Here is a 71,901-nt window from a genome sequence, read left to right on the forward strand (position 1 = left end):
CATAGCTATAGGTACATGTACGCATGCATGCATACATAGCTGTATGTATACACATACAAAAATATAAGTATATAACCACAATAGTGGTGACAGAAGCCACCATTTTCATCAGCCAGCCTGAAGGGCAGTGGTAGCTTCTGTCTCCTGCACAAAATAAAAATCAGATTTAAGAAGGATGATGATGAATTTTAAATCAATTTTATGAGTCTTCTATTTCTACATTGCATCCTAATTATCATTTGTGCTTAAGATTATAGCCTGACCAAAACATTATGAAATCTACCATGACAACTTCCTTTTTTTTTTTTTTGTTAGTCTCAAGCCAAGAGGAAGAAAGTTGATTTCTTAAGCAACTATTACGGAAAAACACAGTGAAAACAATTCTTCATCCACCTATGCCAAAGAACCCTAGGCTTTTAACAATTCATTAGCATGTTCTCTGTATATAAAGCAAGCAGAATCTGCAAGGTCTAGTCAGCCAACTTGAAGAAATAACAGTATCTTAGGAATCTACTGATTAAGTAACAGTGAAAATTTCTGCTCCCATAAGATGGATTAAACCATTTACAAACCGAAGTCTGTAAGAAGTGTTATCCATCCTCCTCCCCATTCAAGTGGGTCCTACTTTCCTACAGAGTGATAAGCAGAGATTATTTATGACAACCAGGTGAAGAACATGTTCATGATATGTTGCCTGGTAGTCCAGACACACAGGCAGACTTCAGCCTTTGACATCTCAAAGGAAGCACAAAAACCATTTATGAAGCAGTATAATTCCAAAATTATTCTGAATCAATTTCTAGTATTGGCAAAACTCTCCTTCAATTTATCCTGTAAAAGTAACAATTAAGATTACTAAATTGGTCAAAGAGTACACAAGATTAAAGCTTTGGTATATAAAATTATTTTTAAAAAACAAAGCAGTTAAAACAAATGACAACTTGCAAGTTAACTTCCCTCTTAAAAGAGCAAACAAAAAACCCAACAAAGCCAAAGCCTTACGAAATACAGATATGAAGATTTAAAAACAACATAGTGATCTCTTCTATATCATCTGAGAAACAGTGATGGTTCGTTCCCACCTGTAAAATTCAGCCCCTTTTCAGACTCCCCAGAAGCAACCCCTCAAGCAGTCTCCTCCCTCTAGAACGACTGGGTATGAGAAGTGAGCTGCAACTTTTTTTTCTTTCAGATGCATGTGGTAAGTAGTGCTGATGGATTGTAACAATACACATACACCAGTCAAATACTGGAAGTTGTATTAAAATGTCAAGAAAAAAAACCAATTCCTTCACATTAAAAGATACAGACTTATTACACTCAGTTCTGTATAACCACCCAAAGTGTTTGCCAACATCCTGTAATCCTAACATCAGAACCTATGTGCTTCAAAAAAAGGAAGTACACAAAGTACTAGTCAAAGATCTCTTAGTGTCCCCTGCTATCAAAGTTTGTGGATCCTGCTGCAACAGGTTTGTAAACAGAAGTGAAGAGGTCAGGCAGAAGTTATGTTAAAACCACAGCTCCAAATTTGAACAGAGTTGCCTCTGCTGCATCAAGGTCAAATTTACCCCAGGTAATTTAAAAGGCAACAAATTGGCATCTGAGACTTTCTAAGAGAAGTTTAAAATTGTGGGTCTTTCAAAAAAGTGTCCAAAAAAACCTGTAATACCAATGACCAGGATACAGCTGCTTCTGGGAATTAAAATCGTGAGTAGGCTGTTCTTTGCTGTTGCTGCTGTGATGGCGGCTGTCCTTGCTGTTGCTGAAGACGAACCTGCTGGGAGTATGGATCCTCAAGAGACTTAACAAAAATAGTTGTTTTAGGCCCAGTTTTCCAGACAATACCATTTGAGTCTATTACAGAGGACTCTACTGTGATGTTGTGGGTGCCAAGTATCACAAAGTTTAACAGAAACTGAGTGCTGAAGTAGTCGTTGTGTGGTTCCACCCTCTGCTCCATTTCATTGGTCATGTTGTCAATAGGAATCTGAGAACACATGGAAGGTTAAAATGCCATTTTACATAAACCTGTTAAAATAAGTTTTCTGTTCTCCATTTGAAGGAGAGAGGAAAAAAACCAAAGACAAATCTTTGTCCTCAATTTTCCTAAACCAACGCATATGCATGTTTGAGTCAGCTTGGCACACTTTTTAATTGATGAGTGAGTTATTTTTATATCTATTCACAGAAGCAAGGTAGCTAACAAGTCTTTTTCTCCCTGAGGTTCTAGGTTTCCAGAGTAATACAAGTCAGACAAACATTACACACTTCCTTGTCCTGTTCTTTTAGAAGCAACTGACTTCTTACCTCGTCCCCTCTCAACCCCTCCCCACCCAACAAAGAAAACAAACAAAAACCAACCCCAAACCCCACCAAAACAGGCCTTTCACTATATGTCACACATTAGGAGACCCTGAACTTCAGGTATGCAGTCTTTGATAAAACTGTTGACTTGAATTTAATATGTATCTCCTCAGGCAATTAGGACAGCCTGTCCTCCCAACTTCCATTAAAAAAAACCCAATCAACCAACCAACATCACCCCAATAAACCAAACCAAAACGAAAGAGAGGAAAAAAAAAACAAAACGAAAAAACATCTTAAAATGGGGATAAAGAAGTTCTAGAGACTATGTGGTAGAGAATAATCTACTCTTGCCTTTTTTCCCCTGGGGAGTTTCGTATGATTATACCTAGGCTGAATTTTCCTGACCTCAAGCAGATTCCTAATGACTTGTTCTGAACATCACAAAGTCTCTTACTTGGAAGAAAAGCTGTTAATAAAAAGGTATCAGCATACAGCAGACTTTAAAAACCCAGATCCATTCCATGCACTATGCCTGGCTCTGGCCAGTGCTTGAATGTCAACTGTTAAGAGTGAGAGGATCACAGAAGAACCCACCCATTTCAATCTGAAAATTCTGCTAACCAGAGGCAAACAAAAGAGCAGGAAAATACAGCAAGAAAGCTTAAGACTCCTCCTGGCTCTATTCTAACCACACCTTATAGTCTTGTCCAGATTTGCTCTGCAGCACTGAAGAGACATTTAGGCAGACAGATTGGATTTTACGGAAAAGGCCTGGTTTAGATCCATGCTGAACCACTCCTTCCACCTTTAGTGCCAATTGCTGATTGTTCTGTACTGCAATAGGTTCTGCTGGGTTCCTTGGAGATGGAGATAGAGCAAGCTGAAACACAAAAAAACAGACCAAAATGTAATTTTGTGCCTCCAGAAAAGCAAATACAATTCAAGGATGAAACAGAACATCTTCTTACAGAAAAATTTCCAAGGAGGGGTTTGGTAGGGAAGCCAGCAAATAGAAACACAGAACTTATTATAATAATGAGTTTCAGATATAATTAATAACCATCATCAGCAATAGCAGAGGTAGTCTGTATATCAGTTTCATTAATTGCACGTCTTCAAAAGAAGCAGAAAAAAATCTTCTACAAAATATCCACAGGTAAGTGGATTAGGCTGAACAAAGCAAAATGCAGTAGGAGTAAGTATTAAAAATATTAAGGCTTTAACTTTTCCCAGAAAGAGGGAGCACTTGAATTAAAAAAAAAAAAAAATTACACCCCTCCTCCCAAAGGTTACATATCAGCTGACTGAGTAAGAATGGCTATAAATATTACAGTTTTCTTCCAAGATAGTAAAGATTGCTTTTTAAAGGAAAAGGAAAAACAACACAAATTTATAAAAGTTGCCTTCCCAGGACTATAACATTATTTAGCTTTGAATCACCTAAAATTCCCGTTAGATTTTATCTTTAAGGCTTTGCAATCAAAGAACCGAATCCTACTTGCCTAAGTCATGGCCTAGTGGTTCTTAATGATCATAAGTACATATTATTCCTAACAGATAAACCAAGATGCTATTTGCAGTTAAGTGTCTTCACTAAAAATGCTAAAGCTTTTGCCTTCAGTAAGGCTTTTCTCATGAAGTAAAGACTCTATAAAGAGACGTTTCAGGCCACATTTGAGCAGTACTTACCTTAATGCTTGTAGACTGCAGCTTTTGAAAAAAGTACCTTTGAAATGAAAGTGGTACCTTCAACAACGCAATGACAGCATTGCACAGACAAGCTGTATGCTGTAAGAAACAGAACCAAAACAAATGAGAAAGAAATATCTTTTATAAGATAGGAAAGAGACATATATTTGATGTACTGAAATGGCAGCAATTTCCACTAGAAGTCCAGAAATATATTGATACAGTCACTGGATAACAGCCACTATGATGACAGTTACGACATTCAGCCTCTCTGTTTACGTTCTGCCCTTTATGAAGAAGGTATTCTGCTCTGGAAAGAATAAGGAGGCCAAGAAAAAAAAAAAATCCAAATTGTTTCAGCTCTAGTGTTAGAGTCAGCAGAGGAAGATCTGCCTGAAACACTTATACACAAAACCTTTACACACAAACTCTCAAATAAACAATAATTCCCCTCCAAGCAAGCAAGACTTGCACCTACCATAACTTTATGTGGTGCAATAATTAGACAAGGCTTAAAACTTACACTTCCTTTCCCCGCTGCACTGTACACACCGTTCTGGATCAGATGAGCCAAGGCAGGCCTACTGAAGTCACCAAGCTTCGCAGTTATGGAGCCAGTGACAACTAAGCTTACAGGGTTTTCCTTCGCTACGTTTTACACAACTCATTCTTCTATGCAATTTGGAATCAGTAAGGACTGTTGAATATAGAAACAAGGCAAATAGATGCCAGCCATGACAAACGAACTACCTTGTTCCCATCAGCATGCACTTCAGCTTTATGATGTTCACTAGCATTAGGAGACAAAACCATACTAGCCCTGTACAGGAGTACATTATCAGCTCACTGCATTCAGCACACTTTACATTGTGTTCTCTGATGACCTGTATTGATATGAGAAAAGCTATACTCACAAAACAGTATTAAATGCCAACAACTCAGTGACCAAAGCAAGGCTAGTGCTGGACCCTCCAGCACTGTGTGTGGTAGGGGAAGAATTCCTTCATGACAACAGCATGAACAAAGAGAATGCGCTTCAGTATTTGAATGTGAGTGTGGCAAGAGATCTGACAGAGACTTGACACTACTTTTAGGTGTCTTATCAGCATCTACTATATTTTTAGTATCAGAATTTTTAAAACATAATTTTTAGTCAGACCAGTAAGGTTACAGATGTCTTAGCAAAATCCTTTTTTTGGAATGTTTGTCTACATTTAAAATGTCTACATACATTTAAAACTGTTACTTGCCAAGTAAGACACAGGAGCATACTTCCTGTTCAGGGATTCCACTTCTTCCAGCACATGATTAAATACAGACATCATTCTTCTTTCATATTCACTCTCAACATGTGCTGTTCCATTTGAGCTATATTCCTGGAAACTAAAAAAAAAAAACCCACACCAAAACCAACCAAAAAAACAAACAAACAAAAAAAAGAAACCCTAAACCAACCAAACAAAAAACTCATGTCTAACATACTTTCCTCATCATAATCTGGGAGGTTCACTCCCAAACAGGTGCAACAAGACCATCTTCTGTTACAATTTGAAATCCATTAAGAAATAAGTATGTCTTTCAAACTGTTTACTCTGTTTCTTTACTATTTTTCCACATAAGACCTGCCCCTTACATTTAAACCCTTTAACTACAGCTTATCCACCACTTTCTGTCCCCACCCTTTCCCACTTGAAGCAGTTACAGACCTAACAGATTCAGCATGCTTAATTCCCCTAGCTTTTATTTAAGCCTGCAGTGTTTAAATCCCCTGGCTTTTATTTAAGCCTACAGTACTTACAATGTTTTTAAAAGTCTCACAACTCAAGGAAAAGCAAGAATGCCAGGCAGAGTTAAGACTAAATCTGGAAGTCTAATCTAATGCTCTGACTACAATTCCATCTCCTAGACACTTCATGTTTTGGAGTCCACAGCTTCATACTTTTTACAAGTATGACTAATAATACATCTTCTAAGCAATGCTTAATTCGTAATGAGTAGGACAGTCACTTAGGATGTTCACTTTTATTTCCAGTATTAAAATCATACATTTAAAAAGATGTTTCTCCACATTATCTTCCATTTAATCTTAGCCTGGGAGTTTCAAAGAGTGAGTCAATTCATAGACACTTCAACGTGATTTTTCTAGTGGGTACAAGTTAACTGTTAAAAATGAGCCAGGGTGACAGATTTGCATTAGAAGTTTGAACTAATTTAGTGCATATATTTTCAGGACTCTAAAGGAAACTAATGTGTGCTTACTAGTGTAAACAGTAGGTATGGGAGCTAACACAGGATGACACAAGTTAAAATAGGTGGCTAAACAAAAGATTAAAAGTTGTTTATTTTAACGCAAGTCTATATTTAAGACAAGTCCAGTATAGTGCTCTCAAAAGCAAAATCAGTACAAAATGCAAAACCTGAAACAGTCCCTAGCCTGCCAGGTATAGCACAGCAGCAGCAGGTCCTCAAGCCTGCCAGCAGCAGAATTAGAAGAGTCTACTGAGAAACCTTCTGAATGTTCTTTGAATTCCTATGTTTAAAGCCCCAAGGGTTTAGAAATAAATACCAAAGGAGTAGAAGCTTAGCTATCAAACCTACCTTGCAGATTCTGGATCCAAAATCAGAGCTTCTATTGCATGTGAAATCAACAGGCAGCTCTGCTGTTGTCTGATATTAATACTAAGGAGTTAAAACACTTAAAGTTGGCACCTAAAACAAGAAATGTAGTATATTTACTGGCACTTTACCTTATTTCTCTAGCTTTTATGAAGTAATCCTACAGTCATTATTCCTGTAGTAAACATAGACAAGAACTATGAAAATCCCAAGTTTACACTTGTTGCAATTTGTGTGTCATAATTTGTTCATAAAGTAATTCCAAACAATAGTATGGCAATGTTTACGTCCAAATAAGTTTTAAGCAATTGGTACCTAATTTATGTTACTAACTGCTTCAAAATTACTTTGTGCCAGTCTTCGTAGAAAATACGATGGTTAAGCTTCATGCTGTCCACATAAGAAGTAAAGTGGACAAACTCCAAGATTTTAAAAGGATACAGTTCTACATTCCTTAGAGTTGCCGAGTCTGCATCAAAAGATGACTGATACAGATCTCCATACCGTGTAGCCAGGCTTCGGAATTCCTCCATTGAGTGTTTCATCTACAGAGACAATGTTACTAGCCAAAAAACCAAATCAAAGCAAAAACAAAATACCACACATCCAAAAAATCACTACATGATAACATACAACACTGGATGAATAAGGCAACATATTCTGGCAAAATATGTATGTTCTTGCTTCTTCACACAGATAAAAAGCACCAAAGTGACAGACTATTATCCACCTATTAAACAGATTTTTCCTGTAACACAGCACCAACTCACCCTCCTTGGGTTAAAAATAAAGCAAAACAAAAGACACCCTACCAACAACCTCCCCCATCCCCTACTGGTAAATCAAAATGCTATGTCTACACACATTTTAGAAGCAGACTGTCTTGGTGTTCTATATGGAATCAAGTCAGTTGCCAATAATTGCCAAAAGGAGTTGCAGTACAATCCTAAAGTATATACTCTTCCTTAGGTAACTGCAGTATCTGAGGTGTTTCAAAACAAGCTGTGAAAGGTCATGCTGCAAGTTTAAGCGTACTGAGTGGCTTTCTACATGCATATCCTTCAAAGCTATGCAGATGAATGTGTGAGAAAGAATACATACACGCTCAGCTTCAAAATACTGCCTGCTATGGGCAGACATTTTTATAGCTACAGGTGAAAAATCAAGGCCCACTATTTAGCAAAACCCTTCACTACCACTTTTCATTTCTTTCCTCAGATATGTTTGCTGAGAAGCAAAACTGTGCAATTACATTTGTGACTCTGGTATGAAGAGTCAAACGAGAACACATGCCTGATTAGAGATGCGTCCACACCTTTGGAGATCATTTCCTGACGTCATAGCGATTGTCGTGGCAATAGCTGGTGGCGGACTTGTTTTTAGGCTGTTGCAGGTACAAATAAGTAGAGAAAAAGCTTGCAGAAGGTCAATCCTGAGTTTCACAAACCCACACTGGAAGCTCAGAGGATTAAGTGGCGTACTAGCAGCCTGAAACAGAGTAATAGGAATGTTGGCAATCTAGGTCAAAAGCAAACATGATAAAATAACTTTGCAATGTCACTGTACTGTCTCATCAGACAACTGAACCCTCCAGTTCCACTCTAAAAGCTGCTTTTTTAAAAACTACATTTAACAGATTTGCTCAACTTAAATCATACTGAATATGAAGGACACAGAAGTTAGGTAATTGCTAAGCTCTATTTCAAGTGTATCTCCCTTGTAACAAACGTGACTTAAGCTATTAGGGCACCTATTTCTTCTTTTTCCAAGGCCAAGCCATTAGGCTTCAGATGACATTAGTCCAGACAGTCCTTACTATAAGAGAGCACACACTGAATTGAAAGGCAAACAGAAGCACAAAGGACTGAAAAGTTATTCTCTGCATCAGCCAAAAGAGAAAGAATTGGCTAAAGTTACCCAGAGCAAGAGGAAGGGGTAATAATCTTTGATTTTTTTCGAACTGTGAAGTAGACAGGAACATTACAAAGGCACTGAACCTTGCATTTGATGAAGGCAGAGACACAGTTCAGTGACAATTAGGAAGAGTAAATAACAAAACTCCAGGAGGGTAGACATGCTGCTATTACTTAGAAAATATGGTTCTGTGAAACTTTGTTCCCTAACAGCTTATCTGACTTGTAGAACCATCTATGACAGCTTAGGACGCCCAGCAGGGATCATCTGAAGCGCTCAAGATTTGATAATAGTTAGGCCAAAAATCCACTATTTATTTTTCTTATACGGTGGGATTTTGAGAAGAGTACACTTTTTCTTCGGGGGGGGAAGCCATGTGCAAAACAAAGCACTGGGACCTTCTCTAACATACATCCATTCTTGGAGTAAAACTCCTGCACGTATTCCCCAGTGCCTCTCATTCCTCAACACAAAAAGTCACTTCTGTATTTATACAGGCCACCCCAAAACCTTACTAAGGACCATTTCTTTGCCAGGAGGAAAGCAGCAAACTAGTTTCTCACAAAATATCACAGCATCTGAGAACTGGCCCACTATTGACTAAAGTGAGGAAACATCAACCAACTGCAACCACTTTAAACTATTGAGCTAGATTTCAACCAAATAAATAAGACTATTTCATCACTTGAGCCATTCAACTCCCCTCTTATCTACCACTCTTCTTTCCCTTCTCTAAGGGCATAAAAAGAAAAATCCCTCTTGAATGGAAATTGTTCAGTTTATTCTACAAGGGTGGTTTCAGAAAACCCTCTGTGGAAGAGATCTCACTGCACTGTAATTGCTCTACAGAGAATACATGCTTTTATAGAGAGTGAAGTACCAGTACTTCTACCAGAAAATCCAGACATTTTTAGTAGCACGAATCGGACTTGATTCTTGTAAATGGAAATACAAGCTTGTCTCAATACTGCAATTTACCTTATCGGCTACCCAAATAGCTACAGGCAATAGATGAGTGACAATTCTTTTTTGAAAATGCCAGCGGAGTTCTTTGGCTCAGCCAAGTTCTTTGAACACCACCACTTGTTTTCAACTTATTTGGAGTTAATGCTACTTAATCAATGGTTATATTAGTGCTTTGTTCGAGTTCTGTATTTTCTCTAGATTACCAGCAGTGAAAAATAAGCACAATGCTTCCAATGAGATGCATGTTCTGTGCCAGAAAGAACATGTGCTATTCAAAACCTTTACTAACTATACAAGCAAGTACACAGCGAGACAGATGGGGACTGTGGCTAGCCCCTGTCCTCCCTGCCACACACCTCTCATCCATAAAGTAATGGGACTTATTTCCTCAAGTGGACTAACTCACTTGAAAGTACATTTCACATACAGCAATGCAAGACAGACAGTTGCATGTATTTCAAGAAGGAATTGAGAAATTTTCTGACAAGATCAGACACTGTCTGAATATTTCATCATTGCTAAACCGGGCTGACTGAACATCTGCAACAGATTTACTGGCACAGTGTCTTAAAAAGTAGACATCTACACAGGGTTCATGACATGCACTCATGGTCTGCAGTACCAACAGTGCTGAGTCATGCTCTACACTGAAACAGCAGCAACAGTAAAGCTGAAGTCAGAGGGAACAGACAGCAAAATTCTTCACCAGCAAGACATTGTGTGCAATTTATAGCACTTTTCTCCCCTTTGAGACGTTGAGTTCTGTAGATGCAAGCAGTGAGTGGCTCCTTTTACAGCTGATACACTCAAACATGGTTAGGAATTTGTCAACAAAGTCTGCAACAGCCAACAATAAAACCTGATTTCTTCTTCTCTAGCCCTCTGAAACCAGTACTTACTCCTCTGGAACACAACAACCCACAAGGAAGTGCTTTTCTGGGTGCAATACCTATGTGCAACATGCAGAAAGTGACATGACACTGACAGTTCAGTTACTGGAGGAAAAAAAGAGGCAGCTTCATTCAAAAGACATACAGAACACTGTATGTAAAGATTTCTTCATGGAAACTAAAATATGAAAGAAAGTATTGTGTGAAGCTGGATCGTCTTTTGTTAAGAAGCAACTTCACAGTAAGAACGAAAGGTCCATATTCATAAATGCTTTTTTTGTTTACATTCACAGACATGCACACAGCTTCTTGCTATTTCACTGCTTCAGAGAAGCAGAAAGGTATTTGCATAAAAGCAGGTACCATCTAAATTCTGCTGATTTGATGGGATTGAATTGTCCTCCCCCCTCTTACTAAATTGGTGTTGCCTTGTTGTTAGGATTCCATAGGATCACATCATTAAATACAAGGCAACATGAACTCAGAAGGAGGAAGACAATTAAATCCTTCTCTGTATCTTGAGAAAATAGCAGTCATTTTAGACAAATTCCCAGGCTTGACTATTACAATAGTGTTTATTCAGCCAATACAAGTATTGGGAAATTTTAAGTACTGTAACTTAAAAAAATCTGTCACATATCATATGGTTTGATCAAGGCAGGAAGTGGGGGGTGAGAAGATAAGAAAAGAAGAATCCAGCTAATCGCACTTAGCTGAGCTACAGGCTTTTCTCTCGGAAGACGCTGTGTGTTACAACTGGCTCTTCTCTGCAGCCCTCAAAAACAGCGTCTGGCAGATGTCAGACATCTTTAAAACCTTTTCAGGGGTTTAAGAACAGAAACATCATCTCTAAAGTAGAAGATCTGTGCTAACCGTCAGTGATGCTATTCCTTTGTGATAGGATTTTAAAGCTTCAGCAATGCAAGAAAGCGCTGAGCTATAGTTGTCCTCCTGCAAACCTGTCAGACACTGTTCTGCATGGGAGAACTCCTTCAAGCTGTTCAGCCAGAAGTAGAAGTGTTCTGAAGCCACCTGAGTCAGCAGGCTTTGGTACAGTTCTCGGGCCATGTCATGGTTGCCCTGCAATGACAAGAAAGTTTCTAAAGAGGGAACATGAAAGGCAGCTGTGGGTTTCTACAAAACAAACACAAATAAGAGAACAGTAATATCTCCAAAACTATTCTTATTTTTAAAATAAAAATAGCAAAATTTCTTCCAGTCATTTGATCATGACAATCCTAACAATAAATAAAAGCACAAATGTTTATTTTATGGAAATATCAGCCTGTGTAAGGTATAGAATTTTCTTACACAAGATAATTTGACAAGTTGAGAAACAAAGGCCAAAATATACTTTTATTTTTACTGAAGGCATATCTTCCATCCCCACAGAAACACTGGGTTTAAAACTGTCAAATGAGCCCAGACTAAAAATCAAAAAAAAGATCAAGAAACCTGACCGATTTACCAAAACAGTGCTATGCTCTGTCCTCTCTTCTGCAATACGTACTTTACCTGTTTAAAATTACCCCAGCATCTCATACAAGAGTTTCGACATAATTCTAACCCCAGCTGTGACTTTACTGAAGCAAAAAGCAAAATTGTTATCTTTTTTCTTCCTTTCTTCACATTTAGGAAAGAGAAGCACACATCAGGATGTCCTATGTCACCTTCTAAAGAACAGTTAGACAATGCAGATCAGGCACATGCTCAAGAAAGTATCAGGTCATTACTTTCTTCCTTCGAAGAGACAAGTGAAAAGCCATCCCAATGGGATGACTGCCCTAAAATGGCATATGTCTGAATCAGCATTCCAGGGAATTTGGAGGTAAAAATGTTTGTTTTGGTTTGGGTGTCCCCCGGCCCCCATTCACTTCCTCCTCTTGAGTCCTACCGTTTTCCTTACTTTCTTACTTTCTTTTTCCAGTTCAAATAGATCATTAGCAACCTTCCAAACACACAAAACAATTTTCCTCCAAGTATTTTCACTTACCATTCTGGAAGCCTGCCTGGCTATCCTGTAGGCTGTCCATCCATTGGAGGCATTCTCAAGCTGCTGTTTAATAACAGTTTTGATCTCTGAAGATAAAGCTTTCTGACTGGAAACAAATATCACTGTGGCAAGAGAAACCTAATGAAGAGTAGAGGGATGAGGAAGGTTTTATTTCGGGAACTAAACAAAACAAGGTTAAAAAAAAAAAAAAACAAACAAAACCCCAAATCTATTTCCTAAACTACCAGAAATTATCTGATTGCTTCTGGACTCAAAACTACACAGAAGATTACACATACATTTTAACTGAGGAACTTTTCTCAGTCTTATATCTTTTAAGTAGTCATGGCAACCCAAGTACTTCTTGTTCACGAAAGTAACTTTCTTTAAAAAAATCTGTGGTTTTTAACTGAGATATTTCAAATGCTCCAAATAAATTAATGCGAAGCTTGTAGTTTCTTTCTTACAATTCAAATTCATTTCCAAATAGATGTGATGAAAGCATTTTTATCTCTTACAGTATATTAAGAGCCATATGCTTCAGAGTACTGTATATAAATTGCGCTAACTGCCATTTTGTTTTTCTAAAGCATTATTTCACAGGTACCCCAATAATTTCAATAGCTAGGCTTGTCTAAGCAGTGCCATCTGCTGGAAAATCTAATGAAATACACTGCATAGTTCAGCTCCATCTGAGATGTGATTTTGACACCAAACACTGACTTATGTAGTCAAAAGTTAAAGCAAAACTAAAAATAAGGCTATAAACTGGCACATCAGCTTTGACCTAACAAATGGCTTAGCTGTCTTTTTAAATAAAATCCATCCACAATAGTTTATATAGACTTTATCCATCAAGGGCTATTCACCAGAAGGAGGTCTTACCAAGAGTTCCTGTTTTTTATCTGTGGTAGATCGTCCAATTAATTTATAGAGGTCCATCAGGTCTCCTAGCATCCCATCTGCTAAGACAGGCAGCTGCATGGCAATAGCTGCTAAACAGTGGCACATGAGAATCCTAGCAGCATCCTGGGCACTGTGCAATTGGGTCAGCAGGGACTCAACTACTGACTGGCTCAGGTGAGGACGGCACTTGACCAGCTTCACCATACAAGTTAACGTGATCTGCAATTCACACAATCAACAGTTACAATAAACATGACATCTACTTAAAAATAAAAGCCAGGCACACTTATGTGCAAGTATGACTGCAGAAATACAGAAGATCTGGTATTTTCAAAACCATGTACTCTACAAAAGATGAGATTTTTTTTTTTAAGAGCCCAAGCCTCTGTCCCTGAGCTCACAGCACAAAAGCGTATCACAAATTCAAGAAACAATAATCTCTTTTCTCGCACTACCTGCCCTTACAGGCAAATGACTAGATAAAACTACTGGTAGCAGCTTGTAAACTATTATTTTTATTTTCCCCACTTCATAAGAGTGTTGTAATTATGTACATCGCATCCTCATCTCCAAAAAGCAGGTTCTCACCAAGATTCTCTTTGTCCTCCAGAGACACCTCTACCCTACATACAAGTTCATGTTTTATTACAGCTGTTTCTCCAAGACGAATGCATTTTCTGTGCCCTGCCCCCAACAATCAACTTACTCTAGACCTGAGAGGAGTTGCATATTGTTGTGCTCAGTTTCTTACTGCTCTGAACTCTGATTATGGGCAAAACACAGAAAAATCTTCACCTCCTTCCAGTAAGTTATGCTTCCACCAGAAAGGATCTGGTGCACACTAGCCCTTCTGTTATACAAGCTATTACTGTAACTTACAGCTATGCTAGGGAATAGGGAAAGACAAGACAAAAAAAAAAAAACAAAAACACAACAATTCTGTCACCTTTAAGGTTGCCTGAGCTCCTGGACTGTCATCTTGACTACAAAGAACAAGAAGAGATTCTAAGCCAAAAACTGCATCTTGCTCCAAAGGCAGAAGATCTAAGAAAAGAAGAACAGAGTTAGTTCCCTGTTACATTTTCAGACCATAACTGGTGAAATGCTTGCACTGGTGTTGCAGTCATGACAGATAAGTATCTTTCTAATACTTCTCCCTTACCTTATTTTGATTAGAAACAATCCTGCCATTCCATGCCTTAGGTAACTATTCAGCTGTCACACCAACTGTGACATTTGTAGAGTGTGCATAAATCTCTGGACTAAGACTTCTAGATGCCTTGTAATTAATTGCAACAGACTTTGGGCTAAGAGTTTTCAAAAGTTGACAGACAATTCATTAGTCTTACAGCAAAGGCAAGACAAGCATTTAGCACAAGCTCTACTGTGCCCATTAATTTTCTTTAAAATAGATTATGATGGAATCTTCCCAATCATAAAATCATAGAGAATATTTTCTACTATAGTCCCCATTCTACCTAACCAGCACAAAGGATCAGACAGATTTACAGACAAGACCAGTTAATACATGTTAAGTGCATCAGCCTGACTGTAAACAGACATTTCATTGTCCTTGCTTTCATTTACCTTTTTCCTGACAAGAGGCTGATATATTAGTCAGAATTCTCACACCATGAGCTGCAATGCCACGGTTATTATGGTAACAGCACTCCTGCGCTAGTTTTACTAAATCAAACGATCTTGCAGTTGCAGCTGCTGTTCCTACATAAAGACAAGGCAAACAGGAGATAAAACAGCATAGTCCATAATTATACCACAGATCCTGTCAAGTACATTTCTGCAAAAAAATCTATATTGCGTTAGGATTTTTTTTTTTCCGTATGTTTAAAGGACAAGATGAAACATACTTTCTCTCTTTCTCTCCCCACGTTCAGAGGCTCTCCCTCCATTCCTGAACACTATTCAAGTTAGACATACATGACAAAGTATATTTGGGTCTGAAGGCTGATGTTTCAGGGACTCAGAATAGTGCCTTAAGAAATATTACATTTGATTTAAAAAGCTGGTGAGCACATTAATTATGAAGACATGCCAGAATGACTGAAGAGGGTGTACTATCTTTCTCCATTTCTACAGCCCTTGCAGTTGGGCTCATAATACTCATTAGGGCAGTCTGGCTTTCAAGAACAAAGAAAACAGTATCATCACCATTTCAAGTCCAAGATACCTTGAATCACTTCAAAATGTCTACTCTGTTTCTCCAAAATATAGTCACAAGGCAGAAGGATTCACCTGGTACTGAAGCAGGTCATTCCCACAAGGGTGGCATAGCTTCACTGTGCCAGGGTAACACACCAGCCTACTCTCACACCATTAAGTCTCCATGGCACTCAAAAACTATGCAAATCCATGGTTTCAAAACACCTTAAGCAGAATGCAGGTCATCCATTTGAGAGGCATTACATTTCTTCATTTTATGAAGAAAAGTGGAGGAGCCAAAGGTAAAAAACCCTTTCATGTAGTGTATTACCCACAAAATCCAGAACAAAAATTTTGGACTATGACTATTCATGGGTATACAGTATCCCATTTCAGGTTTACATATGATGAACACAGTTTGACTCTCAGCTAACGTTCTGAATTCCAAAAATAATTTAAGAATATCCTACAAAGTGTTTAGATGAAATTGATTATCAGTAGACATCTTTGGCATTTCCAATGGGTTGGCTAATAATCCAATCCAGTTTTCTTACCTGGAGCACTGCTGAAGTACTGTTTAATAGCGATTGTCCCCGATAATGTGGAAAGAACAGATAGCATGCCCAGTTTCAAGCTGTCATAAGGAGTGTGAAGAGCAGATTCACAGAGTGCCTAAAGATTAGCAGGAGAAAAGATACAAAGGGAAGGAAGTTCCACAAGCTATCTGTATTAAACATTTAGTTGCACTCTGAAAAGTCTTGAGAGTCAAAATTTTTCCACAGAAAATATTACACTGAAATCAAAAGTCAGAAGTCGTGTCCTGAAGCATGTTTGAGGACATGGCTTGCAGAAAAGTGATGGTGGGCTTCATATGCTAGGAAGCACCAATTATAAACCATTTATTAATTAAAAATCAGTGGCAAAAGTATTATCAGGTCTCTTTGATCAAATATTGCAAAAGATTTTAAGACAGTTCTCCAGTCTTAGAGGTATACAGATTGTTTTGCCTTATGATAATCTGCGGAGTTTGATGTAAGTATACATCTCCAAAGAGCAAACTTCCAAGTGTCATTTCCTTTACCAGTGCTGGTGTCCAACAGAACACAGTTGAAGTTTCTTGATAAACATCTTCGCGCATACTTTATTTTTTAACTCATTTATAGTAGAGCTCCTGTCATACTTTTGTACTTTTTGCCAGATTTCCTCAGGCCTTACCATATCTAAATTGGAAAAACTCTTAAAATCCACATTGTTCTCAGATTTATTATGCCAAAAGAGTCCACAACTTAGTCATCCACTGGCTTTAGAGGCTATTTTTGGTCAACATGAGAAAGCAATGAGAGACAAATGGAAAATATAAGTATACTCTGCCTCAGAGAGTGCCAAAGCTGCATTATAACATACAGTAACTAAGAACAACAACCCAGAATTAATTTCACAGAACAAATAAAAACCCCAAATAGATGTCTTATCAGGCATACGAATGTTCTTGTATGGTGTATGGGGAAGTTCCAAATAAACTTGTAATTTGTACCAATGTAGTACTTTGCTAATCTACTGAACAGCACGGCATCAACAGACAGAAGAAGATAAAGTGATTAGGGTTGAAAATGAGTCTTGATGCCTCCCAAGACACCGATGTTTTAGTCCACTGCTATTAGATCACCACTCACAGAGCATGTTTGAAACAGTAACTATGAAGGATGCCAGGAGCACAGAAGAATTCACAGGATGGACTGCAGATTGCTTGTTACCTTCACAGTCAGGAGGACTGCTCTAAGCATCAACAGCAACAGCTTCTAAAGCTCATGTCTGGAAGTCAGTGAAGTCTCCACTACTCAAAGATCAAGCCTCCTGCCTGACCTACACAGACAGTCCCAAAACGCTGAAGAAGTTCGCACTGCTGAAACTCTTGTTCGTGAAAAGGTACAAGAAGCACGTTTTGCCACGAGTAAAGAGGGGTCTCTTCCAGTCCGTGTTGTACAAGCATTATCAAGTAATTTCAATGTATGGAAAAGAGTTACCCAACTCAAAATGTTGACTATGTATTTTAGAAGTCAAAAAAACCTCTCATTACTACTGCATATCATTCAGCAAACAGTATCAAGCTTCAGTCAATTAATTCTGTTCTAACCCAGTCACTACTTTAGTTCTGACATCAGTGGAACTTTTACCTACGCATTTCAACCATCGGGACACCTACTTTAAGACACTATGTAATGATGAAAGCCATGTTACTGATGTGTCTTGCTTGTACCAAGATAACTACCAACAAGGCATAATGGTATAAAGTAGCATTTGCACTGCAAAGAATCCATAAACCATTAAAGGAATTCCTTAACATTCCTAACAGGAAATAAATTTCTGGTATTAATCCATTATGAAGAATAAAGCAGTTCACTAAAATAAAAACCTCTGCACACACCAAATCATTTTAGCTAAGAATTGGAGACAAAGCAAAACATGCTTTATTTCTCATTATTAACAAAAATCCGCATAGTTTTTCCTCCCAGCTGCCTTATGCCCCACAGCATATAGCAAACCTAGCTTCTAAGAGTAGTAAAAACAAAGAAAAAAGACCCAGAAAAAGCAGAGCTATAAGCCTGTGCCATAAAGTTCTTGAAGTATTTACTTTCCCATTAGAATTTTCATCTAATCAAGTTGCTTGCTATAAACATTTCTACCAGAAAAAATGGAAAGACAGGAGAAAAAAATGCTTATATGCAACTGTGGTTGGAAGAAAGCGGCAATACTATCTGCAATATAACAAGTATTTCCCCAAATAACACAGGTGCACTATAAACACCTTATAGGGTCTCATTCATACAACAGGAGTCACAAGGATACTACTAAAAATGAGCCATTAATCCTAAGAAATTAAGTCAAAGCTACATTTGTCCTTCTAAGTATACCTTGCTGGATGACATGCTTTGACAAATCCCAGAGAGAGTCTCTGTTACATGAGAGCACCAATATCTGTTCAGTACAGTAAGATTAATGTAAACATTCAGATAAGATAATAGACATGAGAGCTAAGTTTTTCAGGTGGAAAACTCATTTCCTTACTCTAAAATGGCCTAGAGTAGCCTAACTTAAGGATATGGAAATATAAGTTCTTCCTTTCTTTACCTCCCAGATTGTTCTTCTGGAAAGAATTCCACAACTAATTGTAAAGTTTCATAATAAACTTTAGCTAAAAAAAAAGTATAAACCTGAATATTTTCTCTGCTCCATGTATGTGGTGTCTTGTTGGCCAGCAACTTTAAATCTTGGATTGCAAGCCTCTTCACAGCCTTCCTGGGGTCATTTTTCAAGTACTGCAACAAAAGCTGGATCTGCAAGAAAGTAAATCCATTGTTTAAGAGAGAGATGCTACTAGAAGGAAGTCTTTTCAAGAGTACTCACCAAGAAATTTTGAGCATACTCAGCCAAAACTAACTTTATCTGTCTGACTGCTTGCCACATGGAAAAGCCCCTACCTACGCTGCGAAGCCACAGCAAGCTAAACAGTCTGACAGCCAATTTTTACCATCCAGCTCTCATGGTTCATGCACCCTTCTCTACTTCACCTTGCACACCTGAGAAGCCTTGAGACCTGCTTCAGTTCTCACAGAAATACCATAAAACAACCCTGATAAGCTCAGTAAACATGCCATACTGTCGTGATTATGCTACTGGTAAGTATTCTGGGAATTCGATGCTAATTTGGGTGTCTGCATGATCTGCAGTTAACAGATAGCCACACATACCTTGTACGTCTCAGTAGTTGCCAAAACAACCCCAAAAAACCCAACCAAACAAAACCAACCCCTACCCACCCCCTCCAAAGCATTTATCTCAAATTAAGTGGCACTCAACTGCACATCCTTTGTTGTGTTGATTACCTGCAAATTTAGAGACAGAATAGCCAGCACATGAAAAAGCATGAACATGCTGGCCATGGTTTTGCTTTCCATTCCCACCCTGGCTACATAATTTTCAAGCAGTGCTGGCTGTTACATTGCAGAAATACAGCCTAAAGCACCACACTTACCACCATTTAAAAAAAAAAAAAAACAAGAACCCATTTCGAGTGTTCTATTGTTGTTTCAGTAATGAATCTAAGCCAACTAACAAAAGCATCCTCTGAAATACAGAAATCAGCCATACCAAAAAGGGGTTTCAGACAGATCAATGCTATTAGTCTAACAGTTACAGACACCAGCCTTCCATAGCTGTGCAGGACTGAAAGAAAGCAAATAATTTTCATTACTACTTTGCTAGGATTAATTAGATGAATCTCAAATGTCACTGTGTTCAGACTTGCTATATAAATCATGTCCACAAAACATACTATCAGAGCATAAAAGCATTGTATTTCTCCATCACTGCTTTCCCACAACTTGGTTTATAGTCCTAAATAACAGCAACACAATCAAATTCCTCAGAGTTCTTCAAGAAATAAATCTTTAAATGCACTCTATGATATTGAAATATTCGTTTGCTTGCCTACAAGGAAGGGAAGAGGCACACCCAGAACCCAAGAGAATATACAGCAGTGAAAAGTGAAGTCTGGGTTCTACAGGTAAGATGAAATGTTTTCAGGAAAAATCAGGGTGTTTGTTATCCTAAATGCTGATGGATCCTAGCTGATTTCCATCCCAGTTGACTTACAGACAGACAGTTTATGATCTGTAAAGAAGGGGTCCTGTGTTTGATGGGGTAATCTGGAAATGTGACCAGAGGGCAAAAAAATATGGAAGCAGCAGCAGTTTTCAGGGTATTCTTTCTCTATAGCACATAGGAACAGCCATCCTAGCATATCCACCATGATTTATTTTTGGCATCAGCTAGAATCCGATGTTTTTTTAAATGTACTTTGTACTTTAAATTGAACGAATAAATTAGGAAGAATTACCTGTTTAGGAATGTCAACCAAAGAAGAAGCAGCAAGCAGAGTAAAGGTGTGCAGAGTAACAATTACCATCTTGGTAGAGGGATATGATGTTACCAGCTGCTGAAGCAGCTGCCGGGAGCTGGAAGCCAGGCTAGCATCATGATGCATGTGCTGTAGAATAGGGATCAACTTCAATTTCAAGTCCACAGGTGTGGCTAGACCTGCAACAAGGACAGACATAGGCAGAGTTAGTCCTTTGTACCAGCTTTTGGTAGTACGGGGGCACAAAATATGTCTGCATTGCTACCACTGCTGAACACAGATTGTGCAGACACTTGCATTCGTTTCAAATAACCCATCTACTCGCTAGCAGCAAAACCGCAGCAGTATCAAGCACTTCCATGGTTCTTGGAGAAGGTTGCTCCTTGCTTTGGTACAGGTACTACACATATTAACTCATCTGAGGCAACCTGCAATAGCTTACAGAAGTTCATTCATCAACCTACAGATGAGCTTTTAATCTTTACCAAACAGGTGTTTTGAAAACTTAGATTTTTAAGAGGACACAAGAGCTAGACATTAGATTATTGGTTAGCTAATTTAATTTAAAAACTGGAATAATTTGAGGATAAAGGCAACAGTATTCTGATACCTGATATTTACATACAGATAATAAAGAATTGTCAAAGAAATTATGAGCTTTTCCCTTTATCATTCAATATGTGTATGTACCTTGAATCATTTCACTGATTTTATTACATATTCCTGCAGCAAAATCCCTGTAGAGAAAATACAAAGCACCAGGTGAATTTTTTCATTTAATAAATAAATATTAGTAATTAATAATAAAGTAATTTAAAATAAAGATCAACTGAACTACCCAACAATGCATTTTACCAATAAAAACTTTTACAAGAGTGTTTGCCAATACCTAAGTCACGTTAGAACCCTGTACATAGACATGATCAAATGATAAAACGGAGTCTTTCAAACGTGTCAAAGTGACAAGCAGCAATACAATCAGCTGCCTAATACAACTTCTGTAAAATAATCCTTGATTAAAGCTGCTATCCACTTTTCATTCCCATATTTATGAGCTTTCCATTTGTATTTCAGAAAAAAAAAAGATAGATTTCTGTTAAACTTGTACTCAGATTTCTTTACAATGCTGTTATGGCACATAATTAAATGCTTTGCTATAAATGACATGGCTAGCACGACAGAAGAAAATATTAAGTTTTGTGAATGCCAGTTTCAATGGATTTTCCTTCCTCTGTAATATGAAAAATAAAAAAAATTACATCTTACTTTGATTGTGCAGAAAAGTTGGCAGCAGCAAATATCGCAGCTTCAACTTCCACATTATCATGGGAATCCAAACTCTGACGAATACTGTGATGTGCATTCTTCCTTTCTGGAATAATAGATGCCATGCTGCCCAACATCCTACAGAAACAGATCACAGCAAACTCAGGACAAAATGATCATGAAGAAGTGCAAGATGAAACCAAACAGAAATGTAAAAGGACTGCTAAAAAGACTAAATTTCTTATATAAATATGTGCTTTTTCATGTCTATTACAGAAACAAACAAATGCTAAAAGTAGGCATATAATTAAAAGGTTAAAATTTTGTCATGAGGCTTATGCTAATGGGTTAATAAAAATTAACTATATTTTGGTACCTTTTAGCTTGAAATGGGCACAGTGAGAAACTTATCAATAATCCTTATAAAATTACAAGTGCACTATGACACTAGGAACATCGAGCATTCTTAAGATGCTTTTACATTCAACAATTTTACAACAATTTTTACAACACATTTAATGCTAAAATGTACTGATGGCTCTTTTCAGACAGATATGAAGTACACATCATGGGATTTAAAATCAGAAATGTGGTAGTCTAGGGGGATTAAAAAAACACTTAACTGTTTCCACTCTCCTCCCAATTAAGACTGCAGAAGTAAATAAGTGACAAATGTCTGAACAGTCATAAATGTTAACTACATGCTAAGAACACGGAGTTTCTAGAAACTCTGTGTTACTATGATCAAGCAAGCAAATGTCTGACTTCCATCATTTGTTTCTAAGATCATTTGCTGATCTGAGGTAAGGTTATTATTGGGAACAGTGTAATAACTTTTGTTGAACTGCTAAAAAGGGAGGAAATCAAAGCATCTACACTTTTACTAAGAATATCTCAAAGATATTTTTCAAACATATTTAGCATAATCCAATTAAAAGAATGAATGCAGGATTTGCACTGACGGTAATTTTAGCAAGAGTTGTATGCAAATATTTACACACAAATATCCAGCAATAAAATTCCATTAGAGATACAGACACCAAAACAGCAGGCCAGTGACATTAAAGATAATTTACTTTTTTTTCTTCCATTTGATTCCTAGGAAGGCCAAAGCAATCAGTAATATAAGAGCAATACCTTAGAAGTTATTATCCGTGATGAACAAGCAGTAAGCTTCTAGCACAACAAAAAATGAAAAACAGGTGCAAGTGTAACAAGGTTCACATAAGTTTTACTTACAAGTTCACAAAAATTATTTTGCCAAATAGGAAAGCGCTTTCTTCTTGATCTTGGTCTAAATATGTCATATGCAATATATCATATGTTGCATATAGCTACAGCCATCTAAGTTATACATACAACAGTTTCATTTTTCTTCTCTTGAAAACACAAAATTTCATTGTTGCAAATTCCAATTTGTCTGACACCATCCACACAATTCTTACCATCACAAATGGTTAACAACTTTGTTCTTCTGCTCACAGATCCTTATTGTTCACCCCCCAAGACAGATGTCTTTGCTTTTATCTCTATGATCAATGTAGAAGATGCCTCCCATACTTCATTCATGGTAGTTGCAGATTTCATTATTCCAGACTAGCACACTAATTAGCTAGAGATTTCAAGTAAATTAGGTTCGTTTATGTAATACATACCGAAGTGTGATAGCTCGAGCAACTGGATCATTGCTATGAATTACCGAGAAAACTCTTTTCACAAACTCATCCACATTTAGGATCTTCTCTAAGTGCTTCTCACTCTGCTGAGTAACTTTCAGCACACACAGCCTCAGGAAGTTGTTTCTATTAGAAGACACATGCATTTCTTTATCAGGCTGTTTTACAATAAAAAAATCAAGCACTTTAAATTCAAAATTAAGATAACTTCTAAAAGTTACTCAAAACAAGGGAAAGTCTCTGCTTTAGAAATGGTGTATTTAAGTAGACTGATCTAGTTAAAAAGAGACTATTAACACACTACTGGTGTATTTTCTAGTAGAGGTAATGTCAAATTTTGATCCAATTCCAGGGAAATGAACCTGTTGACACCACCGAGGAGGAGCGTAATCATATGCCTGTTCTGTACACACTTCGGGATCTAATTCTGCTAGAAAACCATGTCCAGGTCTAAGACAAAAAAAGTCTAATTGCTATTTGCCAGGTGCAGGTGAATTTTTTTTCCCCTCCTGGAACCAACAGTGAAGATTCCACAACAACAACAGATGACTTTGTAAGCTATTACAGAGTAGCTCCAATTTCACCACATGCAACATTTAGACATCAGGCACTTGGAAAAGCTACACTTTGGGATTTGTTATTACCACTACTTAAACATGAAATTTGCACATATTATCATCAATCTATTGATCAATTACGCATTTGAGCATTCCTATATAGCAGAATTTACACCACTAAACTTAAATCGCTCAGTTAGTAAGTGAATCCTCAGATCAGGACAGATGGAAAGGAGCTGTGTCACTGATCACTCACAGCCACTTAAGTCTGCTACGGAGAGGGAAAGCAAGCTTCAGACAAGAACAACTTGTCCTCAGTTGGGCAGGTGCCAGTATGGCGTTATCAAGCAGGCAGAAAAACCCCACGACTGCCCAAGCTCTAACACAGCAACACTCAATAATACAGTGTTACTGCAGATCAGAGATTTGAATGGATAAAAAATGTCTGATACTACTTACCCGACTCTGAAAACGTCAGCTAGCTTTAGGAAAGCTGAATTAATGAGAATAGGGAAAGGATATTTCTGGAAAAGCCTAGGGAAACGAACGACGGCTTCACACTGCTCCCCGAGCTTGCCAGACCTGAGGCCTAAACAAGAGAACAGTAATTACCGAGGACCTTCAGAACCGGGTCCTCCCTCCGCCCCCCGCTCGCGTAAAGGGGCACAAAACGAAGCTCCCAACCGCTGGGAAGCGAAGGACAGGACGGCGGCGGGCAGAGAGCGGGCGCCAACGGCCCTAACGGCAGCCGCGCAGGACGGGCGGGCGGGCAGCCCCAGACCGGCGTCAACACCGAGCCCGCCCGGCCTCACCTTTGTCCAGTTCCATAAGGGCGGAGTTGGCGTCCAGCTCCTGCTCGCCGTAGCCCGCATCGGCCAGGAAGGACTTGGCGCTGGCAGCCATACCGGACCCGGTCCCGGTCCCGGTCCCGCTCCCCGTCCCCGCCCCCGCCCCCGCCCCGGTGGTGCACATGCGCAGTCCCCCTCCCGCCACCACAGCCCAGGGGCGGCCGCACTACCGCCTCGCCATTTGTGCGCAGGCGCGAGGCCGCCGCGCGTGCGCGCGCCAGCCGCCTCCCCGGCCGCGGCCACTCGCAGAGGCCGCGTCCCCGCAGACCACGGCGGGGTGGGTGTGGCCTGAAGCTCTGCCCCTTTTTGTTGCGCCACCCAATCAGAGGAAGAGGGCGCGGCGTAACGGGCTCCTGCTGACCAATGAGGGGCCGAGGCGCGTTCTGGCGGGTCGGTCGGTGGCGGGAGTTGGCGCCACGAGCCGGGTTCGCGCGGGCGCCGGTTGTTCTTAGCTATGCTGTGCCGCGCGCTGCTCCGCCGTGCCTCGGCCGCGCCGCCCTGTGAGTACCGCGGCCCTCCTCTCCCGTCCCGTCCCGCACGGTCCTCCCTGCTGCTGCTGCTGCCTTTTCCCCGGGCGGCAGGACGGCGGCGGCGTGAGCCCCGGCCGCCCGCAGGCGTGACAGTGGTCTCGGAGCCCCCGGGTTAGACCCCCGCGACGGCCGAGTGGGCGGTTCGGGCACCTCCACAGCCGCCGTGGGGGCCTCGGGGCTCCTCGCGTCTGAGCCGTTACGATCCGTTTGTCTCGTTGTAGGTCGGTCCTCGCCGCTTCCCCTGCAGCATCTCTTGGGTAGCTACCAATGCAGCCAAGAAGATGACCACCTGTCTTACGGGGAAACGGGAATGCCGGTCCCTCCTTTCGGCTGCACCTTTTCTGCAGGTAAAGTCACTTTCCGAAAGGCCCTTTGAGGGGCCAGGCTGCGGGCACCGCGTCGGCTTTTTTTTTTTTTTTTTTTCAATATGTCTCAAGATGTGTTTCAGAGTTTCTTGTTTTAAAGTGAGCTGGTAATAGTATACTTGCACCTAGGCGTGGTACAAATCTGATCATGGTGCTCCTAGGTATACTGGTGGAAAGTATTCCCTTACAGAAGCAACTACAAAGCATTTATTTTCATGTCTCTTTGTTTCAGCTTTGTCTGTTTCAAGGTGTGTCCTCTCGGTGACAGTGCAAGGCTACATAGATGAAGAATTGGGCTTTGTTCAAAATATGCAAAAGATATAACAGGATGGAGAATAGTATGTAGAAATCAGAGGTGGATGGATGTCACTAGACTGTTACATGTAGCGTTTCCCCATGATAAATAAGTGATGAGTGAAGTAAGCATGGAAGCTTCTGGATCTTTAGGGCAGAACTCTTTCATTTGCAGTTCTCTAGTTTTGGGGTGAGCTTATACGTTTCTCCACAGCAGCTTCCTGCTTTTCCAACACAGATCCATAGAAAGTACTGGACGTTGTAGATGATAGATGGTATAGATACAGAAAACAATAACTAGAGAACTGTTATAGCTGATGAAAGATCTCCAGATTGCTCCTGGAGCCATTTGATTGCCCATGTATAGTAGTTCCTGATTAGAGCATCTAAAAAAAAATGTTGCCAATATTTCTGCATTTTGAACATTTAAATTGCTATGTAAATACTGTTTATTTCACAGCTATCTATTTGCTGTGTACCCTGTTAAAGTGTCTGTGGCCCTTCACAAAGAGTGGAGGCATGATTATGAATCAGCTACATAATATGACAAATATGTCTCAATTTCTTTTCAGCCCCGAATTTGGAGCACATACTGGCAGTTGCAAATGAAGAAGGATTTGTTAGGCTGTATGATACTGAAGCTCAAACTACCAGCAAACTCATCTTTAAGGGTAAATGTTATATAGCATGTGATCTTCATTTGATGTGACAGGTTGCTGGAATCAAAGAAATCTTTCTGCAAGTCATTTAAACATAAGTGCAGGCAGTACTTAAATCTTTTCCTGCTGAGTCGTCTTTACAAAGCAGCAGTATGAATGCTCTAAGAACAGCAGTAGTAGGTGAATTGTTCTGTGTTGTTTTTCATGCCTAAGGCAAGCTGTTGATAAGTTTTCTGATTTCAGTGTCTGATGTTCTTTAGTCTTCTGCAAAATATCATGCTGCAATGCATTGAACTAATCTTGCCTTTTGTTTTCTTGTTAGAATGGCAGGCTCACTCAAATGCTGTATTTGACCTTGCCTGGGTACCAGGGGAACACAGGATTGTAAGCAGTCTTTTGCTATCTAACTTTATTTTTAATGCTTTGGCAACTCTGTGCAGAAAATGACTAAAGCTTTTCATTTTTTCCTCTGAAGGTCACTGCTTCAGGAGACCAGACAGCCAAGGTGTGGGATGTGAGAGCCGGGGAGCTTCTTGGCATATGCAAAGGTCATCAGTGTAGCCTCAAATCAGTTGCTTTTTCTAGATTTGAGAAAGGTAAATGGTGATGTTCCCTGTTGTCTAGTTTTTTCCTTCTTCTCCCCTGGCAAATCAGTACTTTTCGGGCTAAAAAAGGGCAGAGGCAGAGTGAGCAGCAACCTAGCCAGTGAAGCAAAACTAACTTGTTGGAACTTCATGGTGACATGATCTGCACATTTCTCATCTTGGGCAAGTTTAAGACATAATATTGAAATCATTCAGTCCTTACTTCTATATATCAGTGTGTAAATACTCTTTTCATAAGCTGCTTTCTCTAGAGTAGTAGTAAAGACAGACTAGGAAGAATAAGGAAACTAGTCAAAAAGCATGGCAGAACACTGGCCTGATTTTTGTATTTCCAGGACTGGCGCCCCGAGTGTTGGGGCAAAAGAGATGCCACATAGATGGCATTGTACTTCATTGAGTTAATTAAATTAACACTTTTGGAAGCTAATAGCACTCTTTTTTCTCCCTCAGCTGTGTTCTGTACTGGGGGTAGAGACGGAAACATCATGGTTTGGGATACCAGATGCAACAAGAAAGGTAACCGAACTTTCAGATACGTATCAAAAAAGCTTGGTATCTAATGTAAAAGTAGTACTTAGATGTAATGTTGGACTAATGCTTTTGATTACAATATAGGCAACACTTCAGTAAGAAGATGGTCAGATAACACTGGACTGCTTCAGTGTAGTAAAAGGGTAGAATAGCTATTTTTTCTGTGTCTAATGTGTTTTTCCACTTTGTAACACTGATTTGTGGCATGACATATGTACTGTCCTCATAATACTCTGTGTATTGGTAAGGAGATAAGGGGGTACAGAATACATCCTTGTGTGGGACAGCATGGAGATAGATGGGCTGGGAGAGTGCTTAGGTCAGAGCCATTCAGAGGGTTCGTAGAATCATTAAGGTTGGAAAAGACCTCTAAGATCACCAAGTCCAACCATCAACCCAATACCACCATGCCTCCTAATCCATGCCCTCAAGTGCCATGTCCACACGTTTTCTGAATACCTCCAGGGATGGTGACTCCACCACCTCTCTGGGCAGCCTGTTCCAATGCCTGACCACTCTTTCAGTAAAGAATTTTTTCCTAGTATCCATTCTAAACCTGCCCTGATGGAACTTGAGGCCATTTCCTCTCATCCTATCACTAATAACCTGGGAGAAGAGACCAACATCCACCTCACTACAACCTCCTTTCAGGTAGTTGGAGAGAGCGATAAGGTCTCCCCTCAGCCTCCTCTTCTCCAGACTAAACAACCCCAGTTCCCTCAGCTGCTCCTCGTAAGACTTGCTCTCTAGACCCTTCACCAGCTTCATTGCCCTTCTCTGGACACGCTCCAGCACCCTTATGTCCCTCTTGTAGTAAGGGCCTAAAACTGAACACAGTATTCGAGGTGTGGCCTCACCAGTGCCGAGTACAGGGTCACGATCATTTCCCTACTCCTGCTGGCCACACTATTCCTGATACAAGCGAGGATGCTGTTGGCCTTCTTGGCTGTACGGGCGCACTGCTGGCTCATGTTCATCTGGCTGTCAACCAGCACCCCCAGGTCCTTTTCTGCTGGGCAGCTTTCCACCCACTCTTCCCCAAGCCTGTAGCGTTGCATGAGACTAAAACAAAGCTGGCAGAGTAGGAAGGAAGGCAGAAAGTGCAGGAGCAAAGGAGCATGTCAGTGCTGGGAACAACTGAATGTATTGTGGGAACACCTACTAAATGCAGAGTGAGCTTATTCTGCTCCTGTCTTTCTGCTTCCTGGGGAAGCTTTTCCTTCCCCAGGCGTGTCATACCCTTATGCCTCTTCCCAGTTCACTGCTCTGTCCCAGAAGTTTCATGGCCTGTGTTGCCAGAACATGTCTCACACTTTCATCTGTTCCAGGTTCCCTGGCTTTCCAAACTGGCAAGTGGCTGAAAAGGGAGGCTCCACATGACTGAAGTGGGAGGTATAGGGGGGAAAAAAGTGGAAAAGTCACTTTACTCTAGAAAAGTAGTAAGTTTCATAAAGTGAGGAGTAGCAGACAAAAGGCTAATAGAAAATTATGAAGTAGGGTGTAAAAGCACTGGAAACCTACCTGTGAGTACAGTTCTGCTCGGGGTGGAATGGGTTGAACACTCCAGATAAGGATGCATGCTGAAGACCAGACCAAGGGGTTTTGATTTCCAAAGGCAGCCTGCCTAGGCCAGTTCTAGCTTCAGTGTCCATACTACATTGACCTCTACAGTTTTTTGCAATATGTGCTCCTGGTTTTTACTGTGTTCTTATTGGTTTTGTACATAACTAACAGTTTTTGTTTTCAGCTTACATGAATGATCTTAAAGGTTATCCTCAGCCACTTTTTAGGATTTTTTCCAAGGTGCTGCCTGTTTTATTAAAGTGGTGGCAAATTTGCATAGAAACTATTAATTGAGATGTCTTTGATTTCTTTCAGATGGATTTTATAGGCAGGTGAATCAAATCAGTGGAGCACACAATGTGGTTGACAAGCAGACTCCTTCTAAACTGAAGAAGAGGAGGCAGAACCTAAAAGGACTTGCTCCCTTGGTGGTAGGTATCTGGGGAACAGATGAAATGTAGGCCTGTCTTCTGAGGACAATGTTATTCATAAAAGTCTTCCTAAGTAATTATCATGAGAAATATTTAGCTTGAATGTGGTAACTGCTTCAATTAATCTTTGCCAAGATAGGTTTTTGTGCCATGGTTGCTTGCTATGGCTAATTTTAGGCATTGCCTAGTTGTCGAACAACCCATATGCCATCAAAGCCATCCTTATGCAAATGCCATGTGAAAATACATCTTTTTTTTTTTTCAGAGAGGAGAGGAGTGATCCAGCATTCCTTTTTTGAGGGGGGAGGTTGGGAGGGTTGTAATTCTTTTTTCTTTCTTTTTTTTTTCCCTCCCTAATTTGACCACACAAATGACTGGTTTACTGGAGTAAGACCGGGTTTTATTTAATCTATTAAACCTTGTGGTGAAGGCAGCTCTCTTATCTCTGACCTGAAAGGTATAACCTCAGACTGCTGCCTACGTACTTACTGCTCAGTGGCAATTTCACTGGTGGGAGTGTTTGAAGGATTGTTGTGTCCTAGAAGGCTTGTGGTATTTCCAGGTTCTCCTGCCTGGCTAGGAGGAGGTTTCCTTGGTATTCACTTGGCCTTGTACTAAGCAGCAAGGTGTTGATGACCATGAAAGAAAATAAAGTTGTGGTGGTTTTTTTTTTTACTTTAAGGATTTCCAGCAGAGTGTAACTGTGGTGCTGCTGCAGGACGAGCATACTCTTATCTCTGCAGGAGCCGTTGATGGGTAAGAGGGAGGATGCCTGCTTTTCTGTCTGTTCTGTTTGTTCTTAGTGGCGGAAAAAGATTGGGTGATTTTTTCCTAAGACCACACAGTGGCCCACAAAGCCATAGTTGCTACTAGGTAGAATCAGCAGAGCTACGCTGCCAGCTTGCTTTCGCAAAGCTGAATGCTGCTTTTCTTCCTTACTGGAGATGGCAGTGCTGGGACAGATTGTGCATGTGGTAAACGCTCATTTTAGTGTCTTAGCTATGGGGCAGAACAAAAGCAGTTCTTATAATCTCTATTCTCATGGACGTATTGGGCGTCAAGTAAACAGACCATTGTTAGACAGTGAGCTGTTTTGGGATGCGAGTGGGTGGTTGGTGCCTGGATATGTGTAGGCATGCTTGAGAAAATGTTGCCTTGAGTTACAAAGAATGCATTGTTTTAGGTGCCAGATCTGTTGCAGCATCTTGGAGCTCAAGCAAACAGTCTCATTGATTACCATGGTGACTACCCTCTCAAAACTTCATTCCTCAACAAGCTCTATGTGGTCAGAGCCTTTCTAAGGCAGATAAGATTGACTTTCCTGCCTATGGCTAATGAGAGAGCCTTGGTCCTGGAGAGCAAGAAAAATCTTGAAGAACTTAATTTTTAGAACTATAAAGGCATCCTTGTATTTCCTGTTACTAGTTGAAGAAAGGGGACTTGTGGGCTCATGTTGTATCTTGTGTTAGTTACAGAATACAAAGATGCTTCCTCATCCATAACCAGCAAAGCAACTGTTTTGCTTTCAGCTCTACTCTTGCTCAGTCGTACTCCTTAGCACTGGACACTCCTTGGTAATGAGCAACCTGTCTTCCTGTGCTCTTAGAAGGCTCTATCAGCATTACAAAAGAAATTTTGAAGTTGGAGACACTTGCGCTTTTGTATTTCAGTGTGATCAAAGTATGGGACTTGCGCAAGAACTATGCAGCTTACCGTCAGGACCCAGTGCCTTCCAAGTCTTTTTGCTACCCTGGGACCAGTACTCGCAAACTTGGTAAGTTATTGGAGGATGTATTTGTCAAAGTCCAAAATGAATTTAAGAAGTACTGACAGTGCCATCTCTTATCTTTTTAGGCAATTATTGATCAGACTGACAAGGTCAGCAGGGCATTTTGGTTGCAAATATCAAATTTTCAAGTTGAAGAGTGAAAGTGCCCCACTTTTGTATCATTGACCTGATGATAAAGACTTGCATAAGCTTCAGCAGTGCATTTTCAGAAATGTAGATAAGGGAATAACAGAGCTCTTGAGATAGAATTTCATTAGTCGTTTTGATGCACGAGTAGAAATCAGTTTGAACTCTTTCTTTGCATTGTATCTTGCAAAGACAACAGTCCGGACTGGGTTTTTACATTATAACCTTCCAGAGTCGAGCAATACTTAAGCTGTGTTGTCAAAAACAAGAGCACTCTTGTTCGTGTTGCTCTGTGCTTCTTTGTATCTTAACTCCTTACAATGCTCTGATGCAACACAGTAATTCCTGATGACTTGTCTAATCAACTGTCTTGACTTGGTAATGGTCAGTGTCAGTCCCAAGAACATGAGGGAAATCCTCGAGAAGCTGGCTGTGAAATAATTTGCCTGCAGGGAAAGATATTTCTTGAACCTAAATCACTAGCAAATGAGAGGATGGCTTATTCTACCAAAGCACGAGTGTTTCTATTTATTTTTAATCTCTGCTTTTACAAGTGGTTGTTCCTGTTATCCATTTGAAACTATGAAGTAAATTGCTCTGCAGGTAAGATTCCTCTCTAAATATCACCCTGAATCCTCATGAGAAAATGTAGATGTTATGCTAGAAACTTTCCTTCTCCAGCAAATGCTCTGTCAAACAAATAAACTTTCCAATTACGATCTCATATGTGATACAGGTCCTTTCCAAATTTCCTTCTCTAGGCATTTCTTTGAGAATGCCTGTTTTCCAAAATGGGTTTTGTGGAGTTATGTCTTATGAAGAATTTATCTCTGTCTATAGGATATTCTAGCCTCATTTTGGACTCCACTGGCACTAATCTGTTTGCTAACTGCACTGATGACAGTATCTACATGTTCAATATGACAAGTTTAAGGACCATTCCAGGTAAGCATTATATCTATGGAAATAGCTGCAAAAAAATAGGTGTTACAGAGCACAGAAAGAGGAGTATCTCCCTGTCACTTAGAGAGAGCAGCCTGAATGCTTAGAAAACCTATTCCATGTTCTTATGCTTAAAGTTGTCTAGGAGGGAAGGCATCTGTTACAAAGGCTGTTTATCTTTTGTGTTAAGCCATCCACATAAAAGTAATAGCACAAAAACTTTACATAAGTGCAGACACTGGTTCACCCAGACTGAGAGTAAGGGTAGTTTGCATGGTTATCTGGTGAGGAGTGGCTAGCGTCCAGCTGCTATCCACCTGAAGCAAGTTTGAATATTCTGCTTACTGGCAATCACTGACTTTTCAAGCTCTTTGATACGAATCCATTTAAAATGGTCATATTCAGATATTTTAAGCTGTCTTTTAAATTTAGCTTCTACCACAGTTTCTGGGAGAAAGCAACCCCAGCATATTGTGGAGATGCTTCAGCTTTTTAGATTCCTTCAGCTCTTCATCTGTGACCTTTATGTGGACAAGACAGCCCACAGACTTCAGTGCACTAAGCTGCTATGTCATAGGCCTATCGCCACTTCTCAGAAAGTGGCAAAACTTGTTAGATACATTCCAGCCAGGGACATGATTTAGTTACCATTTCCTTTTCTCAGTCTCTCAGTTAACTGAAATTAAATGAACAATGTGTCCTTCTGTCTGCTCTTCAGGAAGGCAGTCTGGTGGGTGGGAACGCTTCCAGAGTTGAGAAGTGGTGCAAATAGAAAATATTAATAGGTCAGTTGTTGAGGCTAACCCTGGGTGCCACCACTGAGCTATGGTAATACACTCACTGGTCTGTCCCCCATCCAGGAGTGGGCTCTCTCCAAAGCACAGGGCATCCTGCCCTCAGCCTCCACATGGAGCTCTTGCCTTCTGTGTGCAGCCGATAAAACCCGAGCAAGCAATCTTGATTCTTCCAGCTGGATGAAACATGTGCGGCTTCTCGGTGTGCTAATGTTCCCGCAGAGGGCAGCGCCTGCCTGCGGGTTGGTACCTCTCTCCTCACTCGCCGGCTTGCTGCTTGCATCCCAATTGCGGCTGCGCTTATCTGGTATGCAGGCAGCTTTAGGTTGCAGGGAGACGAGGAAATCCTCACTGTAACAGGACTTGCCAGTAGGTCTGGCCTAGGAAAGGACTCCCTGGTCCTGTAACTGCTGCACTGAGAAAGCTGTGGGTGCAAACCAAGGGATCTCCTGGAGTCTTGCAACTTTTCAAAGACCACCAAAGGCAGTCACCTGTCCTCTGGTCTGTGGGGTCGCTTCCTTCACCAGAAACGCTATTAAAACAGGGCTAGTCAAGGGGGTGCCAGCCTTGCCTGGCACTACATCAGGAAATTTGCCATTTCTGCCCCAATGAGAGGATGGGATGTAGTGCAGCCAAATACACTCAGCTCCTGTTCCAACTGCTGTCTCCTCCGGTCCTTGCAATAGGGGAAACAGCAGCCATTTGGGGTGATGGTTTCAAGGCTTTGGCAAACACTACTGAGGCTTTAAGTATAGGCAACTAGTGAGTGTGGCTGACACAATGCAAATTTTGTGATGAAATAAAGATGATGGCAGCAGGAGGAAGGAGCAGCAAGCATCTGCATTGCCACCTGGGTGGAAGAAGGCCCTTACTTTGCTTTCTGTGCGACTGCCTCTGTTAGTGAAGTGGGGCTAGTGGTAGCAGCTGAGAGAGGAAGAGGCAAGGTGCCTTAACCAGAGTAGTGGGGCAGCCCAGGTCGTGTCTTGGCCTGTCTGTGACACGGGTGAAGCTAAAGGTTTAATGAAACTGCCACTGCTTCCTAATGCTGTGGAGAAAGCTGTTCAGGTAAATCTGCTTTGTTTTGGAAGCCTGAAGGGCTCCAGTTGAGTAATAAGAACTTCCTGCCCCAGATCCCCAGAGCAAGGGAGCAGTGCAACCACTTTCTCCAGAGGATATGCGGCTAGGCAGGAAAAGCCTGTAAGATCAGCCCTGCTTGCGCAACTGACTTCATGGCTGTGCATTGAAAGGGTTTTTTTTTTTTTTCTTTTTTTCTTTTCCCCTCACAGTGGCAGTTTTCAGTGGGCACCAGAATTCAAGCTTTTACATCAAATCCAGCACCAGCCCAGACGACCAGTTCCTGGTCAGTGGTTCGAGTGACTGCAACGCATACATCTGGAAGGTGAGGCAACTGGGAGAGACCAAAGCATGCAACCCAGAGCTGCTCTGCTCTTTTATTTCATTTGCGTTTCTTGTTCATGTAGGACACTCCCTGCCTCCCACTTCTACTTAGAGCAGCGTGGGGTTAGCTCCTGGCATGTTGTGCCCAGAGTGTGTTGCTGTCAAAGGTAGATGTAACTGTTTAACGTAAAACAGAGTTAACCTCCAGCCATCAATACATCTGTCATCACTGCTGCTTACTGCAAGTTGCTGATCTTAATCTGATTTTAATGGGCATTAAAGTCCTCTTTCAATTCTGGTGATTAAGCCAGCTATGACAAGTAGACAGACAGTTCTCTGTTCATATTTAGCAATGGAGCACATTAACAGAAACCTAACAACTTGATTGTTTTAAAGGGCAGTCTTTTCCCCTACTTCTCCTTCTTACAGCTCTTGCTTCAGACATAGCTTTTTCTCATGCTCAATTTACTGTCTTTAAAGCCTTTGTATTACAGCAAGGGCTCAGCCAGAGCCCTCAGCAAAATTCCAAAGCACTGTCTGACAGCCGAGATGCTCCGTCACTTGGCATCTTGTGCTGACGTGTAGGAAATGCAAATGTCACCAAGTTAATTGCAGGAACCTCAGAATAAGGCATGCTCCAAGTTCTGCTCTCCATACCTGACAGCCATATGGAAACAGAGTGGACTTCTTATCTGAAGTAACTAGAAACCACAGGTGACTGCTTATTTCAAGTTTGGGGTAATTTTTAAGGAATGCTGACTTGTTTACCCCTTTCACAATGAGTTTAAAAGTAAAATACAAACCTTTGAGAGCAGAGGGCCAGCCTGCTGTGATTGTGGTTTGAGCATGTATTCTCTTTGATTTGGAGAATACGTGTAAGCAGCTGGATTGCTTACTCAGAAGTAGCAGGACTGCGGTAGCATGGCCAAGTGGTGTAATTTTAACCTTCCTCATGTTCTGTGCGAGTTCAGCAAAAACACCTGTGCAAACTTGGGTTGCGCATCCTGTGTTCAGGTGTTTTGGTGCTTTCTTGGAATGCAGGCTGGGACTGGGTCGAGAGCATTTAAGGATGTCATTACATCTCAAAGTTTAAGCATTTAAGCACATTTAAAATGTATTTGTGTAGAGATGGCTTCTGTTGCTATCACATGTGGGTGACAGATTGTATTGAATGTTTACTAAATAAATCATCAGATGATTACTTTTATTTTAATCCCATAGTCATGTCAGAGAGTGGGACTTCCAGTGAAACTGTCTCTTCTGAGATCTGTCATATCCAGAGGCTTCTTAATTTGTTTTAAGTATTGGCAGATTTTACTGACTCTGAAACATATGGATCTTTTCCTGGGATGAGGACATACTATGCTGTCAAAAAAACATGGTCAGATATTGCCTGAGCAATTAACAGGTAATGTTGGAAAGAACTTAATGAAGAGTGCTAGCTTTCCGTATCTAGAGGGGAATGAAAGGCAGAGCAAGACCTTGTCCATCCAGATTATGTTTTTGAGAAACTCTGCGGCAGTGCTAAGTGGTGTTTGGCTCAGCAGTTCTCAGGGAATACTGTGGCTAGAAGTTATCGCCGATGAGGACGCTGTTTCAGTCTGCTTCCATACATAAATCAATTCTATTCAATGAACGCTCACTTTATTGTGTTGCTGTTTTTTAAATTACTAGTTCATTAGTTAATGAACTGACTCTTGAACAGCCCTAAGATTATAAAAGCCAGAGAACAGAAACGTTTCTCCCTACAAAGATGGTACCTAGCTAAGCTACCTTCCTGGTAATAAAATAATAACTTTTATAGAAATATACTCCACAGCTCCATTGTCCTTTGAATGCTCTGGTACAGACCACTCTAAGGTGACCATATTAAGTGACCCTTTGGTTGTCCCAGCATTGGAATTTAAGTGCTTCTGTATCGTATGGTGCAAAAAACTATACACAACATTTCATGCTGAATCTTGGAAGATGGATACAACAGCTGTTTCAGTGAGTAGAGTAACTAATAAAGTCTCATTTCCTAGGCTTCTCTTTTTAACCTCTCCACAATAGCTCTAACTTCCCCACCAATATCCTGTCAAATCAGGCAAAAAGCAGCATGTGCTGTGGCTAATCCTGACTTAACATGTGCAGACTGGCCGACTTGTCTTCTGCCGAACACAGCGGACACAGCTACACCTATGCATCTTCCTTTAGCTCACAATGATATAAGTTGGTTTAATTTATGCTAGTATGGTCTAAAACCAGTGTGTTGCAGCAAGAATAATTATCTTCTGCTTTCCTTTCAGCAGTCAGGGGCTACTACACTGCCATTGTGTCTGTTACGTGTGTATAGCAAGACCACTATTAAATGTAAACAAAGGTGTTCTTTGCGCCAAGATCTGTTGTTTATTCCCTAAATAAGGATTTAGTTTCCATGGTATTGCATGTTTTGGCAGATAAGGGAATACTCTGACCAAGGCATTCAGTGGATATTTAGTCAAGTGATTGCCTTTGCTATGCCAGGAAAAAAAAGCAGCCTGTTGAGATTAACCTGTTTGTATCAGAACAACTTTAAGATCTGAAGCTGGATATTCACCTGTGGTTTTGCAGTTGTTGTAGGAGGTGATCCACAAGAGAAAAACTTGTGTGTACATCAGAAGCCTTCCCCAATGTCTTGCATCTTCCTTTGAAATCTGTATGTAATGTCTACTCCTTTGCCCACACACTAAAGGATCTGTTCATTCACTTAGTCATTTATGCAAATCCCCTTGATAAATCCCCCTTATAATGTCACATCAATAATGGTGACTCATAGCTCCAGAAAGGATTGCCTACTAAAAGCATGCAAAACTTGGATATAATCTCTGTGTATGTGTTTTCTTCCTTGGGCCAGTTAATGCTAGCTTCAGCTGTATCTGTCACTTACATGAGCTATAGTCGAAGATTAACAGTAATACCGTAGAACAGGAGAAAGATTTTTATGAAGGGTGTAAGAGAAATGGAGATCAGTTTAATGAGCATCAGTGATGTAGGGAGGTTTTTTATGAACTCTCTTAAGAGAGTCTGTCATCCAGCTGGTTGCTTGGAGGAGGTACAGGCACTTGGCAGTTGCACAAACAGCAGTTCTGAAGCCACTGAAGGTTCATCTACAGGATTTTGTTGGTGGCAATTTTAATTTTTTAATAAACCATTGGCCTGTGATTGGGACATTTGTAAAATGCCAGCAGAATATATATGTCTATCCTAATTCAAAGTTTGAGCTTCCCAAACTTTTAAGCATCTTACCTAGAATAGGTAGAAGTACTTAATATAGTAAAATGCTTGTGTCATGTTTTGGGCTGACAACTCTGGAGGCAGAAATCCTTTGTTTACCAGGAATTGAACAAGTCTTTTCAGGAAAGTCAATACATCTCAGCAGTGACCAGCTGCTTCACCTCTAGAAATGAAACATGAACTGACTCTTAGGGCCCCATCAGTTGTTGCCTCATGATGACAGGCTGAGAGCATTTGATTTATCCATCTAATATAGGAAAGATGGAAAGTATTCACATGCTTCACAGGTGGGCTGCGAGGTCTTTTCTTAGTGATGTATATTAGGCTGCGGGGCTTCTGACAGTATACTGTTTTTCTATGGAATTTTTAAGGTTTCTGAGCCCAGCCTTCCTCCACGGATACTCCTTGGTCACTCTCAAGAAGTTACCTCCATTGCTTGGTGTCCTTCAGACTTCACTAAGGTTTGTTTTATGGAAAATTGTCTTTCCTGTGAAACAATAGATGTGATGTGGTAATATCTGCTTTTCAAAATTGCAGCAGTATTTGTTTATTTGGGGTGAAATTTTTAGTCAATAATTTCTAAAAATGTTCATTTGGGGGGAAGCTTGCCACATGAGTATAACGTATCAGACCTTTTTCACTATTTTTAAATAATTTAGGCTATTTGATAAGACCTAGGAAATTGTAGATGAACCAAGACCTCTCCTGATGAGAGCTTGTGGCACTAACCATAAGAGACAAAACAGTGAAACCATTTAATCAAGGTTTTCATAAGCCAAAAGCTTGTTTTGTGGTTCCATACTTACAGCTTCCTTACCTGTCTGACCATTGATACATCTGCTATCCTTATACAGAGCAGCAGCGAGTGTTGAAGGCTCTTGAAAAAACATGGTCTCTTTTCGTTGTGACCTTTTTCAAAATCTGAGCTGTTTTTATGACGTGTGTGCACCCAAAAACCTACAGTGAAATTGGGTCAGTAATTATGCACCAGGTATCACTAAAAGGAAGAGCACTGCAGTCATAGGTTGGTTCAAATGATTGGCCTAGCTGAAAATGAGAAATAACCCTGAAAAATCCTAGACAGTGTCCTAATAATAGCCAGAGTTTCTTTTACCCCACAGTATTAAGCGAGTCAGCCACTTTCCCTAGCTTGCACTATAACACCAGGTCTTCAGGAAAGTGTTGCAGGCAAACAGGAGGAATTGTTCTAGTTGTGTAAGATGCACAAAAATATGAGAATTAGTATTTTAGATTCAATCTATGATTTAGAGGTAGCCCAGCACCCTGATCATGATGTGTTGGAAATGCAGACCGATAAAGCCTTTTAAATTGTTACTGACACAGTCAAGAAATAGTCAGCCATTGTACAGATGTCAAAGCATGAAGAAAAGTAGAAAATGTGGTGCTAAGACAGGTCAGGAAGCTGCTTGGAGTGATTTGAGAGGCAAAGTTGCTTTCTGTAGGGACAATATTGGTGCCACAGACATCAGAGTAGAGGCACTTTCCCATCTGGATTACCATGAACTTTGGGCACAACATTTCCTTTTTCTTGCTGCTGATTCCCACGTGAGTGGCCATCTAATCTGTCTGAAGAGAGCCATAAAATGTGGGTTAGGTGGGTTCTACCGCTTCTTTGGATGAGATTCCACAGATCCTTTTGAAGTGCACGGTGCTGTGGCAGGAATCTAGACCAATGTTTCTAGCAGAGTTGGTTTCTCTGCCAGATACGGCTGACATCTGACTCTGTTGAGACAGCACTTAAGGCTAGTGTAACAGCCTTCCAATGTCACCTTCTCAGTGTGTGGCAAGTGTTCGTCCCCAGCAGAAAGGGTCCTGAGCAGCAGACTTAGATGCAGGAGCAAAAATCAGTATGGCTGCTTTTGTTTACCAAGTAATTGAAATCTCAAAATATGCCCTGGCCCTTCCTGAGCAGACTGCCCTCTGTTACAGAGCTATGCAAGGCAAACAGTTACTGGTGACTGAGATTTCTCTAGCAGAAAGACATGAAGGAGGCAGCCTTTCCCTCTTTAAAGCGAATACTGCTGTCTGGTACAGTAATGAAACAGAGCTGGGTTATTTTGTTTGTTTTATGGGCAAATCTTGTGATTTGCCTCAACCAGGCTTCACCCTCATACTTACTGGCATGATGTGTCAGATGTAGCTGTTCTAGTTCACCTGGCCAGTGTTCCATAGGATGTGCCCTGGTTACTCCAAAAAACTAATTTATACTGTAGATTGCCACGTGCTCTGATGACAACACTGTGAGGATTTGGCGTTTACGACATCATCCTGAGGAAGAGAAATCAGCATTCAGCAAAATCAGCTTGGTGGGCTGGGTCACTCAGAAGAAACCAGAAGAACAACGTGGAGCAGGTAATGCCCCTGAGCTGAGATATCTTGCTCTGCAACATGGCTTCTGAATTTTGGCTCTTCTCTGTACCAACAAAAGCCTTGGGCTTGTCTTATTGTTCCTATATTTTTTTCATATTAGTCAATAATTCTTAGAGCCAGACAAACACTTCTACTTGTAAATACTTCTGCCACCAACAAGACAAGGTGGCTGAAATAGCTTACAAGTACACCAAAGCATTTATCACCAGACTGCAAAGCAAATATTCGTTAATGCAGCTTGTTGGGCAGCCAGATCTTCAGTGTCTATCAGCAGGGTTCAGTAATTGAACAGCCAAAGGAGATGTCATAAGTGCATGCACTGTAGCAACAAGTCACACTTTTTTTTTATATTGAAAAATAACTGAGAGCCATAAGATCGGATGCTTTTTCCAGTTTGCTAGTTTACCTGGTAAAGGGCTGATGGCACATATACAGCCTTGGAACTCTGAACTGTTTCCTCCTGCCCAGAAGTTGAATTCTGCACATATCTCTTTGATGCTGCTATCAACATTACACCGCTTTCTTCAGCTTCATACAATAGTAGTGACCATCTATACTGACAAATGCCACATAGTGAAAGTACTTTAAAAATGCATCTGAACAATCATGATGTGGTTATAAAGTCCAAGAATTAATCGGTAGTGTTCATCTATTCACATTTTAAGGCTAATTAATAAATGCAATGCTTTCTACAAAGCCTAGGTGATCAGACAAGCTATGCAGCATACTCTCACAGCTAGCAAGCAGATCTGGGCTTTGTGGAGAAGCTACTCACTGGACAGTACCCTAGACAAGAAGAAAGGAGCCCTGGATCATAACACTAATTTGACATGGTGTGAAAATTGCATTTTGCTAGAGTAGAGTAGGTGAAAGGAGAATAACCCCCCACCCCCCAAAAAAGTGAAATAAGATGAGCCTCTCTGTAGAGTAGCTCTGAAACTAAGAATACAATAGCTTCCCAGCAGCTGGTGATGTGACTTCCTGTGTTCCACCTATCTTTTCTAGTCACCCTCCAAATTAATTTCACCTTGGCTAACACAAATAAAGGCTGAAGTCTCCAAATCCCACTAATGGGATAACATTACCTCTAACCTTTTGCCAGTGAGTAACAGTCTTGCAGGAAGTTTGCAGGACAATAGCAGGGAGAGTGCCAGGTCTGCTCTGTAGCTGATAAATGGTTTGTGTGTGTACACACTCTGCTTCAGAGAGGGTTCAAAAATAATTTTGTGTACTAGTTTCAGCAAAAGAGAAGTAAGAATAGGTCTAGTCCAGAAGCCTGAAACGTAAAGTAGCTTGTATGCTAAAACTTTACAAGTCAGCTTTGGCAATTATACCAGAAAAATAACTTATTTCTCCTTGCTCTTGCTGCATTAAAGTAACACAGGATGGAAGAGGAAGTACAGACACTGCAAACACAACAGCAGGCTTCCTGCTGACCTTGGCTCTTAAACACAAAGCACGCGCTGTTAGACTATAGGAGTTATCTGCAGAGACTGATTCAGAGCTGGCAAGACAAGTGCTATTTCAGACCTGCTGGGATGAGATCTAGGTAGTTCCCCACCCATTTGCGTGGAACAAATTCTGAGACTGAGGTTGTGTATTGACTGTTGACCTACATCGTCAAGTGTAGCAAGCACAGTTTCCTTTTCTATGGAAATTATTTTTGTGGTTTCCCTAAGTTGCAGCACTTTCTCTACATTTTTGTGTAACCAAGTTTCTGGAGCAGGCTTGTGCATGGACAATTTGTGACTCTTAAATCTGGAGATTGATGATATCACTCTAGAAGTTTTCTAGCAGAGAAAGTAGGAAACACCTGAAATAACCTACTTTGGTGTTATGCAGGTTGACTGCAGGTATTTTCAGTATTGTACTACATGTAGTTGCAGCATAAATGGAAACAGCTTGGAACTGGCTGAGTAGAAGCTGAATAATGCATGCAGTCTTACAAAAAAGCCTGATCTTAATATTCTTTATCTCAAGTTTGGGGATATTTCTCAAGTTTGGGATTGCTTCTTGACATGACACCTATCCAACTATCAGGACAGCTTTTTTCCCTTATCCAGTGTCTCCACAGTATAACTTTCAGACTGGTTTGGGATTGAGGGTGCTCATACAGGGCTAGTCATGAAATATTTCTGATGTATGAACTTGTAGATGGTCATTAGAGAGAAAGAGCTGCTGAGCTTGCTACTTCTACGTCTAGGACCTTAGATTTTTAAGTGTGACTAATTTCCCAGCTGAGATACTATTGTCCTGTAAGTGCTCATTAAAGTAAAGGTTAGGAAAACCAGTCTTGACAGTTACTTTCTCTTAGTCCAGATTGAAGCAGGTTGTAACGAAGTAGCATGTTTTACCAGGAAAGGAGCCTTTGACATTGTTTTGTGTGTTAGAGTGATTTGTAGTGGGATCCATTTATATGGGATCCTATTTAATTTTGCTCTGATGCACCAGTACTTGTATTTTGGATACTAGACAATACAGTAAAAGGAAGGATCGAAAGAGGCTTAGTATGGTATATAATCAAAGAGTCATCTAGGTGCTCACTCAACATGTTATTTGTGAGGCAGCCCAGTGTCCTAAAGAAAATAGCAGGTTATTCACGCTAGACTTCTACATAAAGCACTTCATTAGAACAGTGCTAATAGTACAGTGCTAATGCTGAGAATTAGGAGTCCAGATTAAACCCCCGGTATGCAGAAAATGCTTAGAGCTCTTGTGCTCAGCAGTGGGAATACACAGAGTAACTAAGGTGCTAACCTATTTAATTGTATCACCACAAGTTAGATGAATAAGAAAGCAGGTATCTAACAAACCCGCCAATGTGTTCTCTGTTGGAGGGTGCCAGAAATAAAAACTAAATAAAAACAGAAAAACCAACCCAAAACCCCCAAATAAAACAAAAAAAAACCTCCAACCTCTAATATTGCTGCAGACCAAGATCTTTGCTATGTATCATTCCCACTGTTATTAGTGAGGTCCTTATGCCACTACCTGTGACTACTGCTTTAAGAAGCTGGGTATTCAGAACCTCCTTTTTAAAAGCATGGGGGTTTACATCTTGGGTAATGAACTCAAAAGCCACTATGAAATATCTGTTTGGGAATCATTTGTTTTAGAGGAATAACTACAGTGACAGATTCTATTTTGTTTGGAATTTAAGTCCTTGTTCAGGAGGTGAAGAATTTCTCACGTTTCCCTGGGTGTGGTAAATAACTGCTGTCTTCATACTAATATAGCATTGCAGAAAATCCTCCAGCAAAAAGACAAGAGAATGAAAATATGTCTTTTCCTGTTCCCACTCTTTTTTTCCCAATCTTTAAAATATGCAAGTATTAACACATGACTAGGAGCATTATTCATATGGTAGGGCATTATAGTGTACAGCTTCCTTGGTATTGTAATTAGCTGTGGGGCCTGCTTACAGTACCTTTGTCCCTCAACTCATTTGTGCAGCTGTTAAAGATGGCAGTGCAGGTGGGGACCAGCCTTGCAGCGTCTCAGAACAGAGCAGTCTGGACTGAGCTACTGCAAGGCTTCCAGCAAGGCTAGGTAAACTTGGAAGATTGAAGATCTATTTTGTCTTGTCTGTCAGTCCCTTGGCTGTAGCTCACATAAGAGTGCTTGTTACAGAGGGAGAGATGTCAGACATTACCCAAACATACTGTATTATATCAACATGGTACAGGATTTTACATAGGACTTGTACCAGTTTAACTGAAGTTAGATGGATTTATGCAACCTCTTAATTCAAAAGGGTATGCCTGAGAAGTGGGGTCAGTGCTGAATTCACTTCCTAGTTGGAAGGGGTGTTTGTAAAAGGGCTGTCTTTAATCTGCTGTTCTGTGTTCCTCATCAGACTACTTATTTCTCCCCTATCAGGACCGCCAGCCAGCCCACAGAGTACTCCTGCCAAGGCCTTCACAGTGGGCAGCCCATGCATTTCCTCGCCACGGCCGGCTGCCTGTGCTCCCATTTATTCTGGAGACCTTCCCCTGTCTACAAACACTCCAACAGGCACTCTCAAAACCCAGACAGCCGCAGCCTGCGCCCCAGCCAAGCAGAGTGGAGCCAGCCTATGTGCTTCTCCCAAACTGATCCCTTCCGCCAAAATGTCCATTAAACATTGGGTTACAAGGACTCCATGCTCTTCTCCTCCAGAAGTGGGGAAAAAGACTCCTTCTCCTAGAAAAGCCCTGGCAGAAGTCACTCAAGGTGTTCTGGAAGCTGCTTGCCCTCCTAAGGCCCCACACACACAGTTTGAAAAGCGTGCCAAGAGAAGGCTTGACTGCAGCAAGGAGGATGATGCAAGGCAGAAGTGTCTGCAGGCCTGTAGCTGTGTGACTGAACTGGACCATGTGGCTAAGAAATCCAAGCTGAATTTATGTCATTTGGCTGCAGACCAAAAAGCTTGTGATGAAGGCTCTCTCAGCCTGTCTGACTTGGATAATGACTGTGAAGGCTCCAGCCACAGCCCAAAAGAGCCTTACTCTTCTGGAAGCCATGCTAACCCACCGGGTGTTCAAACTCCCCCCCATCTTTTCAGACCTCCATGTGGGAAAGGCACTGAGGTAGTAGACAAAGAGAATAGTTCACCTGAAAGAAAAAATTGGTTGTCTGCTCTGGGAGAGAAACTCCGGACTGGCAGAGCTGACAGCCAGAGCATGTCAAACAGCCCCCCATCATCTTGCAGTCCTGGTGCTAAACGACAAGAGGCTGTGGCAGCTGGCACTTCGCAGAAAACTGTAAGTCAATGGTCAATGACAATGGTCATGAAGGAGGTTATCCCTAGCTGCCACTCTCCCCTTGCTTGTTCTCTCCTGCTCAGGCATTCAAAGAATTATCTGTTCCCTTTGATAATGGACAAAAGCGATGATTTCTGGCCTAATAAGCCAGATACATTAATGCTGTTATCTATTAATCCATCTCACTAACATGCAGGAAGAGAATTTTTAGGATGTTGGAGTCCCTCACTTTAAAGGGATGTAGGGCACACATGAGGTCAGAGGTCCTCCCAGTCCCCGGTTGGAAGTTTGGAGGATGTAGCCATCATCTGAAATAGAGCTCTACTCTGAGAAGCACAATAATGACAGCACCTTTCCTGGCAGATCTTCTGTTTATGTGTTCACTGTCACATCTGACTGTTTATATTATGGGAAAGCCACTTTAACATTGAAGAAAGAGTTAATTTTATTCTAGCCCACATAGCAAACAAATCTATTACCCATGTTAAAACTATGGGGCTAAATATTACCTTCAGTTCCTTCAGTTGAAAACTAGCAGCAGATAAAGGAATTGCAAAAGAGTCAGAGGACAGGACTTGGCCTACATAATCCTACTTTTGATGTACAAGAAGCCTGGCACAGAGCTCATCCTAGGATCTGAAAGTTAAGCTTATAAAGCAGCTAAAAAAGTTGGCATGAGGGTTTAACATGCAACCTGAGGAACAATAATTACATTTTTTTAAAACAAACCAACCTCAACTCATGTCTGAAACTGGACTCTGAGTCCTACAGTGTCTTTGGCTGAGTCTTATTTCAGTAAATGTTAGTTAAATTTTTCACTCATCAAATTTTAGTTGTACTCTCAATTGAATATCTGTTGCTAGAAGTTTTTGCCATCATTAAGGTTTATTTTGATAAAATATCTCATGTCTTACCTGGTTTCACCTCTTCCAGTACTTCTATCAGATGTGAAGTGGACAGGCCACCACTCCTCGAGATACACATAGCAGCTGAACTCTTCACATTGTGGTTGTACCAAGAAATCTTGGTTAGAGTAAACCTACAGCTACTTGTGATTTATGCTGGGCGTGTTTAAACACAAGACAGAAAGATTCACCCTGGAGAAAGATTACTATAGAACCATTACCTTCTCTGCCCAGTATGCTCTAGTTCAGATTTTGGAATGTTCCTGTGTTGGACTCGAAGCCTGAGGAGGTGCCTGGAATACCAGCAGCATTTCCTGATCTGCTACATCGTGGAAATCTGCAACCCTCTTATCTGCTGTAGGAAAGCTGGAACTGCAGCCAGAGTGGTGTTCCTATGGCAGTAAGACAACCCTAGGTTTTAGCCAGTGTTTGCTGTAGGTAGTAAGCCTCTTATCTGTGAGAGAAACAGATTATAGTAAAGAACCTTTCATTTACTGTCTTATTTGGGAAGCTATCAAACCAGAGCGACGGTGGAGGGTGACTTTAAGACTCATGCAGCATATGAACTGTTAACCTAGAAACGTTTCTTGTTGGTTTTCTTCTTTTTTTTTTTTTCCTAGGCTGCAACCACTTCAGTTTCCATGAGGAAGATCTGCACATATTTCCACAGAAAGCCACAAAATGACTGAAGTGGCATGCAGCAGTTGCATTGGATGGATGTAGACACTGTGGTATCAAGACCAGATTTAGTAATGCCAACAACGATGCCCCAGGATTACACAGTTTATTTTCAGACATTCATAAACTTGGGGTTTTATTCTGTTTTTAAAGCCATTAACACTTAAAGACAACTGAATCTGGAAAATGTGCACAATACTTATAGATACTTATGATCTCTTACTGACTTCAGATGATGGATTTTTTTAATAAAGAAAAACTGAGTAGTTTTTACATGGCCACAATTACAGGCCAAAGACAGCAACAGCTCTGTTGTGCATTGTTGACAGGCACATATAGCTTGTCAGTTTACGTTACTAATCTATCATTGAAACTTCCTCTACTTAAGAATAATGTGTAAATTATTACACCCTCCTGTAAAACAAGTGTTGGAATGTGTGCAGCGAAACTTACTGGAGGTGGGGCTAAACTACTTTGTGCTGAATGGCGTTTTTACAGTTATTCCTCTAGTACCACAATGACTAACCGCTTCCAGATGGGAAGTTATGCATGTGTTATGTGAATATAGAAGACTTTTAAACACCCTGTGTCCAGCTGATGGTGATTATAATAGAAGAGGAGACAAAGCATAATCAAGTATGTAATGTCTGTACTCCTCTTGCCATCCCCTCACTTCTCCCAGTTTGAAAACTTCTGTATTTACTGACTTATCTGGCTTTTGAACCATCAGAACTACAGCTGTTGAGGCTAACAGCTTGTCACTTCTCTGAAACAAAATACTGTCAAGGTGCGTAAGGAAATTAAGTTTGATCTGTCTCAAATAGGCATCCCATAACAGCCGGTCATGTCTTACAGATTTAGCCTGTAGCAAAGGCATTAATAACTGCTTATAACATGCTCATAACACTTTTACAATACAGTATCTGTAAAGTAATAGCTTGTAAATCGGGGGAGGGCCATTTAACATTTTAGAAAGCACTTGACAGAGTTTACATATTAATATTGAATGCTTTGCCATTGTAAGTCGTCACTGATGCTGAAACTACAAGGTCACTGAAACAAGATCCCTGTCCTGCTGGCTAATAATACTAACTCCTCAGTCATGCTTTCCCCAGGGGGGAGCTAGTAGAGGATGTGTATCTTAGGTTGGAGCATTTATTCTGTCCTCTGGTATAATAGTCCTATGAACTTAAAAAAAAAGAAAGAAAAAAAAACCCAAACAAACCCAAACACCAAACCAAACTTCTGAATCCCTATTTTTTTTTACTGCAAAAGAATTGAGGTATTTGAAGAAGGTGTGATCCAGCTAACTTATGTTTTCCATCTGAAATTTTCACACCTACTTTACAGTAGCATTGAATAGTAAGGTAGCTCAAAGGGATTAGAGGAAAAAATGCCGGTTTATATTTTGTGTTGTGGATTGTACTTTGCAAGGAAATAAATTACTTGGAAGAAACTGGCTTTTGTGAAAGGTCTTTTACAGCTACAGAGCAGAAGTAAATGTGTAGTGTGCTTTTTTAAATAAATGAAAAATAATCGTCATCAAGTTGCATCTTCCAGCAGGAGCACGCGAATACGTATAGGGGCCAGAACAACTTTCTCCTGTTTACTGGATTATAGGCCATCATCCCATGAGCTTTGAGGATATGCCATTAGGAAAGTGGGAAAGGTAATGTAGTGCTTCAGGCATGTTTTAATAGTTCTTGTTTAAAAAAAATTATTTTTAAAAAGTGATTATATGAATAGATCTAACATCTTGGGCAAAACAGGAATATAAAAAATTGGTTAGTTTAAATTTAACCTACTTCTGAATTTTGAGGTAGATGGAAGTAGTAGAAAAATAACCTAAAATAAGTAGGTTTGGGATTAAACTCTGTCTTATTTTTAGTTGTTAGAGCAACTGTGTAGCATACAACCTGCCTTGGCTACAGCCAGTTTTTCATGCAGGATTCTTCCATGCAGCTTGTAAATAACAGGTTGTGGAATAAGATGTGGTCCCTACTGAAGTACATGAGAGCCATCAGATATTTCAACAATAGGATTTCATGTTCCTCTGCTTCTTTCACAACATTTTCCTCCTTCAGAAATGATCTGCAGCCAAACCATTATCTCCTGTATCTTGTAAATGGTTACCTTCAGATGATTTACAGTAATGGGTTACCACTTGGATGAATAATATTGTGCAGGGATGTGAGATTTTTTTTCCTTTCAAATAGTACTTGTTTAGTGGAACACTTTGTTTTATGGACCACCAGGCATAATTTTGTTCAACTTAAGCTGACGTCAACCTGGTTCAGAGCCTAGGAGAATTAACTGAAACTTATATTCCTCTATGTCCAACTGCCTTGACCTTATGATAAAATCATGATTGCAAAAGCATAGACTAATTCCTGATACAATCTTATGTCAAGTGGTTTAAGATAACCAGTGCTATCTTCACCTCAGACTCTTGCTGAACTAAGTATTCAAAGAACTGAGCTCTTGTTTTGAGCCAGTAAGGTATACCTCTGAATTACCTTTCCTTCTAAAAGATTTATAAAAACCCTGTACTCCATGTTTGATAATCAAACTAAGCCTTTTGAGATATTATTCCCAAATCCTATGTATATATGCAAATCCCACCTTATGCATCTTGCAGATTTTTCCATGCAGATGATACTCCTCACTGATGTCTTGTCTCTGTCCTCAGTGTTTACCCTCTAATTGACAAATGGGATTTGGGAATGACCACAGCAGTTTATGATAGTACTATTTCAAATATTCGTTACTACTCCTTTGTTGGAAGTCACGCCTCTCACTGCTCAGCTATGAGCAGTCAACCAGTTTAGTTTAATAGCAGTTTGACAGTGATTCGAGCTGACCTGGCTTGGCAAAACTGAAGAGGCATTCCCAGGTTCTGTACAGATGCATGGTCAGCAAGCCTTGGCAAGCGTTTCTTCTGGTAACAGCACTGACTTAAAAATCCCTTGGGGAAGCTAACTACAAAGAAAAAAAATTTAATTGCCTTGGTTCCCTGACTCAGCTAAAGAAGCACTTCATTCCTTCACGTTAAGGTGCCACAGTAGTAGCTCTACTTCTATTAACACAAAGCCGTTTTCTGTCTTCCCTTCACCTCAAGGACTCAGCTTTATGATTTACTTCTCTCCTCTTATTTATAGATGAATGGCTGAATCGTTAGGTACAGTATCTTCAACATTCACTTCTGTACCATGCCTGGATTTTTTATTTGGCTCATGAATTACCTAACTCTGGTTGGCTTGTAAGTGTGCTCTCACATCGTATTTTTGTGAGTGGCAGAAGAGGGGATGGACACAGAAATCCAAGCAGCAAAAACTAAGCTGATTGAGTAGAGCCAATCACTCTTACACTGACTTGCCTATAAGTGTGACACTATATCTGTGTAGTCTTGTTTGGCTGGGGCTTCATCTTTCTAGTTTTGACATCATTATGATAAAATCTCAGTTTATCATTCTATTCCTGTTCTTGCAAAAGGTGTAAAACCAAGCTAATAATAGTCTTTAGGACTGTAAAGCCAGTTACACTGTATGCTGGAGCAACAGCAAAGTAGGCTGTGTTGACAGGAGTTTAGCAGATCTTGTCGGAGTGTATTACTGAATTATTCAGTGTCACCATTATTTTTGTTCTGCTAATTTTCATTTTAATTTTACTGATGGAGAAAGTTACAGTGTCTATACTCCGAGATCAAGATATCCATTAGATTCTTGAAAACAAAATGTAACTGACATAAATGCAGCGAGTCCTAATTTGCTTGAATAGACTGATTTGCTGCAGGTAGTTGACAGCAAGGTGGTTATGTGAAAATTGGAAGTGTTGCATTATAAGGAATCAGGTGTTTGTACACATGCAATTGTTTTAAGAAGCAAGACTGGAGAGATAAAGAGAAAGCTGACAATTGTAGGGGGAAAATAATGTAAGAATAAAACTAAGATAACAAAGTACATTGCATAAGAGATGCAACCAAAAGGAGAAACTAAACTTCACAGACTTGTTACATACTTAGAAGAAAGAGGAGGGCTTGGGAGGCCTATGATGCGCCTTTGTACCAGATTTCTATCTATACACTCTGGTTTTTTATCTCTGTGCAAGGGGACAGTTGTCCATGCTTGACAATTCACCCCAGTTAAAAGAGGGTGTGGGTTTGAAGGCTGTTCTTGATCCTTCTCGGGGAGAGGACTATTCTTCCACCTGGTCTGATTTAACCTAGTCCACTCTTAGAAAGGAGTGAGTTTTGACAGAGTGTTCACATCAACCAGAATAAGGTTTTCTTGTTTCAGAATAAGCCTGGTTTTGCACAGGCCTCCTCAGAAACGGCTATTCTGAAGTAACAGCTCTGCAGTAACTCCACCACGTAGGCGATCTTTCGAGAAAGTCATGCGAGACTGCTGGATGAGTGGGTTTACATAAAACCAAGGATACTCTCAGGCACGAAGGCAGCAGAAAAACTTTTCTACATGAAAACTAATTTCTTAATTTTCTTGTCTCGGCACCCCCAGCCATACCAGGTAGCAAACAGCGACACTGAGAACGGCTCCAGTGGTGGTACATAACACAACCTGTGGTTTGGTTGTTGACATGCTGCTGCCCGTCCAATGCTGAAGGAACTGCTGCTGCTGCTGCTGCTGCTGCTGCCTGGTGGCAGAGCCCTCACTTTCCTGTCAAGTGAGAAAGACTTCCTCTTGTTTCCGGATTTGTACAAAATTGTGCTACTCCGCTTTCCCACTGCATACAGGCCCACGGTAATGAGGGGTATTTCCTGCAGACACCACAACCGCAGCCCCAGTGGGGTCTCTCAGCCTGTGCCTGTGTCCCTGTGCCTCCACCAGTGTTAGCACAACCCCATGTTGCTGGTGCCAGTCTGAGTGCAGCCTTGCATTACCTGTGCCATCTCCCACCACCTTCTGTCCCCATTGCTGCCCCACAACCCTTCGGGGAGGGGCTATGGGTCCCCTGCTGTGCTCACACGTCCAAAGTGCTCTGAAAAGCATGTTCTGGCTGTGCTTTTATTTGCTTGCTGTGCACCCATCTGGGACACCACCTTGGGGCCACTCCTACCAAAGAACGTGTGCGCAGCTTCCTTTTTCATTTTCTCCCTGGGAGGCAGAGGAGAGTGATTTTTAAATATAATGCTGTGAGTTCAATGCTGCTAAGCAGAGCCTGTCTGATTGCAGATGCAGCTGGAGTTCCTGGCTTAGTCCTGGCACAAGCGAGCTAAGGTCAAAAGGTCTTTGTTGCTTTTATGTAAAGAGACAATTTCTATGGCAGCTGAGAGCATCATCAGTATTCATGCCTTGGCTGGTTTGGCAGCAAGGCGGCTAACTTGATATTAACTGTGGCAAAATGACTGGTTTTTATGGGCCTTTTCTTAACTTACATCACAGTTTGCCAATCAAGTGGCTCTTTATCCTAATTTCCTTGGGGTACCTGCTCTCCTACCTGCTCCAGGAACCGGGCTTTGTTTTTTCTTGAGTTTGTGGTGGTTTTATTAAGAGCCACAGGCAGGTTCCCTGCCTGGCTCATTTGCTGTTATGTTGTAATGCTGTATTGGTTTATTTTTCAGCTGAGCAAAGTTCCTCTTAAACTCAAGTCATCTGTGTTTACAAATACTTTATTGTGTAATATACTACAGCTTTTTCACAGTGTTTGAGTGGGGCCATAGATTTGCAGCCGAGACATTTCCACATTATATGCATTAGAAAAGTGTTACCCTAAATGAGTAATGGAAATTATTTCTGCTCCAGGAAGCAAAACGATGCTGAGTGAAAGACAGAAAGAAAGAAATTGATTTATATTCCCCTTTGCCTTGTCCCGCCGAAATACTCCCTCCTCTTCCCCCTCATCGTGTGTCACACCACAGCCTGAGGGTGTGCCAGAACATGTTCCCACAACCTTTCAACCCATTCAGCACAGCCTGCAACTTTCCTGACTATTTTTGTATATTCCACTTAATGATTAAGTGCCGAGGACTGTGATAATACATCCTTTCACCAACAGCGCCCAGCAGAATGCAGTCTCAGCTGCTCACAGACTGCTTTTCCAGTTACTCTTCCTACAAACTGGATTATCAATAGATTATCCTTGTGATCATAAGGGCGTAAACTTGAAGATGTGTTGTTCCTGGCCAGGACTCCAGCTCTTAGTAATCAAGTATTATTCTTGTTGACAATGTGATTTCTGCATCTAACTGAAGCCCTTTCGTGGCTGCCTTTGCCTATTATAAACAAAGTGTCTCCTCTGCTGCTGAAGATTAACCACCTCTGGGTTGAAACAGGGCAGCTATTTAATTATACGAAGCTAGAGCACACAGTGGTTTCCTGAACACCTCTGGTTACATAGCGGTATCTTAGCCTTGCTTCAACTATTTACCAAATATACTATAACACTGCTAATGATTTATCCTTTGTAGAAAAGCCCCTTTCTGCTCTGACATCTGCCAGTTTTTCCTTCGCTCAGCAACACTTGGGTGCTGTGAACCCCACTACCATAGCAAAATTAATTCAATTTCACATTGCCCAAGCATAACAGTTACTAACAAATCACTGTGGCTCACCTAACTTGTCAGCACTGGAACAGATTCTCCCATTTTGGGTTGAGGCGGTGCGATATAGCACAAATAAACCATCACGATTGCTTCTGCAATATCAACTGACAGTGACCAAGGCATAACACATCCATCACGACTGATGGGCAGCCCACTGACAGCTCACAACACAAACTGCATCTGTTTCACATTGTATCCTGGTGAATTAAAAAGAAGACCAAAGAAACTCCCATTGAACAGAGTAGGACATGACAGGATCAGAAATCAGCGTTTTTAGTTCCCACCTTCCCACTCATCTTCAGGAGTGCCTGAATCCTTGAGGAACCTTCATCCCCTGAGTTTCCAGGCAGGCTCTGCAGTGATGTTTGAAAGCAGAAGTTTTTCTTCCAGGGACCTTTGGCACCAGTGGAAATTTCAACATTAAGGCCCATATCACTAAACAGAGCAGGGGTAGTTGTAGGGAGCCAAAATCAGGATCTGGCCCTGCACGGACCTGCAGAGAGAAGTGATTTTTTCATGCTGAGGTGACCTGCTAGGAACAGAGTCATGCAGAAGGGGAAAGCACACCCCCAGTGGGCTAGCTCTGGGTTTAGGAGACATATCCGCTGAGTCTTACAGGGAAGCCAGGGGAAAGTCACTATCCAGGAGTAGAAAATGAGACTGGTTTGGGACCTACAAGCCATGGCTGATGTGAGTTGCACAAAGGGCCAGATTCCTGCAGATAAAAATCAGCCAGGTTCCACTGATACTGAAGCTCTGCTCGTTTACACTAACGGAAGGTGTTGCCCACTGTATTTCAGGTGTTAGATTCTGATTTGTGTTTACTCACTATCCCACTACAAGGCAAATCACACTCGTTGGCAGGCTCTTGGCTGAAGACGGCATTGCATTATGCTTCTGGTTTCATTTTCAAAAGTAAAAGCACAACTTTATCTTAGTCCTTCCAAATTATGGTATGAAAATACATGGCGAAACTATGCTGTAAAAATATTTGGAATGCTAAGAATAGATTGTCATTTGAATAGCTGTTGAAAAGGGAAGCACTCCCAACCAAACTTGGCATGACCAAAGCTGTTTATTTTCCTAACACTTATTTTCAAACAGGTTCGGGACATGGAGCCATCATTTCCTCATAGGGTCTTTGTAAGCCCACGTACCACTGATGGCACCTACTGTAACTGTAGCTGGGTTTCCACTGCTGCCACCTGCCTTCCTGGCTGGGCATCCAGTCTGGGCACTGTCATCATCAAACTGGAAACTGTTCACTGGAGGAAACTATGAAAGTTGAGTTAATGAAAACAGAAATATCAAGTCAGGAAAGTTGACTGAAGCCTCTAATACTCCTCCATATTATTTTAAAGGCAGAACTTACTGATTTATCAAATCATCAGACTAATCAATGCATGAAAACGTTTGCTGCTCTTGGTGCCTTGTGTTGATGCACTTGCATGTTGCTCATTTTCCACCACTGAAGTTATGCTGTGGTAAATCAAACATTAATAGGTAAGCGTCTGCATCATCCTATCATGGCAAAATAATACCTTAGAAGAATTTTTTTCTCAGCTCAGCTGTAAGTACCAATGTATTTTTTATACCACCATGATCACTATTCATCGAGAGACCTACAGCACTTCTCATTAAAGCATTTCAGAAGGCCAGAGCATGGGGGGAGTAGAAGGCTCATGTTATAGAGGGGAACTGATGCCAAGAGAAGTGATGAAGACAGTGTTGTGTGAACACAGTGGAAAAGCAGTAGATAAATTTTCTTATATTATTCTTGTCTGATTTAAGCCTCAAACCACTTGTACCACATCATTAGCAAGAAGGAGATCTGCTGCCAGTACCGTTTGTACGTCTTCTATGGTATTTTACATGACTGTATTTGTGTGCGTGTTTCTAAATAAAATCTCCTTTGCAGCAGACTGCAACAGTTGGCTTCACACCTTTCCAAGGCAAAAAGCTTAATCTTTGTTCTTTCTTGCCAGTATGCCTCACTTAAATTGAGCCTTGCTTTTTGATTACTGCCTGAGGTGGTTTCTCTGTGTGCTAGGAGAATCATTTCAAAAGGCTTACTTGTTCTAAAGTGCACCAGAGGAATGTGGGGAAGTGCACTGGCAAAGGAAAAGATAAACAGTGCAAATAAAAAGAGCAGTTTAATCTTGCTTAGCTGTATCTCAGCTGCAACTCTACTTTCTCTGGGCAGCTTTGACACAGTCACGATGCAAGCGGCCCGCTAGGAAGTGCAGTTTGCAGTAGCACCCAGCCCCACCTTGAAACAGAAATACTGAAACACCCACAGAAAATACCCCACCCTTTTGAAAAGGTTCATTCACCAGGCCATACTATATAACAAAATGGTTGCAATTTGTTGGTAGCCTCTTACATTTCTGTATCTATAGTGTATAGCAGGACGCTATGGTCTGCATTCAGATTTATCACAGATAATGATTTTTGCTTCGCAAGCCTGCAGAGGAGTCATTGGATCCACCAGCTAAAGCACCATGTAATGCCTCATGCCAGGCACACTCTGAGAAGCCAAGGCAGCAGGGTGGCCATATACCTGCGGATGCCTGCAGGACAAGCGGCTTGAGTTGAACGTTGTTCTTGCCAGCAGCAAGTTCTCTGCAGGTTATTTGACATTTTTGTTCTTGCTTGTCCTCCTTTGTAATAAGGCTATTTGTCTCTATTTCATCTAATGCTGGTGGTATCTCCCAGTTGCAAAACATTTTAAAATCATTCTGTAGATGGACATCTATGGAGATACAATTCACAGCTCCAGGGTAACTGGTGGAATGAGGAGAAAGTATATTGCCTCCCCAAAACCAAAGAGTTAATGCAACCGTAGGCTTACTGTCTCACAGGTGGGAATGCTGAAAAAAAAAAATGCTGCACAGCGAACTCTCCTTTCTGGAGTCTCACTGTGGGTGAGGGGAGGGGCAACCCAGGGAAGCATCACTGCAGTAGCACATTTAAATATTTCATCCAATCACCACCTTAAGGCAATACAAAGGAGTCTGCTTCGCAGTATGAATTCTTTATGGTGGACATTTTACTATACTGATTCAGGTTTGCTGAAGCTACCCAGAAAAAGTCCTATGGCCCAGATGAACAGGTGCTTAATCGTTAAAAAAACCTCTTGCTCTTTGCATATTCTTTCTGGGCTGCCAGAAACCACTTGAAAAAGCAGGCTTGGGCCAGGGAATCCCTCTCCACAGCCCTCACCCATGGCAAATCCTCTCCTGGCATTCCCAGGAGGCAGTCTGGCTCTGGCAGGGTCCCTGCGGGTTGCCAAGCAGCAGCGTGAGCACTGCCGTGCCTGCACGTTGGGCTTTGCTTTTATTCTCACTGCTATTACAAGAACATACACTCTGACCAAAATAGGATGTTTCCTTCAACCAGCATTGCAGCTTGGAAAAGCATGGACTTATTTCTGAAAAACCCAGGAAGGTGAATGGTTTGAGGTGCATCATAGGTGATCAACAAAAACCCTTGAGTAAAAATAAGCTTTCCCTTTGAGCTACTTTGAAATAACCTGTAGCACAAATGTCTCTCCAGACTCAGGATATCCGAATGCAAAGCAGACAGGTTCTGAGGGCTCTGTACCTCCTCTGTACCTTTTTTGTCGTGATGTATTTGCATTTAAAAGTAACAAAGGGAGAAAAATTACACCTTGTGGGAAGTTTAGCTCTGTTCACACGGTCTGCTTTCTTTTTTTAGCATGATGCTTCCTGTATGCTCGGAGAGGTCAGTTGCTCTTTCTGGCAAAGTACATTCTCAGCAGAGAGGGGCACACAGAAGAGAAGGGAGCGCAGGAACAGGCAGTTTCTGTACAAGTAGCTAAGTAGCCCCTGCCAGCACAAGAGGTGATATGGATTTGAAGGGAAGATTCTTTTCATGCAGAAAACCCCCTTCCTTCTGGCCCTCTGAGAAGCTGGCAGCTCTCACTGCAAACCCATGTCTCAGAGATGTAGCTGTTGATTTCAAGTGTGAGGCTGAATGGAGGGTTGTGGCCTCCCCGGCCTGCAACCTTCAGCTGCAACGGCACCGCTGGAGAGAGCAGCGCTTTGGGTCAGCTCTCTTCTCCCCTTTCTGGAGGCGAAGCTCTGGGCAGTGCCCTGCTGCACCCAGAGGCACCCAGGGGACAGGCGAAGAGAGATACTGGGGAGCAGCAGAGCCCAGTGTCCTGCACAGCTCTGCTCCACATGTGCCATTCAGGTTCAGCAGCCTTTTGCAACATCCCCATTTTCAGGTGGGAGAGCAGAGGTTATCCCTCTTCCCTCCAGCACCATCAGGAGCATTTGAGGTCCTCGGTACGCAGACCGGGCTGGGAGCTGCTCCTGCTGAGGAGGCCTCCTGCCCACACTGCCGGCAGCGACCACGGTCATTCTTTCCATGTGATAAATATGGTAACAGAGTTTGCACAAGGTCAGAGCTGGGAATAAATTCCATTGCTCAAATAGGAGAGAGCTAAGTTTCATTCACTCGCCACCGTTCCAGCTCCGCGTCAACGCCATTTGTTAAGAGTGACCTATTACGGGTGACCTAGAGGCTGCCCTGGAAAATAAATTCACTTACTATCTCTCCTGCAAGCTTACAGAAGCACTTTGAGAACAGCCAGTGCCCAAGCATGCTGGCCACGTTTGCTTCTGGATGGGCTGGTGGTACTTGCACAGGCTACACACGTTCAGGCAGGAATGAAGGCAGAAAGAGTAAGGCCAGGCACAGCACGTTTAGGAGTTATAGGAGGGCTGCCTGGACACAGTGGTATGGACATTACCAAGCCTTGGTCTACCACTTGCCACCAGCACTGCTCTTTCAGGTGAAGCAAAGCTAAGAGCCTTGCACTGCCAAATGGTAGTTGTGTAGCACGCGTCCCATTCCCCTAAGGCTCATCTTGACTTGAGCAGAAAAATCTCTTTCCATGCATCTGGAAGTTGCAAATAGATCCAATCACTTGCCAAAAACTAGCAACTGGAGACTGTGCTAACAGATACACAAAGAGACAGAATTATGCATTACAGGCAAGTTTTTTTAAAATCTGGCATTTCAACAGCCGTGAGCACTTAAAAAAGGGAGTAAAAGGTCATTACATTTCTATGTGTGGTGTATGTGAAATATGGCAATCGCATATGGAAGGCTATTAATCTCTCTCTGCTTTTTCTGAGATCACACAGAAAGGACCTCTTTTGGAATACCTGAAATATGCAAGTGTTGTCCAGGTTAATAAATTATGGGCAAATCAACTGTCCATATGCATAACAACTGGTGAACATGGGAGAGGAAAAAACCTCATCTGACCATAGCTCGTGGCCTTTACACAGTTCTGAGTAGGAGGTTACCTAACAAATGCACATTTTATTTGAATGATGAATCTGTCTCACATCTGTGCACTGGTGTTTGAGATCTGCTTGGATTCACCCTGCATTTGAAGTTAAATCAGTGTTTATACACATTTATGTCTGGTTGAACAGCCAAGAGTGTCATTTCAGGTAACAATGTTTTGACTAGGGGGGATACACTGTGGAATAATAAAACAGCTTTCTGCACTATTGGGCAATCGATCATATTGGACAATGCAAATTCAAAATCTTAAAGCTGTATTGAGTGAAGGTGAATTGCTACTTCATCCTCACGTTGGTTTGGATACTTAGGAAAACCATTCTCTGCCTTTTTTATTGAGAGGCCGGACTAAGTGAAACTTAGGTCACTCCTTCCTAAACTGTTCCTGTTCGCTTTAATTTTGAGAATACAGAAAATAGTGTCATTCTTACGCTTTGATTTATGGATGAAGAGGGAAAATGTGTTTTCAGGATGGAAGGTGGTATAATTTAGATGAGGAAACTCTAACAATGAAAACTGACCTCTGAAATCTGCTAGTTTGCCACTGTATGAATGTACAGCTACCATAGTCTCAGTGTGCAGAAGCAAGTTTTAAGACTCCAGAAAAACAAAGCAAATCACAGTCCTTTCCAGTTTTCCTCACATAAATTTTTAATTGTCATCCATACGTGTACCACAACCAAAGATAATTACTGCTCCAAGGAATTGTCAAATCTAGTTAAAGACTGACGAAAGTATAATATGTTACAGTTAGGCCACTTCCATATTTTGAAAGTATCCAATTAAACTTGAAAACATACCTGCAGAATCATCTGGTATTTTGTATTTATACAGGTACAACTTCTGTAATTGAGTTAGGTGAGAATAAGTATGCCCAGTGCTCATCAGCGTTACTTGCTGATAGGTTTGTACTATATTCCTTCAATATCTCTGGGGGCCCTCAGGCCAATTTGAAATCTGTACACTGCTTATTTTCATTTTAGGCTCCCTCAGTGACCACATCATTTGTTCACTGACACCACACTTGAAAGGCCCTGTTGCTCTAGTTTGTTTTCACTTATAGGCTATCCAAGACCTTTCCAGGAGTCAAGGTGATAAGCATCACAGCAGGCTTGTAAAGCAGGCTAGCAAAGCAGGCTAGCAGGGCTCACCTCTGATGAAGGTGGTAAGAGGGGAGGTGCTAAGGCTAGCTTGGGAGACCATAAACAAAGTTATCTTCACAAGGAGTAAACAGATCCATCTCTTGGCATGGAAGAAGGGTGGGAATTATGGCTGAATTAACTTTCTCTTGTTTGCATCGCTATGGACTTAATGTGTTTGTAGAATGAGTTTAAAGAGCTGTTTGGATGTTTACAAAGATCTTTCTGCTGTTTTCTGTTCTAAATACAATCTCCTTTGAAATACTGAGCCTTGAGCCAAATGCTTAAGTCTTTAATAAGTACTAAAATGATTAATGACTTCAGGTTTTGGCTCTGGATAAACAAATGTTCTTCCTGTGACAAAGAAAAACAATCCATTGATAAGAAGTATCTAAGTGGTCACTGACATAATAAATAATTTCATAAATCCCTGACCACTGATATTTCAAATGTTTTGTAGTTTGAAACAGATATACTGCACGTTTTGAAAGTCCTTAATTATGCACTTTCTCCAATACAAGTGTTCAAACCTCTTGCATGACTAATACTTGTTTTTAAGACAAAGCCTTGAGAGGGGGTGAGGTTAACCGGCCTACGGCGTGACAGCTGTCTCCTGGGCAGATGTGCTGGAAGAGCAAAGGCCATTTCTGACACATCCATCCACAGGCAGCAATGGCTTGGCTATCCTCTTTGGATGAGAGCATAAAAATATTCCTGTTGCACCATTTACTTCAATAAATCATCCTCTCTCTCATGACATATTGGGTGATATTACTGTGTTTGTATAAATCCTAATCAATGCTGCTGACTCAAACACTTCCCAGTTTGGTGTAGCAGCAAGATATCCCTACAGTTATTAGGACCTGACCCATGCATGTTATTGAAAGTTACATCCAAGAAAGCTAAAGTACTACGTTGCAACTCCTGTCAGCCTCTGCTCCTAGTGAATTATCTTGCTTACTGTTCTTTTTCAGAAATCTCCTCAGCGGAGAGTTTCTTCTCCTCCTGGATGCTGTATACATACTCAGATATTTGGACAGGGTCCATTGGGTGTTATCAAGGAACACAATCAAACACTTCAAAAGTTTAAAATCTACTCTTTTTGTCCACATTATTGAAGGAAAAGACAGATTAGAGCATATTTCCTTAAGCTAGGCTTGGCCCAGTAAATCTGGTATATTCTTAAGGATGAGTTTCTGAAGATCAGTACCTCCCATCTGTAAAAAAGCCCATTATATCTATGCAAGGTCTAGATTTTTACTAACAAAGCATTTTTCTGACTAGGAGAACAAAGCTGATTTTTAAACAAAACTGAAAGAATTTATTTCTCATATAGACTGGGGGAAAAAAAAGGTGGGTAGCTATATTTGTGTAAAATTTGGAAAAGTAACTATTCTTAAATTGCCCCATTTGTTCACTCAGAAGTTTCTCTCTCCCTCACATATTCTGTAGAGCAAAAAAGCTCTTATCTTGGATGTTTTAAATCCCACAAACCCACCAACAACGCACTGGTCAGCCCTGTGATGTCTAAATTTCCTGCATGGCCCAAACCCCTCCTTATTGAGATACCATTTATTACAGAGCAGCCACTTTTGAAGTTTCAAGAAATCCCCATAAGCTGATGGGATACTTTTTTACATAGCTACCAAAATCTACTGTTCTAACCTCCATCCCCAGGCAAACTGTGAGAGGTACCTATGGGACCGGCTATACCTCCCCTCATGAGGTGCAGCACTTTGCACAGCCTGCTGCAGCTCTGTGGTGCCAATGCAACTGTGAGGGTCTCTCCAGCAGAATTGCAGCCTAACTCTGTTGTGTCAAGGAAGAAGCTTAATAAGGGCTTTACAAAGGATTTAAAAAAGTATGCATTATTTTTTCTGCCATGCTGGTGACCAAAGCTTTACTCAAAAGTGTAAGGAAGGAAGTAAAGAAAGTGGGTCATCACACTCTCTCACACCAACAGCTTTCTGCAGCTCCTCAGGCTAATGAGAAAGGGATCTTCTGAAATGTGCTACGATAGGTAAACATAGCACTGGGTGTATCAGCGATATCGCAGGCAATATTAACCATATCCCAGGATATCTCTTTGTCTTTCTAGTTCAGACCCTATATGCAAACATCAGACATATCAACAAATAAATATGTTACATATCAGTGCCGTGACTATGCTTCCAAATGGGATGAAACAAGATAGGACCTTGCCAAGTAGCTGCCCAAAGTTATGTTTGTTTTATGAACCAGATTTAGCCACACACAACTCACATTGGTATAAGACTTACCTACTGTATGCCACAGCTAAATTAATTATTTATTAAAAATTGCTCATGCTTATCAGCTAAGTAGTTTGCAGTTCTTTTTCTCCTGACTTAGGACACACTTTTAGTCAGAGGGGAGCTGATGCATGGATGGCATTTTCTTCATCAGTGTTTCTGTTCCTTGAAAGGAGTGTGTTGATTTTGTACAAAAAAATTCCTAACGTTACCTGATTTTCCACAGTAATGGAGTACATTTCTCTGCAGCCTTTCCACATACTTTCATGGCTCTGGGACAGGTGTCTCTCCATCAGACCCTGCACAGCTAAACCCTTTCTGCGGGCAAGTGCCTCACTTTCCACAAAGAGATTCAATTCCATCCTAAAAAACAATCAGGCACTGGCTTGCAAGCAAACATCGATGCCACCGTCTTCAAAAGTTTTCACCTTGTACTGCAAACTCCACTTTTCCTTGCTGTCAGCACTGCAGTCCCAGGATGGTGACTGCCAGCTTGGTGGTCCTGATGGGGAACGAAGAAATGGGGAGAGGGTTGTGAGAGTCCCCTAGTGCTGGGTGCATTTCAGCTGTTCCCATTTTAAGTTCAAAGCCTTCTACATGGCAGCTGAATGGGAGGCTTTCCAAAATCTACAGGAGGCTGGGAAGGAATCCAGCATCACAAGGAGTATCCTGACGAAACAGAAGAACTGGCAAATAAGCATATGTGAAACGTACCCCTTTTTGTCACAACCAGAGGCACTGTTTTCCCAACAAACACCCTACCCATTTGCAAAGGAACAGTCGTTACCTGTTTCTGTGGACAACAGCCTTGCTGCCCAGCCAAAGAGAGCTTAAAGCAAGCAAACCCTCCTCCCTATGCATTACACTGCTCCTACCTTTTGTTCCCTTTTCAGTGCTGCTATTCTGTTTTTTAACAGACAGTATTTTTCTAACATCCTAGACCTACAAACTATAGTAGCATCATGCAAATGGGTTCATTTGCAGGGAAAAGGGCTTATAAGGAGCACAAGTTTTATAGGACTGGGCCTTATATTTCTCCTTGAAGTCCTTGCAAGATTTCTCTCCTGCCAAATCCCTTTCTGTCTAGATCCTGTTCTTACATTCAGACTCCATTTCCTGTGGCTTTGGTTTGGCTGGGGTTTGCACTCTTTTTTCCTTCTTAATCCCTCAACTTTCTTTTGCTGTATTTTTTTTTGCTCATAATAGCATTTCTGTAATCAGACGACTTCTGCACAGCACTGAAATGGCAACGCTGCGGGTCTGTCTCAGAGCTTTAGTTTGCAAGCATGGGAAGAGGCAGAGAAAAACACTCCGTGTCTAAATCCTACCATTTAAACTATTATAATGGACAGTGTTTGCAGGAAATGCTTTAAGTAGTTGGGGTTTTTTTTAGAATTATGATATCTCAAATGTCATACATGCTGCAGGCACAGACTTTGTAAGTCAGATTTGCACTAAAATCAGCGCCTCCTCAACTTTCTTAATAAGCAGAGAGCCTAACTCTTTCCTGGCCTGCCCTTCCTGCAATAATGCCAGTAGTAATTCAGAGGAGCAGGAGGTTCCTGCTTTGTGTATATCAGTGAAAAGCCCAAGGACAGAGTGAGCCAGTGTTTCTGGCAGCGCAGCCATATGATAATTAAACAGCCCTGGTTACATATCCGTCAGTGCAGGAATGGCATACTTTCCTGGTGAGTTGGCAGAGGCAGGTAATAAAGCCTGCATGCTTGCATGTCCATTATGAACAGACCTATTAAGAGCCTCTCCTCCCAAAGGAATGCTGTAGTATACATGGAAATGAGTCTGTGGTCACCCAGCATTTTGCAGGTACCCAGCTGCGCACTCAGCAGACACTGAGCATGCAAAGCCATACCGCGCCTCCCAGGCAGAATCCAAATGTTCTTGCTTAGAGAAGCAGGATCCTTCTTGTTTGAGCAAAGAGAGTGTCCCTTTCCTTTTAACAGTATTCGGACCACAGAACAAAGCCATTTCTCACTCTCTTCAGAGAAAGATGGTTGCACATATATGTACAACCCCCAAGGTTTCTTTGCTCCATTTAAAATCCTCCCAATTACTTCACAAGTTTCTTAGCCAATATCTCATTGATTACTGTTGCTGTAACTCCTCATAAACAGATAAAGAATTTCAAGTGCTTCAGAGAAAAGTATGTCCCCTCTCTGCACTGACGTGTGTAGAAATGCCTCTCGTACTTTCTGGATCTAGCTTATCTTTTCCAAGGGCTGAGGCATGACAATCCTTTGCTATTCTTTTCCCTAGTACTTGGATGGTGCTGCTGCCTTTCTCAAAGGATGAGGGAGGTCAGAATCTTCTCCCATACATTTTGCTGAAATCACAGTATTTCAGACGGGGTATTAATGTTAATGTTATTAATTGTTCAGGAACATATTTTTACTGCCTTATAATATTTATGGAGTTTATTGTGAATCATCTTACTGCTCCCTTCAGGCATATTTCCTTTGAAGTAAGGAGTACAGTGTAAATGCTTGAAATCTCAGGACGTGCTAGGGTTTAAGATCCATGTGATGATGATTAGTATTTTCTTCAAGAACTTCATGTTTCTGGGATAGTCTTAACATTGAACTCTTTCATCCCTTGGACAATCAAAACTCCCAGATGACCTAGGGAAGTTACAGTCAAGTCCACATATTTCCACAGTTCACTTTCCACACCTCATTATAAAAGTGATCCAGGATTTCTCTTCAAAGCTTCAGCAGCCCCACACATTAAGAAGAAACCTTTCAGAAACAAATGAGCATACACTGTTAAGTGCATACAGTACTCTGAGAGAGAGTTGTAATGAGGAAATACTTCTCTGCAAAAACCAAAACAGAAAAATATTTTCAAAAAGCGATGCGACACAAATGAGACCAGCAGCTCTGCCTGACTCCAAACAGGATTCCAAGGTCTTCAAGGACTCGTCTATGCTTACAAGTTCTGCTACTTTAATTATGCTAACACAGAGAAGCATAATGCCTTTCTGGCATAGCTGCAATTATACTGGTATGGTTTAGTCCAGTTACACACAGGAAAACAGAGTATACTGGCGTACACTTTTTATAGCTCTGTATGCAGAGTGCAGTTTTTACTAGCAATATATATATCAACAGAAAAATCATATTCTTGTTAATAAAACCTAATTGTCAACTAGGTATAAGCCTCAGGTAAAGTCACCTTTACTTGAACTTGCTTATTTCACTCACTTCTCCCAGGGTTTTTCTTTGGGCATCTTTTTATCACTATCCCCCTTTGCCTTCCCTGCTGTGCTTCTGTATGTGCTTCCACAGCTTCCAAACCTCTTCCCAGGTTCAATTCCAGTCTGGACTCCTCCCAGTCCACTTGCAACACTTTCAGATCAAACTGATGGTATGATCATGAAAATTCCAGTTTTCCTTCTAACAGTCACTTCCTCTTCTATCCTATCAGATGGGTTAACAAACCAGCTGCAGCAGAAGGCCAACACGAGCCCAGTTATTCCAGCAGGACAGGTGGGTGTTAGGCAATACTGTTACCTGCTTATTCCTGCATTTTCATATAGGAAGACAGGGAATGAATACAATTTGAGAGAGGTATAGTTTTTCTTCTTACCATCAGACTGCCTCACCAGCCTATTTTCCATTGCAAAGAGGTTTCCCTAAGTACAGCCCTTATTTTTCCCCACGCAAGTTCTCTCTGAGGCTCTTGCACACTTAGATATATCAGATATTTGAATTAGAAATTAGCAGCCACCCCACAAAACTGGATAAGGTACCTAGGTGTGTACATCTATCTTCCCTACTGCTTTTCTAGTAGCAGCAACGTAATTACTCCCAACCACAGGAGATCACTATTGGAATAACTCCTCCACGCTTCCTGAAGGGCGTGAGCATCCCCTCAGCCCCTGTGCACACATTAACACATCCTTCTCTGAGGCAATCACAAGCTGGAGACAAAAAAGGGAAGGAATTTTCCATCCAAAGCAAAGATGGCCACCACCGCTGAGTGTACGTCGTCATGCCACACTTGGCACCGGTAGTTTGAAGAGGGGTCTGAGAGCCCAGGCTCCCCTATTAAAAATTAGTATGAAGAACTGTCTATTTATGTTACTACCAGTCTGACTGTCCAGGGAGATCTCCTGCAACTCTTTGGACTGGTACACTTGAGGATTATTTCTCTGCTGGTTGTGTCAGCTGCAGAAGCAGTTGGTTTTTGAGAGGAGAAGCGTGAGAAGGGCATTGGAGAACTGCCTGCACACCACTGATGTCCTCCTTTCATATGGGGTAGGTACCAGGCTGCTATAAAACATCGCTCAGGGAATTAATCCACAATCCCAGCCAAGAAAACTTGCTCTCACCTGAAACACTTTCATGCCTGCTTCTCTGGGAGCTGGGGAAGAAAAAGGCTGCACAGCGCTGAGTATGGTGGGGGTTTGATCCCTGATTACTTTGTGTCAGTCATTTTAAAAACCTAGAAACAAACCAAGGAAAGAACCTAACTGTTGTGACTATTAAAGAAAAAAAGCCAAGTTTCAAAATCTGCCTTCCTTCATATTTACTCAATTCAAGTGGGAACAGACAGACTGCAAAACACACCGTGATAGGAGTAGGAACCTGAAGCCCTGTATTGACTCAAACATTAGCCTGAATCCTGTGATGACCCAGATCACGAAGATTAAAAGCACCACAACCCTTGAACTAATGAAGTAGGTAAGTGGCTAGGACTTAATGATGGTGTGATACTTGTGTTACAGTTTGTGTACATATTGCAATAAAAATAAGCTCTTTGGCTAACTGATTAATTTATTTTCCCCTCTTTTTCTCAGCATGTCTGGAACCAGCACTTACACTCTCGTAGCATCTTGATCTTGCCAACAATTCTGAGAGGGACACTAAATGCTAGTAGCATCAGAAATGTAGTAGTACAGAAATGGCTTAACTTCCTCCCACCAGCTGCCCATTTTTATTATTTACACTGTAAGCTGTTTAACTAGGGCAGGGACAACTTATTTTTATGGATTTGCAGGCTGGATTCAAACCACAGCTCCTATATTTCACTGGGACCATTAGCTGCTGCTATAGAAAAAAAAATCATACAGGGATGTGCAGTGAGAAAGTCTAATAGTTACTGAAAAAACTCACATATAAAAAGGACAGTAGTCCAATGATAAGTGACATCTAGTACAGTTATGTGACAGTGATAGAGATAGCAAACACAGCACTAACAGCACTTGTTATCAAAGGAACAATACTGCACTAGCAGTTGTGGGTGAATGTAAACTCTCTATAGAAAAGCCTGTATCTCTACCATGCTGCTCTGATAACAAAAGAAAACAAGACACTGAGCTACTAAACTGCTGCATAAAGAAGGAAGATGATACCGGCAAGTCAGGCATTGTTGCAAGTCACTTCAAACTTTAGATAGCCCCAAAATATACCACACTTTCTAAACCTAAGTCTAGGCAAGTGTGAGCAGTTAGAGACTGTGGCAATGGTTTGTTGAGGTATTCAGATACCACAGTGATGGCTGCCACAGACATACACATGCTTAGAAAATATTTCACAGATGGTTGCCACTGTGAAACTCTCTTTCCATTTTCATGTGAGTGGGATGAGACTGCAAGGGACATCATGCAGTGAGAGAAACTGCTTGTCAAAATTAGAGACCATTAAAGTACTAGTAAAGAGGATAGTGGTTTTTTTTCACTCTTGTTTAGGAAGAGACAAACCATGGAATATGACATATTACAGCAGGGCTGTCTAAGGCTTGAGAGACAGGATGGCATTTCTGGAGCACTTCTGTGGACCAGCTCCGACTCCTGAGGCCTGTGAGCACAGAAGCTGGCAGGGCTTGGGGTCCGTCCATGCACAGGGGTGGTAGGAGGCCTTGGGCTATGGCCTTGCTGTTGGATATCCCTGTATTACTAACTGCATCTCTTCTAACTCCCTTTATAGACTAAACACTTGGGGGATCCCTCTAAACACTTCAGGAGAGTACATCAGCCCAGGCATTAACAGGGCTGCCAGCCTTGTACCTATTGCTGTTTTGTAATCAAAGGAGTGAAGACTGCAATTAGTAGCTCATCTTTCAAGCCTTTATTTTGAAGAAGGTAACACTCCAAGCTACAACCAAAATGATTAAGACAGCAGAAACTGCAGAGCAGATGAGTAAATAATAACCATCTGACTCATTTCCTAACTCAGAGATGTCTGGAAACTGAAATTAGCAAGTCACAGAGCAAAAGGCTCTGTGCAGCAATTTCACCTCTTCTTTTTATTGTACATGAGGAGAGAAAAGCCTGCAGTGCATGGACCTTGTGACAGTTTCTTACTAAGGCCATTTACAGAGGAACCTGCACTTTGTGGTATTTACACACATATCATGCCTTAAAGCACAGTGCATGGCCAGGGAGTCTACAATGCACCTTCCTGAGCATTTGGCACTATGGTGCTCTTATTTCTGGGCCCTTCCTACTCTCCCAGCTGCAGGCAGCCAGTCATTTGGGTTGGTATTTAAGATAATGGTCAGACGGCTCAGGATTGATTTTATAAAAATTTGCCTTGCTGCAAGGAAGGCTGAGCTTTAAAGAGTAACTAGAGTGTAAATTAGAAGAAACCACAAACTAAGAGAACCCTGCTTAAGTTCATGAGTGAACTTACTGTCTGAAGGTGACTTGTTTCTACCAGCTGCTGCTGACACCAGCCTGCTTTTCTTTGCATGTATGTTGATTCACAAATGGACCTCAAGGACTTAGGAACTAAATCTACCACTCTTTGCAAATCCTACCTACCCTTTAAGCTGCAAAGAAGCCTAATTTTGAGGGTCTAAGTAGCACATAAGTGCTATAAAGGTTTGTGCTCATCCCTGAGCAGGGGGAATTTTATTAGAATATTTAACATAACCTGGCATCTGGAAAGAAGCCTTACCTTGGATGTACCCACAGAAATTCATTACGAGAGTAAATAGATGACATCATAGAAATTATTCATCTCACCTTGACAACTCGCAGTCTGGATTTAGAAGGTTAAGAGGTAAAATGTTAAGGCAGATATGGAAACTACTTCATCTGAATGTCCAACAGAATGTCATTGTAGTCCCAAGTCACCCAAATAAATGACTGCTCAGAAATGAGGCTCAGGGAACATTATTCAGAGTTTCAAATTAAGGAATATAAAAAATGGAGATAGCCTACATTATTCATAAAGACTGGACCAGTGAAAGGCCCAAAGAGCCTGAGCTTTCAGGAAGTTCAGCCAGTGATGATCCCCTGTCTAAAGCCGTTGGAACCCATAAATCACTCAGCCACAGTGGACATCAACACCCACAGCAGAAAAGCCCAAATAAAAAGAGGAAATATTTAAGAACACAAAAAATCATTAACAGTCCTGAGCAGCAGAAGATAACTTCTAAAGCTATGAATCAGTTGCTTCATTCTTATGTTTCTATAATAGTCATTTGTTCTTAAGAGTTTATTAAAAATCGCATCCTTTCAAATTTGAGTAGAACAAACTGTACCAAAACCATAACCAAAACATATGGTCTACCTACAATTTTGGCAACTCATGGTTTGAGACAAAGACAGTTTAATAGATAAAGCAAAAGTTGCATGCAGAAGCAAAGCAAAACAAGGAATTCATTCACCATTTCCCATGGGCAGGCAGGTGTTCAGCCGTCTCCAGGAAAGCAGGGCTCCATCACGCGTAACGGTTACTTGGGAAGACAAATGCCATCACTCCAGACATCCCCCCCTTCCTTCTTCTTCCCCCAGATTTATATACTGAGCATGATGTCATATGATATGGAATATCCCTTTGGTCAGTTTGGGTCAGCTGTCCTGGCTGTGTTCCCTCCCAGTTTCTTGTGCACCCGGCAGAGCACGGGGAACTGAAAAAGTCCTTGACCAGTGTAAGCGCTACTCAGCAACAACTAAAACATCTCCACATTATCACCACTGTTTCCAGCAAAAATCCAAAACAGTCTCATACTAGTTACTACAAAGAAATTTAACTCTATCCCAGCTGAGACCAGGACACCCCCATTGGTCTTTCCACAAGCTGTCTTCCCATCCCTATTACTCAGTTGCTCTCTGCCCATTTTCCCATTACTACCAGTTAAACCCAGAAGATAGCAGCAACAAAAAGAAAATTTTTAGCTCAATCATGATGTCAGCTGAACAACCCAGACCACATCTTTGTCTGACATATCATCTTTTCCTTTGCCTTCACCTGACCATGATTCTAAGAGGCCCCTTATACAATCATGTGCCCGTTTGTCCTACCTATATTCCTTCTCACCTAGTTTTCCAGTTAAATTCCTGGTTGCCATTAGCATGACTGTGCATACACAGCCTGCTCAATGCAAGTGAAATGGCCTTTCATCCAAGGTGACACAGTTACCTTTCTCCCTCCCTTTTTACTGCATCTTTCAGAAGTGGAAACTTGTAACTCCATTAGATTACAAACATTTAATTGATCCACTTAAGCATCGATGCCTAATCATCCTCTGCTCTCTGAGAGGTTGCAAGGATGCAACTTCAGCACATCTATCAACTGCCTCTCTCCACTGACTGTAGAGGGAGCATAAATTCCTAATTCAGGCACCTTATTTATGTGAACAAGATTAGTTTGTATGAACCTATGCAGTCATATGTGTTAATTGATATGAATATTGAGGTCTGAGATATATATAAATCTTATTTGGAATAGTTACTGTATTTCTGTGGGCTTATCCAGCACCCAGGGGAATGGAAGCTATTCTGGAATACGGATAAAAATAACCACGTGCAGAAGTTGCTTGGCTAGAGTAGAAGTGCAGACTTTCAAGCCCTTGAAGAAAAACTTCCCTGGGCAAGGGGTCCTTCACAGCCTCAGGTGAGTTCTGCACCTCAGAACCCCACCATCAGGTGCAGGCTTCATGAAAAACAAATATGCCAGGTCTTTAAAAGGGGCCAGTCTGGATCCTAAATTCTCCTACCTGAGGCAACATACAAGTGAATACTTGACAAGGAGTGCTCTCTACATACCATTATCAATAGTGAGAAGATGTCAATATTCAACATTATAGAGTGTTTTCACCACTACGGGTAGGAGCACTACCTTCATCTGTATTTCTTCTGGGCCCTGGAATGACATCTGTTTTTCTCCTGTGCAGTTACTGTCCACTAAAGTCAGCCAGCACAGCCCAAGGATTTTGTTTTGTTTGTTTAAAACCTGCTTGCAGCCATGAGGTTTTGAAATTCATACTTCTTTCCAACTGCTGAAGTAACCCTCTGGAATGACATATCACAAAAGCGAGGCTGACTGCTTTTCAGAAGGAGATGTATCATAAACTAAAATAAATGACAAAGAAAAATGGGCCACTGCAAAAGCAAAAGGAAAATAGTGCAAGGTGGTAACATAAGCAATCAAAAAGCAAGTTAAAAAATTGCGCAAGAGCTCACACCACTCTTTCAATCCACAAAAATACTCAGATAAGGGCAGCAGTATTCAGTGGAAACTACACAACAGCACCATCACCCAGCTCCTTTATTCTTCTCTTATAAAAATGGATCTAATATTAAACACTGCAGCTCCTGTTAGCACATGAGGAACTAATGCTGGCCACACACTATGAATCATAACTAGTTTCTATCTACATTTAAATTTTCTGGACTTTGAAAAACCTGACCTAACAGCTAAAAATACAATCCAATTCCTAGTTCTAAAATCCCATTTCTGCCCATCCTAGCAGATGTGTTTCCTGTGAAGGTACCAGTGCCTTCTCTTTTCAAGAAAGACATGATGCAAGCTTTTACTGATTGGCATGGATAGGTATTCAAGCAGACCGTTTCTCTGAGCTATCAGTTCTTAACTTCTGTGTTGCCCAGACATGATGACAGGAATCTGAAATTTAATTA

At 41.1% G+C, this 71,901-nt stretch overlaps 2 protein-coding genes across 3 annotated transcripts; one reads left to right on the forward strand and one right to left on the reverse strand.

The window, feature by feature from the left end:
- Window positions 1–1,281: 1,281 nt before the first annotated feature.
- Window positions 1,282–24,803, reverse strand: INTS7 (integrator complex subunit 7). 2 transcript variants are annotated; one of them, XM_064446180.1, is made up of 20 exons: window positions 24,674–24,803; window positions 24,321–24,450; window positions 23,284–23,430; window positions 21,629–21,766; window positions 21,053–21,099; window positions 20,342–20,541; window positions 18,657–18,779; window positions 15,999–16,116; window positions 14,872–15,006; window positions 14,231–14,328; window positions 13,264–13,503; window positions 12,379–12,516; window positions 11,259–11,465; window positions 7,909–8,103; window positions 7,057–7,160; window positions 6,598–6,666; window positions 5,250–5,382; window positions 4,000–4,098; window positions 3,005–3,190; window positions 1,282–1,990 (listed from the first exon to the last, which is right to left on the reverse strand). In XM_064446180.1, the coding sequence occupies exons 1-20, from the start codon at window positions 24,762–24,764 to the stop codon at window positions 1,703–1,705; spliced, it is 2,886 nt and encodes a 961-aa protein (XP_064302250.1). In that variant the 5' UTR covers window positions 24,765–24,803; the 3' UTR covers window positions 1,282–1,702. The 2 variants fall into 2 exon arrangements, with proteins under 2 accessions (XP_064302250.1, XP_064302251.1); XM_064446181.1 differs by lacking the exon at window positions 1,282–1,990 and having other exon boundaries at window positions 3,052–3,190; window positions 5,231–5,382.
- A 284-nt stretch (window positions 24,804–25,087) lies between these two features.
- DTL (denticleless E3 ubiquitin protein ligase homolog) lies at window positions 25,088–48,166 on the forward strand. Its single transcript, XM_064446186.1, has 15 exons — window positions 25,088–25,209; window positions 25,461–25,586; window positions 26,471–26,569; window positions 26,880–26,941; window positions 27,033–27,153; window positions 27,613–27,678; window positions 29,572–29,687; window positions 30,370–30,443; window positions 31,358–31,461; window positions 32,443–32,547; window positions 34,625–34,737; window positions 38,363–38,452; window positions 40,226–40,364; window positions 44,262–45,124; window positions 46,650–48,166. The coding sequence occupies exons 1-15, from the start codon at window positions 25,164–25,166 to the stop codon at window positions 46,716–46,718; spliced, it is 2,193 nt and encodes a 730-aa protein (XP_064302256.1). The 5' UTR covers window positions 25,088–25,163; the 3' UTR covers window positions 46,719–48,166.
- Window positions 48,167–71,901: the final 23,735 nt, after the last annotated feature.

The sequence above is a fragment of the Phalacrocorax carbo genome, chromosome 3 (genome assembly GCF_963921805.1).
Source record: "Phalacrocorax carbo chromosome 3, bPhaCar2.1, whole genome shotgun sequence".
In the NCBI taxonomy this organism is placed as follows: Eukaryota; Metazoa; Chordata; class Aves; order Suliformes; family Phalacrocoracidae; genus Phalacrocorax; species Phalacrocorax carbo.

Bases quoted from the DNA above. Each gene is read 5' to 3' on its own strand.
- INTS7 (XM_064446180.1), bottom strand. From the start codon at position 24,764: ATGGCTGCCAGCGCCAAGTCCTTCCTGGCCGATGCGGGCTACGGCGAG. The intron at 18,780-20,341 runs GTAATTCTTCCT...ACTTTCTTGCAG, and splicing joins TGGTTGACATTCCTAAACAG to ATCCAGCTTTTGTTGCAGTA. The intron at 16,117-18,656 runs GTTTATACTTTT...GCTAATCTTTAG, and splicing joins GGAGCAGAGAAAATATTCAG to GCACTCTGTGAATCTGCTCT.
- DTL (XM_064446186.1), top strand. From the start codon at position 25,164: ATGCTGTGCCGCGCGCTGCTCCGCCGTGCCTCGGCCGCGCCGCCCT. The intron at 25,210-25,460 runs GTGAGTACCGCG...GTCTCGTTGTAG, and splicing joins TGCCTCGGCCGCGCCGCCCT to GTCGGTCCTCGCCGCTTCCC. The intron at 45,125-46,649 runs GTAAGTCAATGG...TTTTTTTCCTAG, and splicing joins CTGGCACTTCGCAGAAAACT to GCTGCAACCACTTCAGTTTC.